The 72,089-nt window shown below is 39.5% G+C and overlaps 2 protein-coding genes across 2 annotated transcripts; both read left to right on the plus strand.

The window, feature by feature from the left end:
* Nucleotides 1–204: 204 nt before the first annotated feature.
* On the plus strand, nt 205–21,721 carry klhdc3 (kelch domain containing 3). Its single transcript, XM_037271315.1, is given in 13 exon segments — nt 205–320; nt 1,815–1,880; nt 2,307–2,527; nt 3,177–3,353; nt 4,036–4,151; nt 5,087–5,158; nt 5,906–5,984; nt 5,987–6,118; nt 6,269–6,355; nt 7,644–7,752; nt 16,731–16,804; nt 18,160–18,238; nt 18,984–21,721. Coding segments are annotated over 11 exon segments (1,146 nt in total). The 5' UTR covers nt 205–320; nt 1,815–1,880; nt 2,307–2,373; the 3' UTR covers nt 19,051–21,721.
* A 2,517-nt stretch (nt 21,722–24,238) lies between these two features.
* npas4l (neuronal PAS domain protein 4 like) lies at nt 24,239–29,600 on the plus strand. Its single transcript, XM_037272452.1, has 8 exons — nt 24,239–25,345; nt 25,413–25,558; nt 25,636–25,741; nt 26,380–26,635; nt 26,715–26,824; nt 27,212–27,353; nt 27,575–28,770; nt 28,843–29,600. Exons 1-8 carry the CDS (start codon nt 25,168–25,170, stop codon nt 28,869–28,871), a joined length of 2,163 nt encoding a protein of 720 aa, XP_037128347.1. The 5' UTR covers nt 24,239–25,167; the 3' UTR covers nt 28,872–29,600.
* The last annotated feature ends 42,489 nt before the right edge of the window (nt 29,601–72,089 follow it).

Here is a 72,089-nt window from a genome sequence, read left to right on the forward strand (position 1 = left end):
CATGATATGAAGACATTATTTACATAAGGAGGCAGTAGATGCCCTACTTTTCCTTCTACGGAAGCGAACTGGTCATTCCGGCAATGCACGTTGAACAATTAACATTCCTAGACGCCGTGCCTTACCAGAAACGGAACTGTAAGCGGTCGAGCCTTTCTCCGTCACATGACTGCCTTGAGCGTGACAGTCGTGAATGAGGCGATAGGGGGCGCACTCTCTCCCTTGCCGACACGTCACAACATCCCTTCAAGGGGCTCCCTTGCCTGCCTTGCTGCCAGTGTTCAAAAACATCAGTGAACCACATCCGACTCTTCTCCAAGGTAGCTATGCTAAACATACTAACATGAGAACTTATTGGCTGTCGTGGCGTGCACTGACCAACCTTGTGTTTTATCCAAATAAATGTCGCTGTTATAACTCTTGTCATTTTCTAGTCGGGCATGCATGCGCTAAATAAAGTAGCGTAGATTAGCTTTAGCCTAGCTTACTCGCCAAGAGTCTCATACTATCGCTTGACTGCGGAACAAGATAACATTAAGATCGTCTACGTTGGTTGTGACAACCTCGCTGTCTTTTACAGACATGACGGTTAAAACGTCCTGTTAAACCTAACTAGCTGGTGGATGAAGCTGTGGGAAGGTGTTATGGCTCTGCCCCACTGAGTCTGATGTTGATGTTCCTAAATCAGACACATGATCGCTTATGACACTTTGGATTGTGGACCCATTTCACCACCTCTCAAGTGGTGGTTATACTTAAACCTTCTGCAGAAGACAACATGCCGTTGTGCAAACCCAGTGTTGCTTCTAATGTATGTACAGACATGTGTGTATTGTATAATACACAGCACAGCATCTACAGTATGTGTGATGAAGTAAAATAATCGTAGTTTAGATCTGGTGTTACCCCTCTGATAGGGGGGGCTCAAAATAGATAGGGTCGCTTAGGGATGTATTTTTAAGAGCAAACAAAGGTTGGGGGTCAGCAAGAAAGTGGGTCATTAAACAGAGTGGGGGCTGCAAAATGTTTTGCTCGCATGGGCCGCTATTGTTAAATATTCGGTCTCTAATACTGAATATTAGATCATAAAACAAGAATGTGTTTCTTATCAACTCCCCTCCCAAACTATTCATTCATGGTGTTGCAAGTGGAAGTGTGCTGCACTTCTTTGTCCTCCATGGAATGAGAGCAAAGAATGTCAAAGACCTGTTATTAGCACCTATAGGAACTTTTTTCATCTGTGCAGAAATGCATGATATGTCAAATACAGACAAATAAAACTGTTCTGGACAAAATTAGGTTATGGTAAATGGACTACACTTTATGCTTTATCTACTACTTTGTTGCACAACCTTTTCAGGCTTAACCTTTTCAGATGAACATTACCCGCAAACGAGTTCTGTAAGTCAATGAGACTTGCAAGAATTTTGTCCCACTTCTCGTGAGCAAACTGCTTCGGCTGTCTCACATTTTAAGGGCGTCTTTGCCTGTCTGCAAGTTTCGGCACCTTACACAGATTCTCAGTAAGATTTGTCTCATAGGGTCACTTCAGAATAGTCATGGGTTTTGTTCTTTGCTGTTCTTGGGTGGTTTTAGCAGAGAAGCACATTTTGCTCTAGATTACTGTGAGCATGATTATGTGATCAGATGCGGTGGAAATGTGCATCACAACAGCCAATTACAGTTGACATATTCCTGCCCTACCTTTTCTTTGCAAGTTTTAATTTAAAGTTTGATTTTTTTTTCTCCCCCCTCCCTTTGTGCTGTATCGCCCTGCTCCACTTGATCTTCATATTTCATGTTATGCTACACAGATCCAAGACACCCTGTGCAAGAGCCAGCCCAAGAACATAACCAAGCTTCTTCCATGTTTGACTACGGTACTGCTTTTTTTTTTTTATGCCTCCATTTTGTCTCTGTAAACAAAGAAGTACCAAAAAACCTGTTGTGCATTTTGCCAAATTCCAGTCACACCAGTTGTAACTATTTTCTTTCTTTGGAAGGGAATCAACAATTTAGTTCAAGTTTTTTTTTTAAAATGTATACAGAGGAGCCTCCAAAGTTGGAAACAGCTTTCATTGATGTTGGGTGACTTGTGAGTTGTTCACATTTCAAAACAAATACATATCTCATAGGAAATAATCTAATGTGATTTTTTTTTCCAGACTTAAGATGCACAGGTAATGTTTGAAGTACAATTTTTAACTTGACTTGATGAAATGAGGAGTTAAGCTAGTCCAGGAAATGTTCTTTAGTTACCATGACTTAGTTTCTTTTTTTTTTAATTCCTCTTTTTGTGTTCACAGGTTTAATGGTGGCAACTGGTCTGATGGTGATGAAGTGATTGACTACGCAGAGGTGCAGGCGAGTGGAATGTTGCGCTGGTCGGTCCACCTTGAAGGAGGGCCACGGAGAGTCAATCATGCCGCAGTGGCCGTGGGGCACAAGGTCTACACCTTTGGGGGCTACTGCTCCGGCGAAGACTATGAGACGCTCCGTCAGATCGATGTGCATGTTTTCAACACTGGTAAGTTAGAATGGATAAACTCAAGGCTTCCATTTATGTTTTGCAAGTCAACAAGTGCAAGTAGTCAAGTTTGCATTGAAATGTCTTGTGTTGCTGCTATGTTAAAAAAATGTATGGCCTTTAAAAATGTACAGAATGTGCTTGCTTGAGAAATTGCCTACATTTTGCATCACTTTTTATTACTATTCGTTTTAGTCAGCCTCCACTTGGTTAGAATTTCTAAATAATTGTTCACAAAACAATAGCGGTGACAACAACCTGGGTTTTGCAGTTGCAGTTACTGAGCATTCATATTGGGAGTGTGCCAAAAGATCAGAGCAAGCAAACCTTCCTGAAGATGCTTATGCTCATTTGAATTGGAGATGAGAACATCTCAGCTGTTGTTTCCTGATTTCATCAGGTTGCTTGCTCTCCGAGACTTCCCTTTGGTGTCAGTTCCGCAGCAGTGCCTGCTGTCACGCCATTTTTAAAAATATTCCCCCCCCCTTCTGTCAGCTGCAAATGAGTAATTGGTGAAATATTATCCAGCAAGACAAACAGAAATAAAACAGTTAAGGAAAATGTATCCACAAACCAATCATCTGGGAATGTAAAACTTGCCCGCATTGCGTTACCATCTTATTAATTCCTTGACAATTTAATGCCGTAGTGTCCATGCGCTGGATGAACTTGCCCCCAGTGAGGCCATTGGGACATGAGCGGGCTCGTGAAGTGCCATACATGCGTTATGGTCACACGGCGGTGCTACTGGATGAGACCATCTACTTGTGGGGGGGGCGCAATGACACCGAAGGGGCCTGCAATGTGCTGTATGCATTCGACGTCAGTAAGTAGAGAATGCTCACAATACATCTACAAACCTTTCTGCATTGATAGTCTGGTACTTCCTTAAGCGGAATAATCATGATATTAAATTTTCTTGTACTTAGAATATATAAGCTATATACACATAGGTGTGAATTAGGGTTGGAATGGTTCACAAAATCCACATTTTTCTCTTACTTGGCAAAGGAAGTTTTGTTTAACAAATGTGCAAAACAAGTAGTTTAGAGGTGCTATGGTTAATTGCTAATCAATTAGCAAAATAATTGATACATTTCACATTGTCGAAATCCTATAGTCGAATTTCAGCCTCTCACTCAACAGTAAATATACTCAAATTTGTGCAGTCCCCCCCAAAAGCAGACTGATGATCTTTCAGGTGAATCGAAATACAACATCAGCTGGGATAGACTCCAGCTCGCCTACGACACTCATGAGAATAAAAAGAATGGAAAATTTGAGCTTGCGTTGTTTGTGGTAAATTTTTGTTAAGACTGTTTTACAGGCTATCCTTTAATTGAACCCACTATTGAACACTCCAATGCAGATATTTATTCCTTGCTATATATTACAACTAGGCCAAAATAGCATGTGTAACACACACACACACCAAATCTCTGCTTACTTTTCACCAGAGGTTTGATGTAAAGCACTGACAATTAATTCAAGCTATCCCTGCTCTCTAGATACCCACAGATGGTTCACACCCAAAATTTCTGGAACCGTTCCAGGGGCAAGAGATGGCCACTCGGCCTGTGTACTGTTGAAGGCGATGTATATATTTGGAGGTTACGAGCAGCTGGTGAGTCTTTGCCCTGTTTCCTTCTGGGTAATGGAAAAAAATATGTAGTGAAAGATACTTGTCCAGTAACTCCACTTGGAAAAACTACATACATGAAGATCGATGAGGGGGGTGTCAGGTCTAAGTACCATCAGACATTATTTTACACACTGAAAGAAGAGGAGAAGACAACCAGTATTCTTTTTGCTCGCGAGGAGAGTTACGTAGAAGGCCCAGGTACAGACCTCCACCAATTCTGAGCTCCTCTTCCGCTATCTCCTCTTTTTATTTTGGTTGCCCTGGTTACAAAAGGCGTTGCTACACTAAAGGGAGGGGAGATTGTGGCTGTAGCAACGCTGATTAGCTAACTAACGAATGTTGTGTGGTGCGAGGCCTTGGCCGATTCATGACCCCAGCAATGAAGAGTCTGTCCTTAGTTGGTTGGCAGCCTCGTCATAGGCTGCGATCTCCAAACGTGCTGGGTGCCGTGTCCCTGTAAAACAATGCTCCAGACTTTCTTGCAAAGTTTCACACAATAATAATAAGAAGTAAATAATCAGATACCTCTCGTGCAAACACTCCAACAAACATTATGTAAATCTGAGATAACTTGCATGAAGTCTACTTAAACAAACATTGAGTAAATATGGGATAACTTATGTGCAACTACTTCGACATGTATGTCTTTTCCGTAACACTTTATATCAAAGAAAAACTGTCCCGGTCAACAACAATTTATGAATAGAAACTACAAGATTTATTAAGAGAAAGAACTTCTCTCGAACTACAGAAAGAACAGTGTTCCAATGTGTTATCTTCGAAAGTATTCAGATGGTGACCAATATATATGTGTGCCTTCGACTTGTTGGCAAATTGAGTTTAGTATGAATTTTTGGTAACCACGCTGGTCTAGTGAAAATTCAAGTATTTAATTCCTTTCATGTCCTGCTCTCTAGGCTGATTGCTTCTCCAATGATATCCACAAGCTGGACACCACTACCATGCATTGGTCTTTAATTGATACCATGGTAAGTTTAACAAAATATATATATATTTTTTTAATCTTGAATTGAAAAGAAGGGAAATGTTAGCTCATCCAGCAAGGCTTAATTCATTCACTCCTGCAATTATCTCTAGTTTTCAGGATCTTATGCATTCTAACCCGAGGACTGGCCACCACAGTCTATAATGCAAATGTTTTAAAAGGCCAACCACACAATTTAGAACTTTTTATTAGTGTCCAGTGCATGGAGTACCTCTGCAATAAACACTGTTGTTAAATCAGCATCTTATATTGTACAGCACATCTGCCATGTGCACAACTATTTAGAATTATTAAAGTAAAGTTCTACTTGTTAATTTTACATCAATTAATTAAACATGACATGTTTTTATTCATGCTGAGTGCACATATTTGAACGACTCTTATTAAGGGTTATTGTATGCTGCGTTATTCACCTCACTGATTTACCATCCATTTGATTGCAATCACTTTCAGTTAAAATTCCATAAAAGTGGATTTATTTTTCTTTTGATTACTCTATTCCAACTGCAAAATAATAGCGTTCCCCTCTGGCACTCTGGTTGTTTCTTTTAATAGCGTCCAGTAGGTGTCACAATTTCCCTTCATGTCTCGTCTCAGTGTAAAGATAACAATTAACAGTGATGTGGTGTTAAAAGTTATGAAATCTAATTTGTGATCATTCCGTTATTTTTGATTTGATTGTTTTTATTGATTTATTTTTAAACAAATGCACTCTATTTTTTCCTTTTAGGGCATTCCAGCAAGCTGGCGAGACTTCCACTCAGCAACCATCATTGGTACAAAAATGTTTGTATTTGGAGGGCGAGGAGACCATTTGGTCCATTCCATTCCCACAATGAGATCTACTGCAACCAGATAGAAGTTTTTGATACGCAGACCAATACCTGGCTGAGCAGCCCCGCAACACAGCTCTCACCTGATGGACGAAGAAGTCACTCAGCTTGTAAGGAACTCATTCAACTTGCTCAGCACTGCCATTTGGCTTCAAATCGTGCAATTCATCCCGGCGGGTTGTGTTATTTATGCAAATGTTATTAATCTTCATGCTCAATGGTTAATATAATCTCCCATTCTTGTCCATGTGCATATGTAGTTTGCTACAAGGGAGAGCTATACATATTTGGAGGATACAATGCCAATATGGACCAGCACTTCAATGATCTCTGGAAATTCAGTCCAGGTGAATGCTCTTTACATCTCTCAGTTGCTCTTTCCCTTGTGCCCTGTGATTGGCTGGCAACCAGTTAAGAAGTGTGCCTCGCCTACTCCCCATATACTGCTGCGATAGGCTACAGCACACCCGCGACCCTCGTGAGGATAAACTGTTTAGAAAATGAATGGTTTTTTTTTCATTAACGATTTGGGATAAATCTTTGTTCTAATGTTCAGTGCAGTCAACCAATCTAATGTTTTGCCAAGCATGTGTGTATGTTGTATCTCCCACAGCACGGTCTCCCTCAGGATTTATTTTATCCCTATATACCAGGATGGTGAAATGTTTGCAGGCAGTTCAGGGCTAATATAGTAAATATATTAAAATATGCAATAAATAAGAAGACACTTCAAACAAACTTAAGAATATGTTTATGGACATATTTTGAAATATTCATAAGTCCTCCTAATTTGAACCACAACTATCCTCAAAGTTAAAGTGAACAGTTTTCAGAAGAATTATCAAGAGTTTTACACTTCAAACGGCTGACTTGTGGATATGCCTGGTTATATGTTTTTGATCTATGGCAGGGGTCACCAACGTAGTGCCCGCAGGCTCCCAAGAATCTCATAAGTAGATCTATAGAAGTATTGCCGAATGATTTTATTCTGTTTCCTAATTATTGTGAGATGTAATTAGCGTGATCAATGTCTTCGCTTATTTTTCAGGAATGTGTACCAAACTGGTAGGTAGCCCTTCCCAAAAATTGATCTCAGCTTGAAAAGGTTGGGACCCCTGATCACCTAATTAGGGCAACCAATGATGAGTTTTATAATAGATACATTTGTTGATTATTTGTTGATTAATCAATGAATGGGGAAAAACATAAAGCAGAACAATTTTCTAAATCGAAAGTGCAGAAAATGCACTAACATTAGTAATGATTTAGTTGATTGTTTGGGATGTAACATGTAGAAATAGACCAAAATTATTGATCATTGTTTTGCAAAGTTAAATTAAGAAAAAAAGATAGGTCTGCTTCATGGAAGACTACGGAAATTTGAGAATATTCTCTGGCAGAAATTTATTGATAAAATGACGATCGATTAATTTGATAATTGATTAGTTGTCGATTAATTGTTGGAGTATACATTTTTTAAATTGCATCAAAGAAGTAAAATCGTCATGGTTAATCAGTTGCAGAAAGCAGTGAATATCAGTGAACGGGTTGTATGTATAACATGTCAATACGGTACTGTATGCATCTTTTTATCCCCAATAATCAACATCATTATCAATGTGTGTTACTCTACAGAAGCCTTTTTATGGACAAAAATAGAACCCAAGGGGAAAGGCCCATGTCCTCGGAGACGTCAGTGCTGCTGCATGGTTGGAGATCGAATCATCCTCTTTGGAGGAACCAGGTAAAGCAAAAAAAATTGAAATAGTTGGTCACATACAGTAGATACAGCTTTGCATGTTAGTCACCGATTAGTCATGCTTTAATACACAACTACTCGCTGTATTTATTGACATTCGCAAATAAGGCAGATTAGTTTAACTTCTAATTTAAATCATGATCAAATTTAGGGAAGGACTGTTCTCTCTTCCCTACATGCCAATGTGATGGTCTGGCTGCTGTAGACGATCGCCTGGGATGATTTCATTGGTGGTCATAAGGCAGTAATGATAACTGACTGGTACCTGCTAAGGTGCCACTGTGCTGTTTCTAGGCCAGTAGCCAGTGGACTAATGAGGTAGCTAACGGCTTTTAGATGGCCCAGCATAGTTGGGACCTGGGCTATTGTTATCACAAAGCTGAGTTATCAGTCAAAACCCCACTGGGAAAACCTGATAGTGCAGATGGGAAGGTTGCGGATAAGAGTCCTCTCAGCCCCACTACGTCTACAGGCCCGAAACTCCTTCAGACCTCAAACTCATGATAACTCAGTCTGGATGACCTCTGTATCATAGGTTTAATTACAGTACAAATAATATTATTTCCATACATAGACAAAATTGTTGATTCCCCTCTGTTAATGAAAGAAACGCCACTATTTTCACAAAAATAATTTGCAACTGACGAAGTAATACAATTCCACTGTTCATGTAAGATTGAGATCAGTTCTTGGTTAAAACCACACCTAAAGTATTCAGTGATTATCAGAGCAACATTCTTTTAAACCGCAGTACAGTAATGATAATAACTACATGCTCTGAGATCTTATCAAAATTGAGAAAAAAAATGTTTTGGCAGCAATTTAGGTCAGAAAATGTCCCAAAATGTGTTACTTGTATTACTTTGAATTCGTTAAGCCTTGGGAAGGTGCTACTTTTAAGTTCTCTTGTTCTTAAAAAAATAATTTCAATCTGTTGCCTAAATTTTATAATCATAAAATTATCACGGGTTTACAGTGAGGCATTTTGCAGTATGAGAAGCACAATTTTCCGAACGGCGTTATTCAGATAAATAACAGCAGACTCAAGATGGTGACAATAATATGTTTGATTTTATTTTTTTTTTTTACCTTAAATACAATGTAATCTTAAATGTTGACTATAATCTGTTCCGAGATGCTGGTCAATATCCAGTTTGATGATTTCAGGAGAAAACATCCTAACAGGACCTAATAGAAAGTTGCACCGTCCCATGATAAAATGTTTATTAAATGTACAAGCCATATTTGAACTTGTTTTTAATGGTGACGTAAGTGTACAAATAAGGTCTCCATTTTACATTTGTTGAACAGCAAAACACTAAACTTAAATAGCAAATGAGTAATCAAAGTCACGCTTTTTTAAGCACCATTAAAAAAAGTGTAATGTTACACTTTGAATTCACAGGACACTACTCTAAGCAAAATCATTTTGAAGTGAACCAGAAATACTGATCACTAATGAAAGCCATGTTAAGATAAATAATGTACCTTGTGTTTTTGTGTCTTGCAAAGTTAGCCTGCCTCCAATTTGCGTTGTACAGTAAAACATACTTAAACACTGTTTTGTTTCCCCTGGATATCCCTATCCCCTGGATTAGCCCATAGTGGATTTCACCGGGACTCGATTTCCTGTTGAGAACAAACTGGGCTTGAGTTGGTAAAACTCATCAGTTAGTGTGGTTAGAATCACGGGAACGATGAAAGAAACAACACACTAATTCTACAATCTTCAAATCAATGGTCTTCTCAATTTAGTCCACTTGTACTTTGTCTGGTTGGCCCAAACCACTGTTTTGTTACTATCCACATAAGTGTGATCTTAAGACTCCTGTCACAAATTGACCACACATTTCTATTGACTGGCATTTCATGTTTGTTTAGATGAGCACCTGTAAGCTTCTTACGCACAGGAACTCCCATAAGAACGAGTACGCACTGAAGTAAGACGCACAAATGCTCACTAAGTGGCTTCTAAGTAGTTTTTTTTTTAATTATAATTACTTCCTTTATTTTTTTTTGCATGCAATCAAGATTGCCCATCCGTGTTAATTTGCACTACAAGATGGTAAAAGAAAGTTTTTTTTTTTTTTTTACTTTAAACCATTCTGTTATAAAGGGGCCTGGTTCGTGTGTTTGTTTTTACATGACCTAACAACAGGAGGGCAGTTAACAGGCCTAAAAAGTTATTGGTATCTGTCTTTATGCAGCTGACGAATGCTTGCACAGGCCCCATGAATTATGCGCCGGACACGTTGCTTGTGTTCTTTTGTGAGTCTGCTCATTTGGTAGGTCGGCCCAAGGAAATTGTGTTCAAATTTATGGCTCACATTTTGTTTTCCTGGGTTGGTTGTCCTTTCAGACTGATCTTAAACAGAGCCCCTCTGTTGATATTTATTCTCAGTCTTAGATTTGTGTTGGCAATTATTTATTGCTTTAGTGAAGTACAATAAAACCCCGGAACTCCCAAATCGCCCAGCTTTCAAAGGCATTTTGATGTGTGAAATGATCAGTCTGAGCTAAATGCAGCAGGTGAGTTAAGCTGTATAGGATGTAAAAAAATGTTTTTAGACAAAAAGATCATTAATACAGATTGTTCTGTATAGGATGTAAAAATTGGTCTAAGACGAAAAGATCATTAATACAGGTTCTTCTGAGTCCATGTGTCATTTTTGCACAGGAATTGACCCAATTTATAGCATGCTTCAGAAATGGAGTGTACACATTGCTTAAGGGTAAATGGCTGGATAGTTTTGGCAGCCTAGAGTGCCACTTACGTTAGTGTAAATTGGCATGCTGAGCTCCAGAGAGGCGCGAAATTCTGCCCCATCACTGATTTATGACCTGAGGGAGCATTCTTTCTCACGGAGTGCAATTTGATCTGCCCTTACCACCTCTGCTACACTCATTTGCCGAGACCTGCTCATTGCCCCACGAAGGACGACCCATGCATGACTAACTCCACCTGCACTGACCTTCACCTACCAAAGCAATTAACTGCATACCCTGCAAAGTGAAACATCCAATATCTCTGAGCTCCATGCAAGTCACTGAACATACTCCAGCTTTATAAATGATCTTGTTTAGCTTTAAGTGGCACAGCTAAGATGAGTGCACAACATTCTATGGTAATGGTAAATTGCTAAATTATTTTTAGGGCTGGGAACTGGGCATCATTTGAGGGGTATAGTGGGACAAGGACATAACAGATTGGCACACTGTGAATGGACAGATTCCAAGCTGTTCGGGAGAATCTACTGCTTATCATAATAAAGTGTATTTGTACCATAATATAAATATAAAATCTTGTTTGACATAATCTCTAAGTTTTTATTATTGCAATTCATTCATCCAAGAGTACGACACTAACAAATATTGTAATTAGTTAAAAATATTACTCGTCTTATTTTTCTTTTAAAGTGTAAAGCATTCCCAAGTGCAGTGAGTCGAGATTAAATGCATTTTTGTTTCAACACCTTTGTAGTTCCTTTTGTTTAAAAAGTAGTATTTTAATAAAGCCTTTAATTGTAGTGTAGAAGCTGTTTTGTAGATTTCAAACCAATCTTGCCAAATTGAATTTATTCTTAAAGCAAATCATTTTCATTACTGAATAAGGGAAGCAGTCTACAAAATGGTTTAGATGTTTGGCGGTATAGAAGTCATAGTTTTCAAGTTGTTGGCCCATGCTTCTAGCTCGAGAGACTGTGTGGTTGCTTACGACTCGTTTCAAGGGAGACCACATAGCAGGTAATCTCACTGGTAGCCAAAACATCCCAACACAAAACCTCTTGTTTATTCCACCAGAATCTCACCATGATATTTAATCTGGGTGGAATTTGACTAGTGAATTTAAAACAGCAATTTGCTGAGCCAGTGATTTTCTACCTTGTCCACTGATCTTGTTTTGCTGATCAGGAGGTCAAAAGTCTGGTGCCTCGATATCACCTATAATACCATTTAGCACCTTATCAATGGCGGAAAGGGCTGCTGTTATGATAGTCCAGCTGGCTAAAGTGTAGCTTATCACCGTTGAACCTGATAGTTTCAATTTTAGACTAAACACTACGTTGGACTTTGCCAGTTGATTATTGAACCGTTTTTTTTTCTTTGTCTTTTCCCCAATGTATTTTATATAATGCTAATGACGCCTTATAAATTTTAACTTTGAATTTATGGTCAAACATCGTTGTCCATTGCAGCTGCACTTGTCGTATTCCGTTTTAAGACATGCTGCGGAGACGCTTGGCTCCACGCAAACACGATTATCAACTCTTCAGTTATACACATGTTGTCATTATCCCGTTCGTGTCAAAGGGTAGGTTGCAGAGGTTTCCTTTTAGGAATTGACAGTCGGCTTTTGTGTGTGTTTCATATGGCTGAGATAAAACTTGTCAAACAGCGAGGTGACCTGAGATGGATTTGGGGCATCTCGCACGTGCGGTACGAGACCTTTGGGCAGCACAGCAATTCAGTGATTTACCCTTCAAAGACGTTAGCATGCTAGTATTTCATCTGCATCTTAACCCTCCTTAACCCACCAACAGCCTGTATACGTTATGGAGTCATAGGGGTGAGTGCTCCACGGCAGCTCAAATAAACAACCTGCATAGGTGACAATCTGTAATGTCATTCAAGTAAAATGACATGTAAAATAAAAGTCGAACATTGGATTCAATATTCCTGTCATGGTATTTTGTGGCAAATGTGCTCTGAAGACCAATGATTCATTTATTACATATTTCAATATTTTAGTTTTGACCAATTGTGACTAGAGGAAAAGATTTCTATAACTCAAGGTTTAAAGGCATCACATAATATAGTTTGCGATCAACCATGAAAAGAACAACCTGTTTCTGCTGTACATTATTCTGTATTACAGCATCATCTTTAGGATCTTGCGCCATTTGGCCTTGACACCCATTTTATGAATTGCAGCTGGATAATGTGGCAAGAGTTTTAAAACTTTAATATGCCACCTCAACCACCTCCTATAGATTGTAACCAGCTGTGTTACGCCCAAAATAGTAATTCATGTCTTTCTTCTTCCCATCAGCTCCAAGTTTGTGTCGGTGTAATGTGATTAAAAAAAACAACCCTGCAAACGCAGCGCTGCAAAGAGAAGCCCAATAAATAAATGTGTGAAAGGGTCACTTTGCACTTTTGCTCCATTTGAAAGGCAAATTAGATTTGTAGTCAAATCTTAGAATTTGAGATTTGGATATAAATAGCAACTGGCATTGTCTAATCTGAAAACAGGCATCTTCAGGAGCCAGAAGTAGTTAGTGTCTCACTCTCATCATGGGGCTACAGGTCTTAATCCAACTTCCAGCCACCACTCAGGAGGGGGCACAGATATGTTGGTAAGACTTGGTGAGACAGCAAAGATTAAGGCAGAAAAAATGGATGAGAATCTAACAATGAGTGATAGCAATTGGATTATCGAAACCTTCGTTTACTGTTTTTCAAGAATCCAGTATGCCATTTAAAATAGGTCAGCAAAGGAAGCTTAATTAACGTCACCAACCATCAACAGTCCAATATAAAATTTGGATACACGCATAGTTGTGCCTACAACCAGTGCATCACGCATCTAGGTTCAGAAGTTGGACTCAAAATGTAGATTTTGCTTTATGACGGAATCTGCATCCCAGTGTTGATTAATTTTTGCCACAAGTTTTCCTAGAACCAGCTGTTAAATTCATTTGTTTTTTTTTCTTCTTCTCTAAAAGGCTTACAAAACTAATTAAAAGTGTCTGTTCAACCTGATAAGGTGTTTTACAGGAAGTTGTAGTGTGTGCGATAAGTTCCTGTGAGCTAGATGGTCCTGAAGGAGCAAAGTTCAATAGGATGTTGTAGCGAAAGGAACAGGATGAAGATCGTATCATTCCAAGAATGAGGATATCGCCAATGAAATGACTCAAAACACTCCAACAGATCATCATAACTTTCCCAACCAACACTTGGCATTTCTTGCTGGTGTTTTTACAACACGGTTTGGCATTTACATGGATGAATTCCCAGTCTGGAATCCTCCTTGGCTCTGTAATGTTCCCTCATTAGTTTTAGCACAGTAGTTGATTTTCTACTGTTTCAGTGGCCTACTTTCAAAGATAATTAGGGGGGAGACGTCAGCGCTTTACTAGAGAAGACGGCAATTGGGTGATTAGACACCCTCATTGAGTGTTGTTTGAAATAGCAACCACTGTTGTTTTAGTGGGGGAGTATCGCTCTGGCTTCTTTTAGACTGGGAACCGTCGTTGTTGCGGGGTCGGGGCAACCAACTTTCACACGTAGCGATACTTTGCTGATCGAGTAACAAAGTGAACCATCAAACACCAGGACGCCACATAAAGTCAAACACTGTGACTTTCCCGCTTCCATCAACTCCCCCTTTTCCTTCCCTTACTTCTAAGATCTTTTTGGCTTGTTTTACAAAGAGCAATAAAACATTAATGTGCTGCTGGATTTCACACCCAGGCTAATATTGTCCATGAGTAGGCGAGAAAGTTGTGTCCCAGCAATACAGTTGTCATTTCTCTTGATGATCTTAAGGCATTTTCTTATCTGTACCTTTTTCACGCATCAGCATCCAAGGCTGACACTCTCTCGCTGTGTGAGTTGTTGACAGCTAGTGCGCTGCATTGTGTTCTCGAGACAGTGGAGTTACTTATGCTGCTGTTGGTGTCATTCCAACATGTTCAACTTTGCATAACCTTTAACAACAAATGTTGAGGCACTGACAAGAATTAAAAACTCAACAAACAAATTGAGTTGCCAACAGCACGTATGATGATTATGTCACATTAATTGGTTTTGCTTCCTGAACTACTGAACTCTAATGGCTCAGATGTATTTTTCTCTTTTACAAACTATTCCACTTGTCTCTTGCCTTATTGGGCTCATTTGTTTAGCACATTATGAGAGCAGTTTGGCAATTATCAACCATTTGTAATGCACAATAGAACACATTATAAATCACAATTTGTATTAAAATGTTCAAAATCAAAGCGGGCATGTAAATTGCTAACTTAATCTGTTTCTTTCTACAGCAACTAGATACTACTAGCAACTAAGATAGGTGAAAATAATCCTCCATTATCTGTTGCTATTGAATCGGTCTGCACTTCTACAAGCCTGCTTCTTCTTGTCTTGCGTGCAGTGCCCATTACTTGAGTTCGGTATGTCACATAGATTCCCTCCATCTATTTTTCTGTGGTATTTTCTTTACCAACATTACTGTTACCCCTAAACCAGTGGCGTCAAACTCATTTTTTTCGCGGGCCCCATTGTAGTCATAGCTTCTTTCGGAGGGCCATTATGACTGTCAGCCCAAATAAATGTATGAGCACCTCATATTATATCCAGTAAAAGCTACAAAACAAACTGACAAATAACTCGTTTTCAAATCAGACTAGTAAAAACTGGTCAAATATTAAAAAAAAAAAAAAAAAAGATATCTTTAAAAGTGAAGACAATTTGCAATTCTAGTAATGACACACGAATTTGATGCACAATTTGTCTTCGCGGGCCGCATAAAATGATGTGGCGGGCCGTATCTGGGCCCCCGGGCCTTGAGTTTGACACCCGTGCTCTAAACGTTTTAGGCATGACACTTGAGTGATGTTACTGCCAGTCGGCCTATATGAAGGACGGGAAGCAAAGATAAGAGTCACCGGTTTTCCGATGATGGGACGGTGTTGTTGAAGGTATTCGATTGAAGGTTCTCTATAAGCCTGGGTGGATCACCTTTTTTGGGGAAGGGGGCGTAATGACTTCCACAGCTGGCCCTCTGGGACGACTGTGCTCGTGCTCTGCTCCTCTCCTGGCTGCTTTAAGCCTCAAACATGTTTGTTTGGGGAAGATTAGGAGTGTAAACCCCTTACAACATCCTGAACACGCAGCGAGAGGGAGACGCGGTGGCGGAGACAGCGGGAAAGAGAAATAGAGATTGATGAGTTGGAGGGGTGCGGGGGATCCTCAAACTATTTCATCAACTCCCAAGTAGGGATGCACTGGTCCCATGTTTTCTCTCCCTTTAATGTACGGGTGTGTGGTATAAAAAGGATGTTTAATAGAAGGTATGAATTTGCCCGAAAATAGATTTGGACCCTACTGACCAATCATGATGATGTATCTTGATTACATCTGAATCTCCTTTTGTCCTTACTACTCAAGTGTGTCATAGATGCCCCAATTTTAGGCCTATGGCCAGCCACGATAGAAAGTATGTTTAGAGTATCTGCTTTATTTTTGTGTTCTTAAAGACGTGAGTTATTGCGACTGATATCTGGAGTTTTGGACTAATTTGTATTATGGGGAATAAAATGGCAAGTTGCAGAGCTGCTTAATGTTACTGCTGAGTGTTAATTGTGACTCCTGAAATCTGATTAGTCAAATTGAATGCACTTGATTTCTTTGTTATGATTGAAAATGAATCGGTGAAGTCACGGATAAATGAATGCATTACAAAAAAATAAATACCATTGTATTGTTTTCATTTAAAATATCAGCAGTATTATTTCTTGTTTGCACTAGTTTGAATCAGGTGCTAACTTTTAATTCCGACTTCTAATCTAATTTGTAATATCGTTATTTATTTCATCAATTTAGTTTCTCTTCTCTTGGCAGTGATGCACCGAGTGTGTTACAGGTGTGTTTGCATATGTGCATGTTGCCATGGCAGGAAACAGATGCGCAGTGATATGAACGGCATCACATGTCTGGGAGGCTATCTGTATGGGCCAGCCTGTCTTACTGCACTGCTCGACTTCCTGTGGGCTTAAAATCAAGCTGGCCGTGATAAGGAGAGCTGAGCGATGTGTCACCAGCACATTTTGGTTTTAATCGTCTATGATTTTTTGGTTAACAGTGATAAAATGTGCAAAGAAGTTGAATTAAATTAGGTGATGCTGCCCTGTGTTAATTTCTTTCTCTTTGATAACTACAAGCTATTGTCTTTGTTGCAGTCCCTGTCCTGAGCAAGGAATGGGTGATGAATTTGACCTCATGGATCATTCAGACCTCTACATCTTAGATTTCTGTGAGTATCTCTGTCACCCATCGCTTTTCCCCCACATATTTCCAAACTGATGTAGAGGGGCATTGTCTGTTAAATCTGAGGTACACTTTGGGACCTCTGCAGACAAAAGTCACTTTGGTGAGCAAGATTGATTTTATTTTAAGGGATCGGCCAATCATCTGTACCCCAAAATTAAGGAAATCGGGGTCCATTCTGATCGCTGCGCCCCTTGTATGTACGTATATGTTCCCTCTTTTAGCCTGAAGACAGAAATATGGCCGTTGAAGTGTAAGCCAACTCCAAAGTACAAGCTCTATGCAAGCTTCTGCTTCATATATACATTCATCTTAGATCATACACATCCTCTGCATCACTTTAATAGCATTCAGATGAACATGATAAACAGTACTTATACAGCATTCACGCTATTCAAGCCTATTCATTATCAACCATGCAATACAAATGGCTTTACTGTGGTTGACAGGTAATGAGTTGTTTAGCACATCATGACACCAAGAGTTGTTTCTTCTATTCTCCTTACTCTGCCTTCACCATCATTTGAGTACATTCTGAGCTGAATGCAGATTTGCCTGAGCTCCTCTGGGATTGTGTGAAGTGAAGTGTTTGAAGTAGTTGCACTTTGTGGTTTGATTGCGGCTGTAGCTCTTATGGTTCACCCACCTCGTTGAGACGGATTGTTTTCGACGTGGTTGAATTTGTTGATAGTCAACGTAAAGTATGTGTTTTTATAAACAAGGACAGAGTTTCACAAGGAACCATTGCAGTGGTGTTTGCTGGTCTTTGCAACACTGCACATACTAGGTCACTTTTATGAGACGATGGCCCTGATCACCTGGGACCTCTCCGTACACAGAAGAATTCCCAAAAAGACATCAAATACAATTGAAAGTTTCAAATATATTCCAAGAAGGTTCCATCTGTACACAATTAGGAAAACAGGCCTCACCTGAATTTCTGCATTTAAAATGAAAATTATGTTAGTCATAATCCCAAGGGGTAACCAAAGTTGAGTCTAAATCTAAATCGACATTCTTCCTGTTCTCAGGTGAAAGTCCTTGATTAAATTCTTTAGTGCTCACAGCCTATATGTCATAACACATTCAGTTGCTATGCAATTTTGTCCAGAATGAATGGCGTGGGTGTTTTCTGTATAGATAGGCACATTTGATTATGTTAATGCATCATTCAGTTTTCACACAAGCCTCATGTTATTATGTGGTACACTTTATAATTTGAACAAGGTGATTTTCATAACATAGATCGAACTGCTTTTAATTATGTGACGTGGCTCTGTTCTAAATTGTGTTTCACTAATGTCTCTATCCTATGACTCATCCCTCTTTTCTTTATTTCAGGTCCTAATTTGAAAACATTATGCAAAATAGCTGTAATTCAGTACCGTCTGGAGCAGTCGGGCCTCCCGCATGATATCAGGTCTGACAAACATCCTGTTCTTTAACATATGCTACTTATTAAATTGTCCCTGTTGTTGTTGTGTGCTTTGCCACTGTTTGAAGAGACATGGGCAGTAAAACTGAATTCATTTTTGTCACTTGACGTCGTTTCTCTTGCATCATCACTACCACCTTGCACTTCTTTTTAAAGTTCAGAGTTATTTTGAACCTACGTATAAAGTTTCTTTTGTGTGCGTATATGTGTGAGAGAGACGTTGTGAGGTCATAAAATTCTGATAAATTCCCGGTACTCTTCAATGAAATCTCCTGCCCCTGTGCCAATCCAACACATACACACACGCGCTACACAAAAAAACGAACAAAGCCATTGAGAGGGACGGAGTGTTGAAACCAGAGCCAGTGATAACAATCTGGAGCTCAACCTCTGACCTGTCATCAGGTCAGTACTAGACCCTGTTGTCAGACACTGCTCCCGGTTCTCATATTACATCATAGCCTCCCCTCATCCAACTGATGTCACACACCATTAATTACAACTGCTTTGTATTTTAGGGCTATCACGTGGTCTTATTTAATTTCATCAAAATGTGAAAAGGAATGTATATTGGCCATTGTACAAAGCTACAAAGGTCCCCCTGATTCTTTCTGTGACACCGCTTGACATCAAATGACACAAATGTTATTACTATTATTTTTCAATTTATTTCATTATTATTTTGTTATCATCATCATTGATTTTAGAACTCTCTCTCTCTTCCGTCCAGGTGGGAACTGTCTGCCATGACCACCAACAGCAACATCAGCAGGCCAATCGTCTCCACCCATGGCTGAAAGATAGCTGAATATGAAACAGAAGCATATTTCCTTTCTGCCAAGTCCACTTGAGCATGGATGAACTGTTTTGTCAAACACAGATCTGTGCTGGATTTAATCTAATTTTTCCAAAAATGTCCCGGAAAGGACTTGTTTGGACTCAGTGGACTTTCTCATGCTCAGGATATTTAACAAGAGGAAAAGAAAAATGGGTGAGACCCATTCACCGGCTCTCTCTCCCTCTCTCTTAATTTTTTTGGGGTGTTGTCATTTGAAATTCAATCAGCCTATGATAATCATAAACTTTGAAGCACAGAAAGAACTAGCAAAAAAAACAAGCCAATGTTGATGTCATCAAACACAACTAAGCTTCTTTGAGAGAACACAATCTCTAGATGGAGACTTAAATAGTTCTTGAGAATGTACTTTTATGTCTATATATACCAGGCTTGTCCATTTGCAGCCAATGCGTAAAAATGTTGATTATTGGGTGTCGTACTGGTTTTAAAAACAAAAGACTATTGAGATGCTTAACTTTTGCTCTTGCTTCATCACCAACCCGGCCGGGAGCACCCCACTGCCACCCACTGCCCAACAGTGACTCAACTCTCATTTACTAGGCAGTTGTGACCACTTCATCCATCTCAATGTCTTAAACAAGACCTTCCCATGTCAATACATAACATTTCTGTGGCTGTGCTGTTACTCACCTGCTAAACAACCCCCGCTTCGCTGTGCCAAATGTAAGAAATCAATCACAGTGTAATTGCATAGTGTGACATTTACACTTGTTGAATATGCATCACCAAACTTTTTTAGACAATCCATGTGGTGTTAGACACTTTTCTCATTACTTGCTTGTTGACTCCAGAGGGAGCGTGCACATGTTTCCATGCTCACAAGTGAGGTGATACAACTGCATAAGGGCTGCCTTAAAATCTTCCTCTCTAGAACGCTCATCCAGATTCATTTAATTGTAAGTATATATCATAAAACGTGTGTAATTTATTGCACATCACTTGAAATCACTAAACAGCTATTCATTTGCATTCTTTTTTTATATTTGACTGTTAAAAGTCTAGCTGAATTTTACACCAGATATACAGGACAAATACTTTGGGCCGTCACTCACCTTGTTTCATAATTAAGCTCTTTCACAGAATTCATTTTGACATTGTAAACCAGTAAATAGTACAACAGATGCATTTAGTATTATTGAGGGAATACTACAATTCCTATTTCCATAAAAAAAAATATGTTACAGTATAGGGTGCTGCTTATCCATCCATCCATTCATTTTCTGAACCGCTTATCCTCACTATTATTATTGTTGTTATTATTATAATTCATCCATACATTATCTGAACCGCTAACCATCATGAGTGTCGCTGATGCGGTGGAGCCAATCCCAGCTGACTTCAGACAGATTATTATTATTATTGTCATTACTACTATTAGGGTATTAACTATTGTACTGGTGGCTCCACCCAGCCCCCAGAATTACAATTGCAGAATTAGTAGTCTGCTCGCTAGGACATATTGGAGAGACATACAGCTCTTTTCATGCGTGATTGTCATTGCTAAAATGTTTGTATGCATAACCAAGGGTCTGTTCCTCTACTGTCATTTTTTTAACCTAATTCAAAAAAGTCTAAAAATACATTTATTGAAGACTGTTTTCAGTCAAGTCCATATTTACAGCCTCAACTCACTGTGTTACCTTTGTATGGAGGGTAAGAAGTGCTATGAGGTTCTTGTGACACAAGCAATAGGAGCTTTGTACTGTTGTGGAAGAAATTATGGCTAAAATAAACCCAGCAGCAGCACCCTGGGCTCTCGCAGTGCATCGGCCTGCGTCATAAATGTTTACAAATCAGTTTACATTAAATTTCAGGTTTAAGACAGCAGATTAGGGCACTAAAGCATATCAGGACAGTCAGAGGAGACAAAATGCTGATCTACAATCTAATAGAGACCACAAAGCAAAGATGAATTGTAACACTCTTTCTCACTCACGCACATTTACGTACTCACATAGACACCTCACACACAATACTGCTCACTAAATTAGTGCACACCAGCTTCTAAAAACAAGTCAAACACTGAATGGCCATCAGTAATTTGCTATTATTTCTAATTCTATTGAATGGTGATGGTGTTTTTCCTTTTTTTGTGTATTAATATGGGTGATGGAACACTTCAGGGACAAAAACACATTGATTGAAGGACACTGTTGGGCAACTCATTTTACTCTGATAATGATGCATACACCTTCACTCATGATGCGATTGATGGGTGCGTTCGCTTAAATATTTTGACCTCATGTTTTTAATGGCTGTGATTTAACCCACCCTTTAAGATACAATTTAAAAAAATGTTGGAGGGGTGTGCCTTGGTTTCCAAAATGGGTAACGCTGTCGGACTGTCGTACCAGCGACTGTATTGTGCACACTGAGATGGCATAGTAGTATATTGTATCCATTTGTTGTTATTAACAAATTGTGTACGGTAAAGGGACAAAATATAGAGCGTATTCAACATTTAATTATCCACATATACCTCACCTTTCACCTTGCCCACCTTTTTCCTTTTATTGTTTACTGTTTTCAGGACGATTGTAAAAGTTGGTCAGGACTTCCTCTGCAATATGATTTATAACAAAATCAGTAATAAATCTAAGACAGTTTGACTATAGTTGTCTTTTTGTGGGGTTCGATTGCACTTTACTTCACTACAAAATTGCAATGCGATCTCAACATTTTTGCTAATTTTTCCACAAAAAGCTTACAAATTTCTTTGTAGGCAATAAAGATCGTACCACCTGAAATATTATATTTTCGGATGTAACTAATTTAATTTTTTTTTAAATTAGAAAAGAATATATATATATATATATATATATATATATCCGTGCAGGGCTGATTTACCTGCTGCCTATTAATTACGTAAAAGCACCCGTGGCTAAAGCCAAACTATGGCAGGGATTTTATTTTCTTGACCTGGATTTGACACCTCTAATGTTTCATCAAGTATTAAAGTGATACGTCTGCCAAGTAAATACAAGTACTCCTGTACCCCTGCACTGCTTTAATATATTTTACAACTGTGCAAAAAAATTGAGCAAAAGTTTCTACATCCAAAACTGCTGTGGAAAATGTCGCTCCTGTTTTTTGATGCAGACCTGTGTAATTATTTGGTTGTGTCAGAGAGCGGAGAAGACACTTGTGTCAGGTATGCACTTGACTATATTTAATGTGGTTATATTGTGTTAATGTCAGAAATGTCTCTACAAAAAATGTCTTAAAAGGCTTAATTTTGACTTAAGCCTGCAGAAACCTTCACGCGGGTGTTTGTTTTACTTCTTGTATTAACTGTCAAACCGGAAATCTCTTCAGAATCTCAAGTTCTGCTCTTGAATATAATTTCCAATATTTATTCAGTTGCCTTCTCAGCAGACACGCCACTGTCAAGGTTACCCTAATGGAACTCATCACAGTTTAACATTTTCGAAAAGATAGCGCACTAAATTTAGGTAATGAACCTCACATCTTGGCATCGCTTTAACTCATGACTGGATATTCCTGTTTCAGCTCCATTTTGTATCACTTGAAGACTTTGAAGCCCTCGCCTCTCAATTTAATGCTTCCTGTTCAACTCCAGAGCGTTTATATCTTCTCCATGCAGTCGCCCTGTCTGATAGCCCTCAATGTCTAAAACATCGGGCACCCCAACCCCACACGTCAAATGACTTTCAACCGGACGCGTGCGGCTGCATGGGGGCGTCCCTCTCATTAGTGCGTGAGACCCAACTCCGGTCGTTGCCGCTGCCACCAGTAGCGACGTCCTGGCAGTGTGTTCATGTCTGTCACCAGCCCTCAGCTATAAAGTCACCGTTATCTCCACTGTTAAGTGCAGGCCACAGACGTAGGGTGATCTCAAAGTGAGGTAGTAGAGACACCCTGTCCCGCCTGGCCCCACAGAACACAGGAAGCAAGGCAATGCCGGGTCCCTCTGTCTGGCCCCGGAGCCCTCCTCGCTCCACGACGCAGGCGTTAATGCGGGGAAAGCCTCGGCCAAATTACTCTCTAATTTCCCTTTAGGACTCAGACGTTCCCATCGGTCCTCGAGAGTCAGACTGAGGATTTGTTCAGGGTGGTTTGTTTTGTCTTGTCTCGCAACGTCCTGCTCCGATTCCATCACTCAAGTTCTAGTTTTCGGCTCACGGCCACTAAATTGGGGGATTTGCGAAAAGAGGCATTTAAAGAGCCCCAAGAGGATAGAAGCTGGTGCCTGAAAAAACATGGCATTTCAAGGAAAGACTAGAGCAGTTGATAGAAAGCACATTTAATTTCAGGGGACATGCTTCTTCCATATTATGAGTTGCCTTCGTCATATCATCATGGAGTATGATGCCCATTATCTCTTCATCAACTAATGGATCTTATTTCAAGTGATGAGGTTCAGTGTGTTCGTTTTTCAAAACCTTTAATTTGTTTCGGGATTAATTGGGTGACTAATGATCCCTCTCTAGACAAACTGAAACAAATGATTGGCTCACACAAATCCTCAAAATGATGAGGATCCATATGCAGACTCTTAATAATGCTGTAATATTTCAAAGCCTTTGGAAACTTTTTAGTTCAGTCAAACCCCCTAAAGTCTTATTTTACAATTTAATTTAATGCACAATATAGTGACGGGGGAATATAAGATCAAACGAGTCAGGTTAAATTGGTAGCACAGAATTGTTTGGAAATTTGTAATGACTATAGTCAGCCTTACGAATAATTAGGGCTGGTACTTCGGTTTTATCAAAAACAGAAACAGACTGAGCGGGCTCAATATTTGACAGGCAAGGGATTACTCTTGCTGTTTTATTCAAATGACTTATGATAGTTTATTCAAAGTTGGAAAAAAAAGTTTCTCTGACCTCAGTCTTTCTATTTCTGTTCTTCCTGTCAATGGGGAGTTTTTCCATCCTCTGTCTCCAACTTATTTGCTGATTTAGGGTTCAGCTACATATACATATAATAAATTTAATTTGTTTATATGGCTACATATAATGTACAAAAACCGCAACAGTTCAGGTGCATGCTACCAAAATAGACATTACAGTTTATTTGAAATATTTTTCAATAATCATTATTTTGCTTGCGAAATTCAGTTTGATTCGTGTGCAAGAGCTGATATTCTCGCACAGATTATTTTGGGGAGTTCTCCACTAAATATAACCCTCTTGTGCGGCTTGCCATCGTCACAACAAGTAACACTATCCCATTTTCCCTCCCCCTTTGGATGACAGATTTCGGATTTGAGCCTATAAAAAAAGACACAAACGGGTGGCTAGGAGCACACCTTATCTGAACGGTAATCAGAATATCCACAATAATAAATTTCAAATTCAATCTTTGATATTTTCATGCATTGATTTAATGAAGACTTGTCTGTTAAAAGTGAAATGTTTTTATTTCCTCAGGTGGCAATTTCATGTAAGAAAAAAAACATCTTTGGCAGCCTGCTCAATTAATATTCATCTATTTAAGGAATACGGGACAATGTAAAGCACATAAAATAGCCTTTATTAGTTTTCCTTGTCTTCAGATAATTACAGTGCATCCTCAAGCTCACTGTCTTTAATTCTAGAATTATTCGCCTCTTTATTGTTAGCAACCGGATTTAAAAATAATTACCATGTTCTCCTTTTGTGAATGTCCTTGTGATGTTGGGTGCCCTTTCTCATTGTAGCCCAGCCTCCACTTTGAGTGTGACGCCCCCACACTGAAGCCCCTGGCAGCTATAAAAAGGCTCAGGACAGATAATGATCACACACACACACACACACACACACGCGCCCCAAGTCCACTGAGAGTCCTCATCCTCCACTGCAGACCCGACAGTTTCTCATCACATCAGTTTCCATAGGAACCATTCATGTTCAAAGTCTACTTTTATACGGAGGGAAAAGAAACCCGTGCACTCTCCCTAAGCTCGATTCTTTTCAAGAGTGTGTTAGTTTAGGCCATCGGTGCTCTTCTCTTTTTGACACAAGCCAATGATGAACGCAGACATCATTTTTGGGATGCGAGTGAGGCACTGGTGAGTTTGTCGGTTTTAGTTTCTTTCAACTTGGCCGCCATGGTGCCTCACAGATCCACCAAAGGCGCATCCAAAGCACGGCGGGACCACATCAATCATGAGATCAGGAATATGCGAGCTCTGCTTCCCATTCCCCTGGCGGACCAGGAGCGCCTCTCCTACCTGCACTCGATGGCTGCCGTGTGCACCTACATCAGGAAGTCGGTACTCTTTCAGGGTAAGTGGAAAATACCTCGCTTCTTTTATGACTTGTTGAGGACAAACTCACACATTTGTTCCTTTAGGACTTCCCACTGGAGATGCTCTCCCCTGCTCTTTTGCTTATGGGGCCTTTCTCCAAGCTTTGCACGGTTTCATCCTTGTCACTACTGTCCAAGGCAGGCTGGTCTACGTGTCTGAAAATGTATCCGAATATCTCGGCCTTTCCATGGTGAGTCTGCGCTTTAATGTGGTGTCATTTTACAAAAACAATTGGATTCCTGAATTGGTCAAACATTGCATTCTCAGTTAGACGTGCTTCAAGGAGACACCATATATGACATGGTGGAACGTGAGGACATTGACATTATTGAGCCCATCTTGAAGGGACACAATGAAAAGACCCCATCATCAGGTAATATTTTTGGGAATATTAATAGTCCTTCACAGATGAATGCCAAACAGATCTCACCGGTATTTATCAAAAATGTACATATTGCCGCATTTCAAAATTGTGCTTTCTTCGCAAAATGTGAAGCTACAGTCTCAAATGCCACTTTTTTGTAATATAAAAATGAGACCATAATAAATGATTTCAAAACTTTAATGTGATCTGCAGAATTGCGTAGTAAGCAAAAATTACACAAGCGTGCCCGCCTTTTTATAGCTGTTCATGTGACTTGGTTCAGAATAAATAGATCACATTCAAACTCCTGTTAAATGGGACTCAGCACACAACCGCCACCATTGAACGTGTCTCTGATTGACCCCAAATACAAATTTGATGTTTCCTGACAATGCCTGAATATTTTGTGTTCACGCTGACTGAAATCATTTGAAATCATTCATAAATTGCCTGGCTCCAAATTCCAGTTGAAGAATAACAGCAATTTTATGTTTCCCCCAAAGTTCACCCATCAAACCATAACAAATTTCCAAGTCCAATTTATCAAGTCTGTTTTTTTAGAATGATTAAACTTGTGAACATTTTGTAAGTATCACTCATTATTTACCTAAATACTGATCATTTCTCTACTTGCTTTATTCCGGTAGAGAGGAGTTTTGTATGCAGCATGCAAACTTCCAAGACGTTCAAGCAGCAGCATAGTGTCTGTTCAATGCTGGTTCAAGGCAGCTTCCAGTCCTTTCCGGAGGCTTGGTTCTCCCCCAACGGTACTGTCGGCGAGACCCTCTTTGTGGCTCTGTGCACCCCCACAGTGGACCGCCTCCGGGGTGTGGAGTCACATTTGTGCCCCAGTTTCAAAAGTGTACACACCCTTGACATGAGCTTCACTCAGCTCTCAGACAGGTATGAGCAAATCCGAATGAATATGATCAATTCATGTTATTTTTTTGACACACCAATATTGTGCTTTTTTCTTCTTCAGTGTTTTATATTTGATGGGGTACTCGGCAGAAGAAATGGTCGGGCGTTCGTGGTACAACCTAGTCCATCCTGAAGAGCTATCTTTAAGTGTGAATCATCACAGACGTTTACGTAAGTAACATTCAAGTGCCAAGATGTTATCATTAATTATTCATTGTGCTCTAACGTGAAAAACACTCTTAGCGTTCTTGTTCGGTAAACTGTGCTTTGGGTCAGGGTCCCTCATTTGAATAAGTATTTCCCCAACAGTTTTGACTTGGCAGGAGTGTAAGCCACTCAGACAATCAAAAGCTACATTGCTTTCATGAATTATTGACATGAAATTTGAAATTTTTTGCATGTGCTTGACACGGCATTCAGAGACTTGTCAAACGGGCCAATTTGTTTTGGATGCAAGTGATCGAACGATGTTAAATTTCCCTACTTAGCTCGAGCTGTGATTTCTGAGCAGAATTGTGTTTGTGACTGTGCATGATAATGTGCTTCTTGTTTCTTCAGTGCAAGCAGAGGAGAGCCTGCAGGTCCAGATGGTGATGAGACTTCAGTGCAAAGATCTGTCATGGGCCTGGAGCTACATTTGTGCTACCAAAGAGTCTCGCTGCCAGACTGCATATATCTTCTGCACTAACTTCATCATCAGGTATGGAAAATGTTTCCACTGTTATTAAAAGACCATGTATTAATTTAAAACGAAACCCTCCGCCATTTTTGATTCAGTTAAGCAATATTTTGACATCCTGGGACAATGTTTGACATTTCTGTCTCTAAATTGGAAGAGATTTGATATTGTGTTTCCCAACAAAATAAGATGCTTTTGTTCCTGTTTTTTCTAAAAATCTAAATCATTCTGCGATCCTTTAGTGAAACAGAGGCCAAGTTTCTGCAGAAGAGAATGAGCGATGATACTTTAAGGCCATCATCTCCCACAGAGAGTTGTCCCCCCAGAAACTGTAAGAGGCAGGGGACTCCCAACAGTCAGGAGGCCTGTTCTGAAGCCAGGTTGGAATGGCATGAAAACATCCACCATGAGGATAGCTCCCCCTTTTCTTTAGGGGCCAGCCCTGCGTTCTTCACCCCTCCCTACAGCCCTGCGTCCTCCAGCTCTACTGTGCAGCAGGAGGACCTGAACCCCGTCCTCCACGTGCACACATACGCCGATCAGCTGCTGTCCTCCCCGGAGGCTTCTCCTTCCTACTACTCCTACCCGGAAGCTGCGCTCACCTGCCACCTTTCACCTCAGCGTCCCCTCCCCTCACAGAACACCTTTGATCAGGGAGTCTTCATCACTTTCAATTCTCTCTCTCCGGCCTCCCCTTCATCTTCAACCTATGATTTCCCATCTTGCGCATCCGGTGCTAGATTAGTTCCAGACGGCTTGGCAACGTCTGAAATGAGTGAGAGCTCTGGGGATTGTGCCTTGCATCAAGATGACTTTGACCTCCTATTGGAGCACCCACAAGAGGGCAGCGTCCACCAAGTGCACCGTGTTCCCCAGTATATATTACCATCCAGTCTTCCCAGCCCTGGCCAATCCCCTCTATCCATGATGTCTGAGGAGTACAGCCAGATGGAGCAAGCGGAGATCAGCATTCTGGCTCAGCAGATCTCCTCGTTGGCTTCTACTTTTGACATGTTTGGTCCGCTCAATCTGCTGCAAAGTGTGGGCACCTCTGACTGCCTGCCCTCTTCCTCTTCCTCTTCCTCCTCCTCTTCCTCCTCCTCCTCCTCCTCCTCCTCCTCCCCATGTCAGTGGCTCAGCCAGGCTGCTGTTCCCTCTGCCCTACATACTAAACTGATGAATGATGGCGAGTTAGGGAGCCTCTTTGATGATCTGGATGTAGTCACAAAAAGAGGTGCCCATATTCCCGATTTCAGCTGCCACCAGGAAACGGTGCGCACCTCCCAACACTTTGATCCCCTCGGTCTCAGCCCGAGCACCTCCGAGAACCTGCAGCCTCCAAACAGTGTCATCTTGGATCCCTTCACTTTGCAGTTGGGGTGTCATGAACACAACCCTGAGTTGCATCAACTCAACTACCAGTGTAACCTGCAGCAAGGTAATTTATCAAGGACACTCATAATGACTCATCGTTAGTCTTGGTTAATGTTGTTTTCTGCCTTTTTTTCAGACGGACTTGCCGAGGAAAACCTGTACTGAAATAAGTCTGTGACTTATGACGCTGCCTTTTGTATGACATATTGTCAGGAAAATTGTCCTTTGGTGTATTCAAAAAATAGTACAACAAAGATATTTCAAGGACATAATTTTCCCTCAATGTGTATCTCTGAATGTCAAGTATCTCTAGAGTTGAGATTTGTCTTATTTTCTGCAAAGATGCTGTCATCTTTCTCTTTAGTTTCAACTGAAACCTTTTTTTTTTCTTATGAAAAAGGGTACTTAAAAAGTCTAGCTACCATTGAAAAAAAAAAACATTAAAATGGAAATATTCTCCTACTAAGTGGCCACACTTCACTGTTGAGCACTTTATCAATGTCCCTGCCACAAGAGTATTAGAAAGGAATCAAAGCATTCATTTCAATGGATTATTTTTATATTGAACCTTTTAACAGAGGCCCTCTATTTTCATTATGTTCGTGTGAAACTGGGAGATAATAAATGTTTTGTTTTTTTCTCGCTGTGATAAAATAATGATCCCTTCCACAAGCTACCTCAGCGGTACATTCCAATTCTGAATTTTAAAAAGTGCATTGTATTTATTTTGTTGAATTTACCATTTCTTAACTGTGTAAAGGTATTTTTCTATTACATTCCAAAGCATGATGTGGTTAACATTTCTGAAATGGTACTATGAACGAATGACCTCTATCTTGTAATTGCTTAATTTTTTCATACATTTAAAATGGAAATAAAACCAAAAAACATTTTTATTGTTGTATGGCTATGATTACATTTATTTTCTAAAGTAGTAATGGGTGTTTAATTTACATTGCCTTGTTATTTTATTTCCACACAGTGCATTTTCCATTGATTTTTGCTTTCATTTGACCACAGTCTTTTCTCCCAAGTGTTCACCAAGAGATTTCGTTGTTGCTTGGCACACGTAAAGCCACGTTGTTTTTTTCTCGGTGACTGACATCTCATTTGCCTTGGGCTCATTCACAAGGTCCTGCTGCGTACTTTGAAGCTGCTCCTTTACCTTTCGCATGAACTTGCCTCACTGCATCAGGCAAGACCATTACAGCAGTTGTATTGCTTCCAACTGTCTCGAAGATAAAGAAAGACTAAATATCATGCTATAATGAGAAAACACACAGCAAGCCTCATTTTGTCGGTGTGGAGGGAGTTTACACTAGCAAAAATTGTTGTGGGGAAAAATAAACCCAAGGAGACAATATTTGCATTTGTATAACATGTTATACAAGAACAACACGCATAACTATTTGAGAGTTCTTGTAAAATACTGCGCATCTGTATGTCTTCTGTTGATAATTGGTCCATATTAAATGTCACGTCACACGTCAAAAATATAGAATTGTTTAATTGCCAGAAGGGTAAATAATTCCCACAATGCTAACAGTTATCCAGCCTTGAGGTTAATATCAATCATTGTAAATGCTGCTTTAGCTGAAGTAATCAAAGCTGGCAACTGTTCCAGGTCATTAAACAAAAGTCAGTTTTACTTCGTGATGTGTAGTTTGTAGTTCTCCGGCTTCCTCCCAATTCCCCAAAACATGCACATCTTCTTAATTGAAGTCTCAAAATTGCTCATAGGTGTTTATTTTTAATATGCATTGTCATTGGCTTGTGATCAGTCCTGGCCTTAACCTGCCTCTCTCCCAAGTCAGCTAGCATAGGCCACACCTGCTTGAGGCCCGCCACACACAAAACACGAGTAAAGTTGCTGATGCCCAGTTTGTGGGATTCTGCAACTAATTTTTATGAATGAGCCACTGTCGGCAAGTTTTACTGTCAATCAAAATTTCAAATGCAGATAAATGGCGAAGATGTAAACAATCAATCCATAGAAATACAATACGCACTACATACACTCTACGGATGTGTTTTACAATAATTAACTATATTTATAATTTTATGTATACACCTGGAACTAACAAGCAACACATAGAGTCTCTGTTGCCAAAATGTGGGCGTATGCGCCAGACTGCAGTCAATAAATTAGCCTGTCATTACTAACGGCCACTGAAGTATCCACACGCTCCCTACTACTTGCATATTTGCTCTCTTTGTATTAATATAGTAATAGCGCTGGAGCAACCAGGGAAATCTACTTCCTCCTTGACAATTGCACCATGTCATTTATGGAAAAATAAAATGATAGATAGGATGTGGTGCATCAATATGTAATTCCGCCAATAGGAAATCAGGGTTTGCAGTTCTCGTCAGTTGTCAGATGTGTGTGTGTGAGTCGTGGACTGTAATTTGTTTGCAATTGTCCAGTTCAGGCACCTTTGTTGCTCAGTGTGCAGCAGGCCGAATCAGATGTGATAGAAATAGGATGGGTGTAACAATGTATTTCTGTAATCTGCAGTTTATGTTGACTGTCAGTCGACAATAATCTGCTGAGACAGATTTCTCCTCTGCTTTCCGTGGTGCATATTTAGTGTGTTTACGCATCATGTCACCAAATAACTTGTCACCCTTTAAATACGCTAACTGAATCATCACAAATTTGAGAACACCCCTATGGTCAAATTAGCCATTATGCCATGTTTGCTGATCCAAATAATTCTGATTCCAAACAATTAAAAAGAAAAGTCTAATTTTCACAAATTATTTTAAATATTTATTCGGTTTTCCATAAAAAGAAAAGCAGCAAAAGGTCCAATGAAGAAATTGGGCAGTTCTCCAGACAAAACAAGGCTCTCCCAATGTGTCAGGATACAATGACCACCAGAGGGCGTAAAGTGCCAAATGTTTCCCATCAACAAGATTTCCTACTTAGTGCAATTCCACTTGCGAAGATGCTACTTAAAGATGTCATCCTTTGCTGCAGGCCTACAACTTTTCCTCACTGGAGTCACAGGTGAGTTGGAGGCTATCCCATCTGATTTTGGGCATGTATTTAGTGTGTATTACGCATGAAAGCACACCACTGTTAATTCATGAGGCAGCAGTCCAGTCCTATCCATAGAGAGCTAATTAGAAGTGATGTCCTGTGAAGGGTAAAATAGCAAATAAACTTCTCAACGAGCGTCCACATCTGTTGCTTCAGTCACTGCAGAGATTTCTCCAAGGCACTGGGACACCCTTTTAATTGACGCAGCTCAGTGCACACACATACTGCCTCACCGGTCATCATGACAAGTCAAAAAAAAATACACATAAAATGGATATTAATTATTATTATTTGTCCACTAATCTTTATGCATGACATTTTTATAGTCAAAATTGCAGAAATGTCATATTTCCTGTTCAAATACAAAAGTAAAACTCTTTGTTTTATTGATGGGACACAAAACCCCAGTAAAAAGGCACAAGTTGCGGCAGATAGTACTTTGCCGCACTGAAGGGGGGGGCGTCCATGAATCAATGGTTGCTGCTGCACAGATCTGTTATTTTGCACAATCTACCCAAAATTGATGTGGACTGTGAAGTGAAGAAGTGTTGTCATGGTTTCCGTTCGCATCTCTGTGCACTCGCCCCTCCCCTCCTGTGTCTACCCATAATCATGCAGTGTAATGGCCATCACCTGCCTCTCATTACCTGTCTTGTATTTAAGTCCTGTCTGCGTGTCGCTCCCGTTAGGTTGTTCTGTTAGTCTGTCGGTTCCTACTGTTACTCTGTATCTGTTAGCCAGCCAGCCCTGTCAGTCAGTCCCATTGTTGTTAGCCCGACTTATTAGTTTGCCTCCCTGCTTGTTCCTGGTTGTTTGTTCCCCTCATCCTCTCCTCCAACACCCTTTTCCCTCAATGAACCCTGATCCAAGCTGCATTTGCTCGCCCTGCCCCATTCCTGCATGTGACAGCCGTTGTGAAAATCTAGTAGCTCAGACAAGACCGGTGCAGGGCAAAAAATGAAAGAAAAAGGTGCCTAAACTAATTGAAAAGAAAGAGGACTTCTACAGCAAAGTAATGAAGATTTTTGTGGTGAAGCATAGATGCATGGACTTCATCTACAAATAAAGGTAAGACCACAAACAGTGTGCGTGCGTGCAATGTTGATGAGCTACAAAATAACCAGTATCCAATTGAATAAGCAACACTGGGTTTATATATTTGTAAATCTGTCCGTGCCTCACCAACTATGAACCTTACTGCACGTCAGTGGTACACACACGAACACACGCTCTCTCCACCTGCCAGGTTTAAGAGAGAAGAAAGAAAAGACACTACATGATGAAATTCACAGCTGGTATTACTGTTGTGTTCCCACGAAGATTGCATGAAAAGATTGGTTGCATTACTTTGGATAGTGTGGTCAAACTCTGAAAAACAGAAATGATCAAACAAATTCAAGGGTGAAATCAAACATTCTGATTGACTCTGCCAGAGATTATTTTAATGATGTTTGTTATGTTTGTACTGTGAGGATGGCCTCCAATCTGTTTATTCCTGACAACCTGGACATATTTGTTTGAATGTGTCCTAAATTGTGGTAGTTAAGAACTAAAGAAGGCCATTAAGCATTGTCTTATTATAGATACTTTAGTTTTTGCTGTTTCATGTAGTTTGTGTGTATTTCTTTTTGCAGCATTTCCCAACCTTTACGCAGCCAAGGGATCGTTTATGTAGCACCCACACTCACATTGCAAAAAACATACATGTTAGGTTAATTAAAGACACAAAATTCTCGGTGTGAATGTGTGTGAAAGCTTGTTTCTCTGCACAGGTGGCCTGCGACTGACTGGCGACCAGCCCAGTGTGTGCGTGTCAGCTGGCATACAGTATCATCTCGTTCATCTGCTACTAATTTTTTAGAATCAGGATGGATGGATGGCTGGACGGACGGACGGATGAATGGATGGAAATCAGAAAAGTGCATACACAAATACACTATGACGACAACCTGGATATTAGACTGACGTAACAGTTCTGGTCTGTGTGATATTCAGCTATGATGAGAGATTGGAGTATAGCTTAATCACATCACAGGAGCGTCAAAGTGTGCCAGTGGAGGTGTGGGATGAAAGGACTAGACGATGAGGCCATGACTCTTGATTGGTGATGGAGATACAGGTAAACAAAAGTGACAAAAAGAAGGGCTTAAAAACTGCACTTTTGCAGGTGGCAATGATGCATTTTCACAATGACCTTGTAAAAAAAAAAACAATGTAATTTTGACACAAAAAGTAGTGTTAATCAAATTTGTCACAAAGTATATCAAATGAGACTTCAAATAGTCAACAAAAGTAAAATAATTAAGCCACTATCTCCATTGTCAAACACTGTGGGCATGTCCTGAATATGCTGAAATACCCTGCTCAACTGTTCACTGTTCAGCTAAAACAGTACCACTACCAGTGTATGCATGAATTAAAAATAATGAATGACTGTCAATGAATCACAATAGGATGCTCACTTTCAACAATGAAGAGTTACTGTAGACCAGGGGTGTCAAACTCATTTTTTTGGCGGGCCGCATTGTAGTCATAGCTTCTTTCCGAGGGCCATTATGACTGTCAACCCAAATAAATGTATGAGCACCTCATATTATATACAGTAAAAGCTACAAAACAAACTGACAAATAACTCGTTTTCAAATCAAACGAGTAAAAACTGGTCAAATATTTCAAAAAAAGACATTATTAAAAGTGAAGACAATTTGCAATTCTAGTAATGACACGAATTTGATGCATAATTTGTCTTTGCGGGCCACATAAAATGATGGGGCGGTCCGTATCTGGCCCCCGGGCCTTGAGTTTGACACGTGCTGTAGACTATAGTCATAAAATAAGCATGCAATATATATATATAATGTGACTGCTAAGCATCAGCCAACTACATCACTGGGCAGTTCTTATATAGCAGGGGTGGGGCGATTGAAACCAGGTGCATCACTTGCTTTTGTTTTAGCCACGTCCAATAAATAAATAAATACATTTAAAAAATCACCATTTGCCACTATATAGTATGCGTCATGTATTTATACACAAATCTCTGGTTTCACTTTATAGGGACTCAAAACAGAGCTGTTCATTGGATAAGGATTCTTTACATAGCTCATCCGGGTTTTCATCTGCCGCCTCACTGGTGGCTTTTCACAGATGTGTACTTTCTTTATTGCATTTGGACCGGCTCCCACACAGAGGTGCCCCAGGTCCCTCTTCCTGCTGCTTCGTTAATTTAGCGGCTTTATGTTTTTTATTGAGCTTTCATCAAAGCCTATGGGCCCTATTGACAGCTTAGCTGCAAAAAGGAATTGCTGTGGGACTCTAGGACAGGTGCACGCGACACTAAGGTCGCAGCAAAGTATGGCCTGTTCCTCATAAGACTGCAATCTGTACATGTTTGTCCTCAAATAACTAGCTATTGTCTTGGCTGAATCGCATGTCCGTGCCTATTATGCTTCTGCTCCACTTCTCAAGTCGCATGGCTGCTGTCGGTTCAGCCAGTGCATACAGACACTCTAATTGGGTTAAACTCCTAAATGGGCTGCAGCCTCCTCCTGCAGGATCCTGCCAGTTCCTCCTGTCGCCGTGGTTGCAAGCACAGCTTCCATTTAACACCGGATTCCAGTCGTGCAGAGTCAACACTTCCCGTTTTTGGGAGGGAGTGAAAATAAACAACCCAAGAGTGCTTATTACCTGCACATGAATGTTTGATGTGGGTTTGCAACTCGATACAAAGCTTCTCAAAAACATTATCTAACGTCTCAATAATTATTTTGTACTCAAATCCAGTGGTGTATTGTTTTCATCATTTTTAGTAATGGAATTAATTGAAATGCCCTGCCCCAGGAAAATAAAAATGAAATTAATTGAAATGCCCAGCCACTGGGAAAAAAAACAAAAAAAATTCTTAGGTGGCTTTAATGATAATCAAAACTAGTTATAAAAATTAACACAATACATTGGTGCCTTGAGATACAAGTGAGCTGACTTTTTTTTTTATAGACACCAGCCACTGTTTTGTTTTGAATTGCGAGTATGATGGCAGTGGACTCAAATAAACTAACTTAAGTTGCGGACTACGGCTGGTTTGTTTTTATACTGGTGTTCATTAATGTGCATTGTCCCTCTTTGAATGAATGAATGAATGAATGAATGAATGAAGTTTGTCAAAACTGGTTCACTAGTTTTCTGAAGCTGAGCTGTATCTATCCAGCCGTCCAACCAACCACCCGCACGCCCACCCATCCATACACTGCAGGTTTACATGCATTGTTAAAAGTGACCACCAACGCTTACCTACTTTACACGAGTCAGCACGGAAAACCAGCTAGAAAACCTATTGACCTCATCAGTTCCGCACAACCATATGCACAGAAATGTTATGCACAATATTTAGATCATAATAGAACAACAATAACACAGTTGGAGCTTAATCGAAAAACAGATTTCCCCAGTACACTTTAAAGTGCTCATAAAAGAACAAATTGAGAGTTATTAAATTAGCTGAATTTGACAATCAATTTCATGATCCAATTGTGCAAATGAGCAAATAAACAGCTCAGCAGCTAAACGCAGCTTTGCAATGTCTCGTTGATAAATGGATAAGAAACACAAATTGCAAACACAAGAGGGTGAAAATGTTTATCTGTATAATAATTTTAAAATGACTCAGTACCCGACAGATGTCTTCGCAAATGCTGTGCACACGGTGCTGCGATTGCAGCTCATTTTTGATGCAGGCCACATTTTAGTTATGGTGTCCCTCCAAAGACTGTTATGACGGTAAAACCATATAAATGTATACTTGTGAGAACCATCCATCTCATATGGATGAAGTGGAATGACAGTTACCACAGGAGGTTTAGGACTGTGCAACTCCAAGACAAACATGTTACTCTAAGAGATGTTCGAGTCAGGTGAAACACTCAGCTTGATAGGGTCACCATGAGGGTGACCCAGATGCTGTTTGGAGGATGAGGATGTGGAATGACAAGTGACGTGCACTGCAGGAATGTCACTCACGGCACGCTTCAATGATGCATTATTTTTCATTTTTTCTTAAAATCAGGACTAGAACATTGGAGAAAAAAGGGGAAAATACTACAGTTGCGTATATAATTTTTTTTAGACTTTTATGACACTCTATACTTTTTGAGTTAGCTGCACTAGCAAAAAGGAAAGAACTATTGGTTTAGCCAATCACTATTTAGTTCAATGCCAAACCTGATTATACTGAGATGCCTGTGTGTCACTGTGATATCACCTGCTCATAATATTTTTTCACTTAACAATCAGACTAACAAGCAAGCGGGTATCTCGGTCACCTGAATGTCTGCCAGCACCTCACCTATGTGCTTTTCAAATTAAAAATTGTGCAGGCTCTCTTCTAAACATGAAAAAGTCAATATCAGATTGACAAAGAAACAATTTGCTAGATGCTGCATGCAAACATTGATATACACAAAGCAATCAAACAATGTCAGATTTTTTGGGGGGGATTGGAGTGCCACTTTGTTTAATATTTAACACAACTTGGTTCTAATAAATAGTGCTAATGACCACAGATTTACCGCCATATATTCTTGGAGTCAAAGGGATAAAAGGTAAATTAGCTGCAAATGAGTTTACTCAGGAGGCTTCACAATGTTCCGTGCTCACACTGTCAGTCGACTAACCCTCTATATCTTTTATTTCCCAACGGTTTGTTGTAACTGTTACTTAATGAATCCAGTTGGGACTTACCGTGCGTGATAAATGCTAAGGTATTGACACATTGTGATTTATAGTAGCTTCCTCATTGGAGATGTTCTTGGGCTGTGCCACCCAGAGAGACACCTTCTACCATACATTTACTCAATTTGTGCATTGACGGTGACTCGCCACACTAATGAGGCGCCCTGAGGACCGATGAGTGTGCGGGTATCATTAGATTTCTTTCCTCTAGCACACATTGTGACGATGTGACATGATCAATTTAAGGAATATTGGGACCTGTTCTTTAGGAAAAATAAAAAAAGAAGTGTATTTTTTTCCAGGCAGAATATACTCTAATTAACGGAATATGCAGAAATGTACTGCTTTTATTTATTTATTTATTTATTTATTACACTACAAAAGGGGAGCAAAAGCAAAGAGGAAACATTTTGATGATGATCACAGATCCATTAATGGAACTTTTACATGAATCTGTGCTGGCTGCTCAATATCAAATATAAATAAGTGATCATGTGCACAACCAAGTGTGTGTGATTTTAAATATCCATATATAATATCCGTATATAATTTGGCTTATTTTAGCGGAAAAAGACTCTGGCAGCGCGTCTGCTTCACAATCCAATGATGTCTGATCTTTGCTTTCTCTGGTGCAACCACATGCATTTTGAAATCTTTCTAAGAGAATATATATACTGATAACAATCTCATCCACCGAATCTTACCCTGTTTCAAACAAACGTTTAATTAAATCAAGTAAACTAGCCATATTCTTGCTTCACACCTCAGCTATCATTTACTGTTGCTCATTGACTTTGTTACTTTGTGCTTATTTTATGATGGAAAAATATTTTCATATTGAATAATAATGGTAAATGATGAAGTGTTACGCAAGAATATGGCGTGTTTACATGATTCAATTATATTTGATCTTGTGCATACAACATCAAGATTAAATCTTTATGCTTAGCTTTAGGCATTGTGAGATTGTATAATTATTGAGCACCGTGGAGGAGATTGTTATCAGCACGAGGACTCCGATTAGGATTTTGAAATGCTCCGGGTTGTACTGAAGAAAGAAATGAAGCTCCAACCTGCTTGAGGTTGCGTTGTTCCTTACTGATCAACTGGAGGGGCAATATTTGTCTGGATTTTGTCATGTTTTCCTCTCACTGGACAATTATCTGTGCTTTTCTTGAGTTGGTTTTAGAGTGATAAAAGATTTTGATAGAGTTCTACTGTGAAAAAAGGTGAGAAAAGAAAGAAAAGAGAAAATAGAGGAATCGATAATGAATGTAGTTTACGACAAAAACGTATTGTGACCTTGACGAAAAAAACCTGATGGAGACAGACAGCAACTAGTTTGGATGTGCCAGAATGGTTGAAAGTGGTAGAAACACGTGATTTAAGCATTTAAGCAAACGTCTGAATTTTAATGGCATATCTACATAAGTGTGTGTGCAGGATTCCAGAGACAAGTGGGGTTGGGCTCATATTTAAGCCGGACCTGAACTCCACTTTGTCTCCAGATCAGCATTTCGAACAAGCCATTTTGGAATATTATCAAGCATTTTGTTACTTGAATTCACAAATTGTTTCTTGCCCTGCACCTTGCCTGCCAGCATTAAGCTCCGCCCCTTGCTGACTTCGAAGCATTGGATTCCTTTTTCCAAACTGGACCTGGAACAATCCACTTTTGCAAACTACCTTTGGCTTGATAAAGTCATCATTGTATTGGTCAATTGTCTCCAGTCTCTGCAATTTGGCCCTCCAGGTGTCCACAGTTCTAACATAAACTTTCCACATAATTACGTGATACCGAATTTAGTAGAGCGGCAAAATACACTGTGGGTGTATTTATTTTTCGGTTTGACATTGTCATTATGATCCTGACAACAAAGTCTGAAGTCTTTTATTGGAGTCAGTGAGTTGTGACAAGAGACTTTCTATTCTATATTATCCCAACACCACAGGCAGCTGCTGTGGAAATGCATCCTTCAATTCTAAAGCACTAAATCTGGCGTATAATATGATTTTATGTTTTTATAAACACACTATATTTTATGTTTATGAATGTTTTTCGTTAGACTTCAGAAACATCATCTTTTCATCTCGATGAGAACATTTTATTACTTTTGTGTATGCCACTTTTTCTATTACGTTGAAACACTCAAATTCTATTTCCAGTCTACATTTCAACTCCCATTTGTGTCCTTTTTCTGCTGTAATGCATTCTGTCCCGGTCATAAAACTCCATAAACGGGAGTATATTTGTGTAATGGGAGGGGAGGAGATAAAGCAACACATCAGAATCATTCTAAAGAAGCAAAAGGAAATTGAAAACAACTCAGAGGTAATATGACCGTTTGTGACGTGGTGCGCGACGCATAAAATTGAACATGTGTCTTTTTGCGAGACAAAAGGCATACCTCATTTGACACTAAAAGTTAAAAGAAAAAATCATTTATAACTTTTCTTCTTCATTTCTCTTTGTTTTACTTCCTGGATCTCTAACTTCTGTGCCAAGTTGAATCAATATAGTGGAACCCCTGAAGTGAGTACCATACCTCTGAAGGTGATCATTTAAATCTGTTACTACTGCATTGCATCATTACGGTTTAGATACTTAAGGTAGTATGATTTAATTTCTAAAATTGCCACAGAAAGACATCCTTAGAAATAAGGCAAGCAAAGGGAAATCATTCTTTACATTCATGGAACACATGAAACAAGTTTCATATGCGGATCCCCAAATATAAATAACTCCGTCAAGTCAAACGATAAGTACCGTATTTTCCTCACTATAAGGCGCACCTTCAATGAATGGCTCATTTTAAAACTTTGTCCACATATAAGGCGCACCGGATTATAAAGCGCATAGAATAAATAACTCAACGTTGCTCAAACGTTAATGCAATCACAATATAGTAACACTCGAAATAGTGAAAACAATAACAATATATCAATAACTCAACGTTGCTCAAACGTTAATATCACACAACACACAAAATAAACACGTAAAGCTTACTTTAATAAATTAGTCCTCATCCACGAATCCATATTGGTCCATATATAAGGCGCACCGGATTATAAGGTGCACTATCAGCTTTTGAGAAAATTTGAGGTTTTTAGGTGCGCCTTATAGTGCGGAAAATACAGTAATAAAAAATAATAAATTGTTGATTCCTCTCCGTATTGAGATTATGACAATGGTTATGGGGCGTAGAGTAAAATTGTTGCCAATTCTAAAATAATTTTAATTGTAATGAAAGACTCTCTCGACATTGTCTCACCAGATAGACACAATGAGGCCAATCATGTTGTTGCAAAATTCTGAGACACCTTTGACACATAACAGCATTGAAGTGAATGCTTGTCTCACCATGTCAAGAATTCAGTACAGTACCGTGGAATAAACATGTCACTGCATCAATGCAATATATGATGCTACCTTATTGTAGTGAATCTATCTGTGCGTATCTGTGCGAGAGCACACGATGACTGACAGCTTTAGAGGGCTGTAAAGCGCAGACGTGTCTTGGAGCAAGACAATCGTCAGCCCTCACCGCTCGAAGCCTTTTCCTCACCTATCGATCAGCTGCAGTCAGGACGCGTATGTCCACAGGAAAGGTCACATGCTCTTTTCATGCCTCTGGTGTCACAGTGGACGAAAGCCATCGGTGGCGTACACGGCAGCCTACATTTGGAAGGCATGCAATCAGCTCGGGATGTTAACTGTGCCACTTGATCTGGGGAATTTCAATTTCTCACATCCCCCTAAAGAAAATGGCTGAGTTCATTTATCCTTGCAGCCTTGTAGGAACTTTGATGAGATTATGTTGTTCCCTCTAGTTGGCATGAAGAGTAATGTATTAATTATACTTAATCAAAGTCTGCAGATTATAGAACAGAGTAGCAAGGCTGAAAATTGAGACGACTGCATTCCAAGTGCTCGCAGGCTCCACGCGGGTCATGTTAATGCGTTTAAAATGCTCAACGTCCTTTTGCTGAGGTTGAAATTTCAAAGTATTTGCATCTTATTAACTGCCCCAAATAGGAAAATGTTGCTCCTGGAATCTTAACGAGATGGCTATGCAGTCGAGCAGTCGAGGTGAAGACCCGGCCGGCATCGCTACTTGGGATAATAATGATGTGTTCATTCATTAATCTGCAGTTTGGAGCAGCCTCTTGATCCTCAAGGGCTACTGTGACATGGACATGTAGAAAGTCATTATGTCAGGGACTACGGGCGTATTTACATACCACCAGGGAATTCCTATCCTGATGAGGATAAAGTTTAAGATACCCCCTGGAATGCTTGCCAGTCCATGGAAAGCCAACATCTCCACCCTGGATGTTTTAGAGCAGTGGTTCCCAAACTTTTGCAGGCTGGCGCCCCCTTTGGCTTCCCAGTGAATTCCTAGCGCCCCCCCCCCCCCCCCCCAAGGACCGGCATTTATATAAATAAATAATACATTTATATAAATAAATAAATAATACATTTATAATATCATTACCATTACGTTGAATTAGTGGGAGCACTGAGTTTGTTTCTCAGAAACGAGCCGGTCCCATCTAGACGTAATCGGAGACAATGACACCCGAAGTGATTTAAGGTTTGTCTTTTATTGCAGGATGCTTGGTCTCCATGTGTTGAAGCAGTTTTGAATGCTTCACTGCCTGGTTAGTTAGCCTGTCGCCACATATTAGCTTTGCGGGCTCGACTGGGGAAACATGTCACGTGACCGGGACGAGTGTCTTGACCTGAATTAATTGATAGTCGATAAAAAAAAAAATTCTGTGCGGCTTGGCGGCCCGGTACCAAGTGACCCACGGACCGGTACCGGTCCGCGGCCCGGTGGTTGGGGACCACTGCCCTAACCAGCTCAACACAACACAACACGGCGCGTTCTGGCGAGTCCCCAATTTCATGTTGACTTGAACTCAAGATGATGTTGACCGCCAGAATGCGGTTTTTATTATAAGATAAAATTCTGAACATTACAAGCTTGAAATTACAAACCTGAGCTTTTGCTTTTGTAGTCTATGCTGTCGGATCTGACTGGGCCAGAGCGGCGTGTTGTGTACAAATCGACTGCCGCCCCTCTACCGCCCCCCTACCGCCCCTTTCTTCCTCACCGCCCCCCCAGATCTTTCCACCGCCCCCAGGGGGGCGGTACCGCCCACTTTGGGAACCACTGTTTTAGAGCCTTCAACACACATAACATTATTTTTTGTGGCAGGTCATAGAAGTAGCCAGAAAAAAATACTCTATCATGGGAAGAACATACAAACTCCTCATATTGAAGTCCCTAAAGCCCAGTGACTGTGTATATTTCATTTGTCAACGTGTGATTTGTGATTAAAAACAAAAACACTGAAAGTTGCGATTGAGTTGTGGATTTTCATTTGAAATTTTACAGGCGTCACAAAAATATGCCATTTGGCACTGAGGGTTGAGGGACTTCATTTCAAAAAGCTCAAGGGCAAATGACAAAATTGCACATAAAAAACATCATTTTTATCACTTGCTTAAAAATAATTTGCAATCAAATACAGCCTAAAATCTGCAGATGCTCGACATTGATCTAAAAAATCGAAAGTTGTCGCACTTCAGTGACACTGACTTGGCCATTGAAAAATATTCCAATAGCCTTCACAATATATTTCAATTTACAAAGCATTGTCCTCTCAGTTACACCATATTGGCTTTAATATGGGCATACACACCTCACTTTTCATCGAACAAACAGAACTTCTATCAGAAGTCACATCATCCAGTAGTCATGCATGCTTGATTTTCAAGAGCTTTCTGTCATCTGGCCATCATACCCACAGGAAACATTGGGGGGTGGAGTGAGAGGTCAACCGATTAAGTCATTGAAGAGCTGTGTGTCAAGATTTTGGTCCTCCGTGACATTGATCTGATTTATTTTGACACCCAACAGCATTTTGCAGCTCTACAGAAACCAAGCCATGCATGAACAAATGAGACCATGAATGACTAGAGTAGAACATGTGATTCTGATTTGATTATTTATCGACAAGTTATTTTGTTAGTCCCTGCATTGAATAAACGAGGCGAGGGATTTGAACAAAGAAGGGCAAAGAGAGAAAAAAGGTGCCATTATCAATTAGCAAACATGCGTCATGCTGTGTGTTGCTGTGACTTTGTGGTTGTGACTGCTTGCTATGCATCAGTCAACCCCATTACCAAACCTCTCCCAAATGTCATTAGAATCAGTGACCTTTCGGAAGACCACCAGCATTCTCAAATACAATAATATGAAACTCAATGCATCAGCTCGACTGTTTATTCATTTTTGTCATTCAGTCAGGTTGCGTTTACACTGCTTGGTTTCAGTGAACTTTTTTGCTTGGGGAATAATTCAGATATGCATCATGGCAAAATGGATGGAATTGGATTTCATCAGATAGGAAGAATGTATGTCTCTTCTAAATGTAGATTAAAGTCAGAGTAGAATACAATTTCTGACAATGTGACCGCTAAAAAATGGACGGGTCTGATGTGAGCCTTCAGGAAACAAACGCTGATCAGTGATCCATCTGTTCAGTCACTGTTCCGGATCGGGGCGTGCGTCAGGTTTTTAAGCTCTTTTCAGTATTCTCAGTATTCTCTTGCTACAAGAGCAATTAATGCAAATCCTACTGATGCTTTGTATGCCATTCACCTAAACTCCTCCCAGCATCTTCTCTGAGCTAATTTGCCCATTTTCTGGGTGCTTGAGTGAGAAATTGATTCACTTTTAGCTCCAGGGATTTTACTTTTGACCTCCGTGTTGGGAAAGAAAAAAACAAAAGATTCAGAATATTGCAAAGATTAGCTGTATCAACTGTTTGACGTAACCTTAGGTATGAAAATTAAATATAGAATCACACACAGACAAGAAGTCCCATTGTTAGACCAGATATAATTTGACCTTTTGAGGCCATAGCTCTTTTCAAAGTATTTCATCCGGCACTAATCTCCTCTGGGTTTTGTTTCCCACTGCAAACATGACTTCCTCTAAGCATCAGTCAACTTGCAAACTGATTTGGCGTCACTTGAGGTTTCATTCTCAGGCTTTGATACAGCTCCATCCTGAAAGTAGATCAAGAGATAATGATGTTTCGCCCTTGTGCTCATGACACGTTTCATCCATGTTGATACATTGTCTCGTTAATATCCACTCCAAGGTTTTGAAAGAGGAGTCTAAACTGAAGAGGGCATTCTAATTTAGTCCAACGGGCTCAGAACCAATTGATTTTCATGCCACTCTTACATGAAGACTACACACTCACTTATGTGTTTCTAAGTTTCCACCGCTAAGAGCATCATGATTAGAAGATAAGAAGTTAATTGCGTGTCACGTCAACATCACAAATTAAGGCAGGAACTATATGCCCTGCAAAAAAGTCATTCGGATTACTATCGAACGATTTCAATTTGATTCCATCAGAAAATATGCATAATTGAGTAAGCATATTGGAAAAGTGGTTTGCCCATCTGCCTCACACTTAGAGGAAATGGGTTTGAATCCCAGTTGGAAGTCTTCCTTCTATATTCCAAAAACATCCTCCTTACTTTCATAGACTAGTCATACTAAGTGTCCATATATGGTTGATAAATAATTGCCTATACCTGCCATTCAGGGTGTTATTGCAGCACACAGCGTTTCAGCAATATAATGATGTAAAGTAGCCTCAGGAGTAACCAGTCACCAGTTTGCTGGGGCGGTGGAAGTGGCTCCTTGATCCTCAGTAGATGTCGTGGTGACGCACGTCCACCCAAGCAAAAGATTTTGGGACTGCTCAGTAGTGCTGTTCAATATGTGATTAGGCATAAAATGAAATTGAAAACTATAACGTGAAATCACTTATTTTGAGTTTTGACTGCAAAACTTCAAATAAAATTTGTAATCTGATGTTTTCCAATATTTCCATCAACATATTCACTGTAAGATATTTTATTTGTACATGATGCTCAATATTAAAGATATGAAATAAAAATTATTCCATTCATCTCTTTTCTATATTGTTTGCCCTCACTGAGGTTGTTTACCTCATTCTGCCATACTTTATTTATATATTTAAAGCAGACTCTCATGAATCAGGTTTTTCCTTTAAAGAAATCATGGAAATTTTGATCAGACGAAAGGATTCTCAAGGTAAAACGGCGTCACTGTGCGGCTAACTGATGTTAGCAGTTTCTACAATCTGTACACTTATCTAGTGCATCATTCTACACATTAAGATGTTAGCGATCAATGAGTGTAGAAAGACCGAGGTGGCGATTGAGATGGTGTTTGGCTGCAAATTAGACCCTTGAACTTTTGACGGTGACCCTGCCAACGGCATAGGCCAACATTCATCATACATTTAACGCTATTTGCAATCGTCGCGAAAGTCGATTGAGGTTTGGCGACTGGTGGGTTGTCAATAACTATTTAAGGCACAGGTGTCAAACTCAAGGCCCGGGGGCCAGATACGGCCCGCCACATCATTTTATGTGGCCCGCGAAGACAAATTGTGCATCAAATTCGTGTGTCATGACTAGAATTGCAGATTGTCTTCACTTTTAATATCTTTTTTTTTAAATATTTGACCAATTTTTACTCGTATGATTTGAAAACGAGTTATTTGTCAGTTTGTTTTGTAGCTTTTACTGTATATAATATGAGGTGCTCATACATTTATTTGGGTTGACAGTCATAATGGCCCTCCGAAAGAAGCTATGACTACAATGCGGCCCGCGAAAAAAAATGAGTTTGACACCCCTGGTTTAAGGTGTACCAGTGTGCAAATCAATTGCATGTTCTCAAAGTCAGAAAGCAGGATGCAGTGGGAGCAATATCACCAACTGAGTTCTGAGAACAGTCACACTGAGGTTTCATATTCTCCATGGCAACGCTTTCATAAACGTTATATGTCATCTCTTTAACATGTTGTCATTCAGCACATTGTGTACTAAAATACAGTAACCTTGATGTATGGCATCCTGCTGCCTTGCTGTGAAAACAACACATTATTCTTTCCGTTTTTTTTTACATCCCCTGTGCCATTTTCGATATGAACAACAATAAATATAGCATGAAAATTCCGTGACACAGTGTTTCATTACCTTTCAGTGGCACTTAGAGAGAAATGCAGCCTGCTGGCATCTGCACACAAACCAACTCAGCCAAATTATTTCTGTGTATGTCCACCACAAAACCTTTATTAACTGTTCTGGCAATTTTAGAGAATCATTTGTCATACGTATAAAAAAAGTTCACCTGTTAAGTTCCTCATGTTTCCCTTTGTGTTAATTACAGTGACACGTTTTTGCCGTTGCGTTCAGATTTATTGCGTTTCCGCTAAATTGTGTGTGGGCAGTTAACAGGGCCATTAAACGGCATCATGCTTGTTGAACTGCTTGCAGTTAAAAAAAAAAAAACGTTTGTTTTTGTTCCCTTGAACAATCATCCCACAAGGGTTGTTGTTTCAAGTCCAGTTTTTAATTATTAAAGGGGTTGGGGGGGAGGGCAGGGAGCTGTCAAGTGTAAGTCTTTTATGATCGTCCCCTAAGTCAAGTGAGTGTCATTATCCTCTGTGAAGGTCTGATATTTCCCTGCAGGAGTGCTGCCAATTGTATTTGTTTTTGGCACATCTTTAGCATTGTCCTGTTTAGAAGCAGAGCAGGTCCCTGGAGAGTGTTGCATACACAGCAGATTCCATTTGTCACACTTTCTAATGCCTTCGCCTGTGTGGATCTATTAAAACTTCTCACTGCCAGATAGTTAGCATGTTGCAGACAGATGGGGAAAACAGAGGGGGGGGGGGGGGGGGGGTTTGCTGTAGCTAAATAGACTCGCTGTCTCATCGTTGTCAGTAACTTTTCTGTACAGGGTGTGCATGCTTGATGTTGATTTTATGCTCCCTGCAGTTGAGATGCTCAATAAATACTGTATGCAGACTAGCCAGATGATGAAATTTATTTTTCGGAGATTGCAGCATGGCAGAAAGTAAATGAAGATAAATCCTAATGGCGTTCCTAATTGACCACAGGAGATTGGTCGGAGAAGGCCACACGTCTTTTAGCTGCCGTATGCACGGAAAGTGTCACCGGGTTCCAAGAATAACATGTTTGCGTTCTTGCAGATGACATTGACTTGCTTGGTTAATACCAGCATGACATTCTCATCCTTCCTGATACGTGTCTGGAATGTTTAACAGAGGCAGTCTTTCACATAAATGTCCCTTTTCCAGATTCAAGTGTGTAATACCACACTGCGCAGACACTTTGATGAGCAGGCTATGCTGCTTGCACCTGAAGACCATCTGTCTTCCATTAGCCCTCACATTGAACCATTTTCAGATATTACTGTTCTACTTTGTACTTTCCCTAGGATTGGAAAGAAATATTGATCACACAGCTATCTGTCATATATATATATATATATAATACCGTATTTTCCGCACTATAAGGCGCACCTAAAAACCTCCAATTTACCCATAAGCCGACAGTGCGCCTTATAATCAGGTGCGCCTTATATATGGACCAATATTGAGCCACTACAGCAGGCGTGTCCAAAGTCCGGCCTGTGGGCCAAATGTATATATCTTATACATGGACAAAGTTTTCAAATGGGCCATTCATTGAAGGTGCGCCTTATAATCCAGTGCGCCTTATATATGGACAAAGTTTTAAAATGGGCCATTCATGGAAGGTGCGCCTTATAATCCGGTGTGCCTTACAGTGCGGAAAATACGGTGTGTGTGTATATAAACAATGACAAAAAGATGAAAATGAAAACATTTTCAAAAGAAAGGTTCTTTTAGTTTTCCTTCACATCAATTTTAAATTTGTAGTTCAGATATTTAGTTAACATAAATGAATTGTGGCAGCGTATCAAGGGATGTAGAGATTCTGTATCTCAGATAAAATGGCAGGAAAGTCACAGGTAGCAACATTTTTCCGTCTTGTAGATGTGGGGTGGCCCCGCTACTGTCGTGTTTTTCCTCAGTGTATCGATGATCTACTTCCCGCTAACAAAAAAAGGCGCTTTTTTTTTCAGCAGCCGACAGCTTTGATTTAACTCCTCCACCTAACTTTCATGTATTATTCAAAAGCTTTTCAAAAATACAGAAACACAACACGTGTCCGAGAAAATGACTCTTAAGGCTATTTCTCCATTGAAGCATAAATTAATGAACACTTACACACTAAATTCAGCAGCATTGCAGCAAATTATCCCAAGGCAGGCACCTCACTTTCTATCAAGTCAGCAGAAAGTGCATCCGAGTTTGCACTGAGACTTCACTTTGCTGCACTGGAGACACTTTGGCGGTGCAATCATTTCAGGAAATAAAGCCCACACGTTTAAATCAAGGGGGACTTGTGCGGAAATGAACCCATCTCTCTTTGAAAGTCTCAGACCCTCAGCGGTCATGCTACATTTCTCGGCAACCATGCTAATTTTCTCGACACGCACTGAGGGAGGGCCTTTGCATGCATCTCTCATGCTGCAGGGATTAATATGAAACCTAATAAGGCGATCGCAGTTAGGAATTAACACAGAGAAGCTTCCATAAGAGTCCAAATAGAAAGTGCAGGTGAAAAAATCTGCCGGTTGGATAAATTGGGATGCAGCGAATCACGGCCTTAAATTGTCCTGTGTGACTCATCGAGCTCCTCGGGAAGACGTGTATACGACTCAAGAGTCTTTACAGTAAGGTTGTGTAATTATGTGGACAATAACGTAATTACACACATACTGTATACAATGTGCGTGTGTAATCACAAAATAGTTTCTGGGATGAAGTATCGACTGTGCACTATATCACAGAGAAGAACTTTTTTCTCTTATTGTGTGCGCTGTATATTTCTGACCTGACAAATTAAAATTTAGAACCTTGAACTATCATGATTACTTGATATTAACCAGTTACATTGTGCTCGCTGTTATTTATTTAAGGACTGTCTTAAACTATTTGGTAGGGAAGTACTTTGAAGTAGACAAGCGATCTATTATTTGTTTTTCGTCCCACTCGAGGCAACACGGAAGCTGGAGCCTGTCCCAGCTTTACTCAGATGTGCCTTGCAACCTCAACTGTCACCTGTCACTCAGGAAAAAAAAAAACACTGACAGAGTTATCGGGGGGTCTGAGTATGCTAACCCATTTCTTTGTGGGTCACAACAGAGCTGTGCTTAAAGCAGGAGTTGCAAACTTTTCTCCATTGTATGTAACATAATGTTTGTCTTTTTTTAACTAGCACATTATTAATCACAGATCGATGGTTTTAAGGTCACGGCTCGATTCTCTTTGGCGAGCACAAAAGGGACAAAATCCAAAATCAAACTCTTTTGTCTTTGCGGAAACGGGAACATGTTTACTGGCATTTAAAATGAAACAGTTTGACTATTTTTCTTTCATGCATCTTACATCTTATTGGTCATTATTTTCCATTTGTTTATCTTCTCTTTTCTTTCGGGTCATTTTGTACCCATACTGTGAAACACCATCTTATCAGGTTTCAAGCATCTGGCTGAATATCAGCAAAGAGCACACACTTGAGAACTCATCCTTGCTACGTCTGACAGCAGTCACATCATCAGCTAGAATTGCACTCAGTCGTGTCATTATTAAAAAAAAAAAAACAGTTCAAATAATGCTTTATATTATTATTTTATTTTATTATTATATTATGTTATGTTATATTATATTATAGTCTCTTTCTATGTCTATCATTAAAACCAGACTTTTGCTAAATTGGGCCAGCTGGACGGTACTTGCAATTTACAAGGAAATTGGATTACTGCAGGTGAAATCCATTTTTTTTTTTGCTCTAATATCAAGGCAAACAAAGCACATGAATATTTCATCCCAGTTAAATTATACCCCGCAATCTCTCCTATCGCTTTAGATTTGTTTGCTCACAATGCTAATGATAAGCTCTGTCTATGTAATCATCACTTCACTGTCAGGCCATTTTTCCCGCATTAGATATGCGTGTCTGCCTGATAAAAATGCCATTCATCATGAAAGATGAGTCTTGTTTTTTTAAATACATAATGATCACAGTTTATCCTCTTTTCAGATTAATCAATATTTGCCAAAATGAATGCTCACCATCTGACTGACTGAAATTAATTACATCTACCTGAGAAAAAAGTGCAGTGCAATGTCTTCAAAACATTCCACTGAATGAGTTTTGGAGAGTTTTGGAGTTGCACGGAAGCAAATGTCAGGCGAGGATGTGTCATAGATTCATAGACTGAAAGAAACCAATGTTAAATTGAATCATTTTGTGATACCCAGCTACAAAAAAATATTTTATAAGCCACAAAATCGCCAGCATCATTTCTGTAAATACGTACATTGAAAAACATTTTCATCTTTATTGACCTTTCAATCACAAACGTGAGTGTTTCTTGTTTGGATTTTTATGTAGTGCCCTCATCTGTGGTAAGACTTGCGGTTCACAGATGCTCTTCATCCATTCTGGCTCATCTTGAGCTTTCATCAAACGAGTATGGGGAAAAACAAATCAGTGTCTTTATGCGCAAAGCCGGTAGACATACCCTGAAAGACTTGCTGCTATAATTGCAGGGAAAGGTGCTGCTACGAAATATCGATGCAGGAGCGCTGCATACAAATGCACAGCACATTCTGCAGGTTTCTATTTGCCTAAACATCTAAAAGCTACATACTTTGTGATAGTCAGTCATAAAATCTCAATAAAAAGCATTCAAGTATTGACATGTTTTATATACGTGTATAGTGCTTTGTTTATAATTACTAAAGCATGTTGTTATTTAAATGGTGGGATGGGTTCCAACTTTAAATATTTGCTTACGTGATGTTTTTTTTTTGCATAATGCTTAATGACCCCACTCTAATGTCTCTTTTATTAGCGTCTCACCAAAATATTTGCTTGATTGCTTCAGATAATTATGTTAAATTTTTTACATTACATTTTCTATGTATGTTTAGAAGCAGGGGGTCATTTTTAATTGTTGATAAGAACTTCTCACTTGTGCCTCTAATAATGATGCCCCAAAACAAGCACTTGAAGCAAATAAGCAAGCACCTTAGCAACAGGCTCATTGGGGTTCTTCCTCAGCAATTTTGTATGAAGTGAGTGAAGTAAGTGGTGGTCGCAAATCGATATTTTATATTGTCGAACACGCAGTATTTTTGCCTGAGTCACATTTTGGGAAAACAAGAAATTAAACAAAAATTTTAGAAAACACACCAGTAGTTTTTTTTACTGTCTTTATTCTTTCATTTACCTTTTAGTTACATTTTCAATAAAAAGAAACATTTTAATTTCCAAAAACATTGAATTATGACTTAGGCAGTTATACTATGTGGCTGATAATATACATTTTTTTCTCTTCAAATGAATTGACATCTTATAAAAGTAAGTTAGTAGTATAAAAAAAATGTCAAGGGATCTGTGACACCATTTTGGAGTGAACACGGAGTTTATATAATGCCCCATCTCACCAACACGAAATCAAATGCATCGTTATTAACCCTCAGAGAAATATGAATAATTAAACCATGACCACTTATTTCGCTTGAATGCACATATTTATTTAATTATTCAAGACCACTGTTATTCACACCTCTTTATGTGATATGACTGTGTGGTGTGAATATTTCAATGGGAAAAAAAATGTGTGAACTCTGTTTTGCACTGATTTCCAATCTCCATCTTCTAATGTGCTTTTGTGTGCAATGGATAATGGATGGCACCAAGACTGGAACTGTATTTCATACAGAATCAAGCATAGTTTTTATCATTAATAAACATTGAAATAAAGTTTCAGTGACTTTGATCAACTGATTGACTTGAAGGTGACAGTGAACGAATCAACAGACAAAAGTGAGCATTCAGATGAGTTTTTTTTTCTCCCCCCCCCCCCCATTCATTTGACTTCACTAAAATGAATCATTTTCTTTACTTGAACTTTCTGGCCTGACGTCACCACTGTTGACATCTCATCAGGAATTGCTCAGCTCTATAGAGGAGTGACACACAATGCATCATTCTTATCAGATGAATGGCAGGTTTTTGTGAGGCACTGTCAAAAAGGCAGAAATCCAACTTGAGCTTCTCTTTAATGCAAACACAATTTATTCGCTGCAGAGGAGCTCCTGCTGAATTATTGTAATTATTGCAGAGGAAAGAAATTGTGGGCCTGAGAGATGAATGAGCAGATGTTACACTAGCACCCAAGAGACATCAGCTCACATTAGACTGAGCAGATGAGAACATTAGCAACAGGCCACTCAAACATAGTAATCAATGAGTGTAATTAATTCACAAGAGAGACAGATAATTGATAATTTCACTGCCTGCTTCTGCCTCCTCACTAATCGTCTATAATGTTCCTGATATAAAGTTGCTAAGACCAGCGGAATTACATGTTTAATAAGAAAACGGACATACGATATAACGCGACCAAGCGTTTGAGTGACACGTTGACATACTAGCTCAGCAGCAACATCATTGAGATGAGTTTGAGATGCACGACAGCGCTCAATTAAATCGATTAGTGCACTCTAACAATCACTGCAGGAATGCTGACAAACAAGCATTCACATAAAAAATGAAATGGAAAAAATACTGACAGCCAATGATATGGGAAAATTATTTTATGTTTGAATATTGAAGGGAAACAAAACAAATATTATTAATTCTCACAAACCATTCATGTATAATAAATTCAGTTTTCCTTTCTCTGCATTCCCCCCCCCCCCCTGCTTGTTTGGTTGGAGGTTTTGGTCTGTTGCTCTGTCACACTTTATTCTTTGTCATTACTAGTACCCTTCTGTGGTGGGCTGATGATGTCGCCATAAATAAATAAATAAATACAGCACATTTGTTTCTACTCTTAGTGTTTTCTCTGCCCTGTGTCATTAAAATGAACCACCCTACTCACCCTGCCCACTTCTACGTGGTGTGACAATGAAAACATAGTTTTGTGTTACCATAACAACTACCCAGCATAAATAATGGTGGAAACATGGCTGCTGGAACACTGTACTTGAGCTAAAGTAAGAGCCAGAGCAAGGGGAGATTTGTGAATAATTTGAGAACAAGTGGACAGGGACTCAAGAAAACCAAATATGAGTGGAAAAGTCCGTTTTTCATATGACGTCTTTCTAGGAAACACTGAGCTCTGGTATCAACCCTGCCTTTCTCACAATAACCTGAGGGCATATTTTCATGATTATTTGGAATTTTCATACCATGAAATTACATTTCATCTGTCATCTCCCACCATTCAGATGCAATTTCTTGGAGATTTGAAATTTCTAGATCATGACTTTTTTGTTTCAGCGGCATCATTAGTGTCCTCAGAGCAACCGCATGAGAAAGTGCATGCTGTCAAAACGATGCTGGTTTTAGTATGCAGCCTGCATTTTAGATCTGCCCCCACAATCAAATTGATTCTTTCCATTTCAGCCGCCCTCAGTGAAAAGCATCCAAGTAGTTGTGCTTGATCCTGCTGTATGATACTTGTAAAGGTAGCCAACATTTTGCAAGTAACAAGGCAAATATTTGTATTAATTGATTTATTTCTGCTCTTATATGGTCAATTCCTGTTGTCTTCTTTGTTTCTTTTCAAGCGCGCCAAAGTGTCTAATTTGTTTTTGTCACATTGTTGCTGAGAGGGTCACAAATTGCTTGCACTCAGAATTTACTTGATTAGAAGCTTTGAAGTTACACAGCTAGGAGTAGCTTCTTCTACTGAATGACAAGTTAAAGTGTTCCAGGCACATTTTTTTTTCTCTCTCAATGGGACAACAGAACAGTCATTGTCTGGAGATTTGAGTCTGTTGATTACGACCAGCCAGGAGAGTAGTTTTATCTGCAGCCTGCCTTTCATGGCTCTTAGCTTAATTTTTTTTTGTGGGCAGGATTTTGGCTCTGTGGTTTGTTTATTTGTTTACTTGTATTCAGCGGTTGAATCACCAGACAGCAGGGCACCTCATTGCCAGCATTGTCATCCTTATTCAAACTCTAACATATTTAATGGTGCCAATTTAATCTGCACATTGTATTTTTGGGAAGGGATGGCATACAAGAAATGAACAATGACAATGAAGAATTATTTTTTTTAAAAGATGACAGTTTTGTGTGTGGCATCTATGAAAGGGAGATGGTTTGGTTGCTGACTTTTTCATTCTTGATTTAGTATTTTCGGAGAATGACTTTCTCTGTGCCATCATATCCCATTTTAATTCTTTCCATCATAATTCAGCTACTCATCCACAAAATAGTCTACCTACAGGATTTGTTTTCCTATAGCTCACTTTTAATCACACAAAAATAATAGTAGATCAAAAATGCTACATAATTAAAGAAGTATAAAAAAAAATTGTGCATGAAAAAGTAAGCCATTGAAAATGAATTTACCATCAATAAACTTACTGTTGTAGCTTATTGCAACTTGCAGGTAATAGTGCTTGTTTTTCCATGTTTCTCTTCATGCACACAGCACAAAAGAAAAAAACACCAACCAGGCGATGATCGTAACTCAAAAGATTCATTGAAGTCAAAAACGGAAAGTGGTTTTTGAGCTCATGGATTGTCACTAGATTTGAACATTAAATAAGTAATTCTTTTTACATAGCTCTTGACAAGATAATTAATGTATCTGCTCGACTGGTCCAGCATCTGTTCGCCAGCATTTCCTAAATATTGGCCTCAGAACTTAATTAATTTGCCTGAATGATGTTATAACATTTAAGACCTGTAAGTAAACATTTTGAAAAAGGCACACAATGAGTGTGACATTCAGCTTTAATTTGAAGACAAATGCCATGGCTGACTCCGAGTGGAATCTCAGGTTAAGACGTGAAAGTCAAACGTTTCTCAGGAATTGGAGGACTGCCGGTTCACGATTACTGAAGGACACGCAGTGCGGAGTGGACATGAGAAACAACAGTGAATAAAAGGGGAAATGTCAGCCTGGTAATTTTGGTTTCAATTTTTAATATCGTTCTTTGTCTCAATACAAATGAGAAGTGACCGGCCGCCAGACTTTATTGACCAGTTGACATTTAAACCATGAGAAAGTGTTCTTTCCCTTAGCCAATCATCCACTCTGCAACTACACTGCACTCTTGTTTTGCTTTGCAGTGAAAGAGCATTTTTTCACTCTAATGAGAGAAGAATACATTTGTACTTCTTTATTTTTTAAATAAAAATAATTTAGGCTCACACCAAGTCGTCGCACTTCACCAACAGATGTCTTAGTAATTAGAGTACAGGCATTTTGACTAGAAAACGGTTTTATCTTTATTAATCTTGTATTCTGATCTAAAAGAGGAGATCTTGCCGCATTAAAAATACATTAGAGAAAATTGACTCTTCATGTATGGACTGTTTACAAATAGTAAACATATACATACGGCGGGGCTCTCTCTCTCTCTCTCTCTCTCTCTCTCTCTCTCTCTCTCTCTCTCTCTCTCTCTCTCTCTCTCTCTCTCTCTCTCTCTCTCTCTCTCTCTCTCTCTCTCTCTCTCTCTCTCTCTCTCTCTCTCTCTCTCTCTCTCTCTCTCTCTCTCTCTCTCTCTCTCTCTCTCTCTCTCTCTCTCTCTCTCTCTCTCTCTCTCTCTCTCTCTCTCTCTATATATATATATATATATATATATATATATATATATATATACACCGTATTTTTCGGACTATGAGGCGCGCCAAACTATAAGACGCACCTCAATGAATGGCCCATTTTAAAACGTTGTCCTTATATAAGGCGCACCAGACTATAAGGCGCACCATCATGCATCATGTCAGATTTTTAATCCAAATCAAATCCATCCATCCATCCATCCATCCATCCATTTTCCGAACCGCTTAGTCCCCACGGGGTCGCAGGCGTGCTGGAGCCTATCCCAGCCGTCATCGGGCAGTAGGCGGGGGACACCCTGAACCGGTCGCCAGCCAATCGCAGGGCACACAGAGACAAACAACCATTTGCACTCGCACTCACACCTAGGGACAATTAGGAGTCTTCAATCGGCCTACCAAGCATGTTTTTGGGATGTGGGAGGAAACCGGAGTGCCCGGAGAAAACCCACGCGGGCCCGGGGAGAACATGCAAACTCCGCACAGGGAGGGCCGGAGGTGGAATTGAACCCGCACCCTCCTAACCGAGAGGCGGACGTGCTACCCAGTGCGCCACCGAGCTGCCTCCAAATCAAATCATTCTCCATTTTATCTTTTTTATTTCAACTTCAGATGCAACAAATGACTTTATAATCACAAAATAATGATCCATAGTCTTTTTGATTCATGATTCATAGTCTTCAGCGGGCCACTTATGATTGATTTCATGACACAATGCTTCGGGCCAGTTTAGATTTAGGAATTTGATCCATATATAAGGCGCACCGGACTATAAGCCACACTGTCTTTAGATGTGCCTTATAGTCCGGAAAATACGGCACATATATATCTATATATCTATCTATATATATATATATAGATAGATATATATATTAAGTAGACTTACACATTTGGCTAATCTTAAATTAAAGGTTGCATCAGTTTTAATGATGCTTACTGACTGTTTGGCACTCTGGAGAAACAATGACGCATTTTATTCATGTCGTGGCTCGTTAATCTCCTGGCTCGTAACATCCTTCCATCACCACAATTGTTTCTTCGGAAGTTACTTTCGTTTTGATCCAAACGTTAACCCAATGGCCCTTGGCTTTCCATGCAGCCAACGCAATATCTTCTGGCATGATAAATCGCTCCTGGCCTGCATCCTTTCAATGAAGATCATGCATACGTATTTGATTTTAGTGTGGTCCATGTCACCGCCCACTTGTGAATCAAGGAGGATTATTGCCTGAGATGTTGAATGTTTCTTTCTGGATTCTTCAAGGATTTGATTTGACAGTGCAGACAACAACTGAAGCTTTATGTCTACATTCTGTGCTGGGCTTGTGCCTTGGGGTGTTTTTCTGACTACTTGGCTTTAGAGTGTTGTGCTGCCCTTAAAAAAATGTGTGCTCAAATGACTGTGCAAGATAACAAGTGGACACACATCTCCCCTGTACTTTTTGAAAGCCAACACCCGCTACATAAAAGAAAGATTTCATTTGAAAAGATTATTTAAAAATGTGCAAACGGCACACACATACAGGATACATTCACACCACTGAGCGATTTCTAACTTTAAATTAACCTAACACACGTTTTTGGATGAAGGGCCTGAGCTGAGATTCAAACCCTGGACCTCGGCTGCGAGACAGATGGGCTAACCACAAAAACACTGTGTTGCCCGCAAACAAGTACTTATTACTTGAACACATTTACTGGCCTTCTGTTCACCAAACATGCTTTTGCCCAGCTCACCTAAAATCCTGACGACCATCAGGATGCCCTTGAGCAAAGCATGTATAAGTTTCCAAATCAATGGCCAACAAGCAACAATGTTTTTTGCCAATAAAATGTATTCCATTGGAATCCATGTTTATTTCCCTTTGAAATAATGCCCCAAGTGCTCTGTAAACTGAGCCAGAGCTTCACTGCCTTCGCCAAGCAGTTTAGTCTGCTGCTGCTATCGAGTCCTGTTTGGTATTCTATGGTGGATTGAACAACTCAAGTCTTATCGCTAACAAGAAACTAAGACAAGACATTGGCAAGAATTTATTCGTCAAACAAAATGTCTGCTGTCTCAGTTGCACAACTGCCTGCCTCTTCTTCATGTTAGGCATCAACTGCTTTACAAACCGTGAGCTGGCATTCCTCAAAAAGCATTTTTTGAAGTCAGAAGTGGTACTTTGTCTTATAATTGCTCCAATTTAGGCAATTTTAGACTTATGATAAGCCACTTGCTCATTTCTTTTAATTTAGTCTAGTTTGAGGGACTGATGCCATGAGTTTATTGTTGTCATTTTACAATCTCAATGAACTCGTCTGTACTTTAAATATGGCATTTCCTTCAAAGTGATTACATATATCGACGTATCTACTGTACTGCTGTGGTGTGCGTACCTCCACATACAGCATTTAAAATGATTCTGTCCAATTTGATGCATTCACATCTTTTAACTTAAAAACAATTTTCTAATTCAAACCTGTATTTGTAACACCCCTCTTTATTATGTTTTTTTTTTTATACAACACAATGCTATTCTTCTTTATTAAAAACAAGTACATGGGAGCTATTAGGTTTTGGGGGTTGGTTTGGATTTATGGCATTCTAACTCATCTCAATGGGGATTATTTATTTAATATACGCACCAATGATATCAATTATAAAATTGGTCACAGAATGAATTAATTTCTTTCACGTTCATCATGCCCATATTCTGTGCATCATCTATTCATTCAAGAATGACCATTTGAAGTAAATGGTGTCATGAATAGTTATCAGTGATTAGTTTAGTTCTAGCAATTAAGTCACATTAAATCGGGCTTGTAATGTTTCAAACGGATCTCTGATGAGTAGGACAATATTTGACTTTCAGCTGCGGTATGTCAGCGTGCTCTCTTAAGTGTTTGCTTATTTACTTGTGCTGGCCAAGAGCAACTGAGGCTGGGCTGCGGATGATGAAGATGGGAGCTTTCAGAGTGTTCCAGCAATTGAGAAGCTAAAACATTTCTCACTGCCTGAATATCATTTGGAGGGACTTCCAGATAGACTGAACAAAGCAACACTATTCCCCGCACTCCAACTTGAGCAGAGTTTGCACAAAACGATAGCAACTAATGATCCACTGGCAACGCTGAAAAACTGGGCCACTATCTGTTGACAAGAACTGGCAGCTCTGTTATAAAGCAGATGGTGGGGCTTTGTTTGGGGATTATAAAGCACAAATTTTGCACCAGACATGCGCATGCCCGCCCAGACAAGATAATGTTGTGGTGATATCAATAAAACGTCGAGTTGAACTCGTTGCAAAGAAATGTCATTGCTGTGAAATGTTTCTCACTTTCAGATCCAGTGAGCCTTCTGGATCAAATCGAACTCTGATAAGAAACTCATTTGATCAAGTAGTGGTGTGAAATGTGACCCGGCACGGCAAAAGTAAATGAAGCAGTAAGAATAGTGCGACTGTGGGTCACGCGCAGTGCCAGCACTTTGATTTTTGTGGCACCATATGTGACCATTCATCTCTGTACTGACTCTAGAGGCAGGCATGGTTCATTCTGTCTCAGATGCGAAGCCCGGAAAGGTTGACGGGATGTATAAAATATTACATCTCGGGGCTCATGAATTATCGCTCTCTGATGAAATGGTGTCACCCGCTGAATCACTGTTTCTCCGCTCATTCCCCATGTGACCCGAGCACACAACATTCTCACTGGGTTTATGCAATGTACTTGGGAAGAATATATTTCAGTACCTGTAGTTGGTATAATGTAACTAAACTGCTGAAAGGGTTTGATTATTACTGCTGTGTTTCCATTAGGAAGCCCAGATGCATCCCACAAGCATGCGATGTGCACAAGCTACAATAGACTGAAATGAATTCCAGCCAAATAAAGACTTTCAAGTGCCTTTCGAGGCCAACAAAGATAAACAATTAAAAATAAAAATAAATTGTCCTGCGAGTGAATGCCATAAAAAATGAAATGTTGCTTTAATGAAGTTTATGATGCTTTGCTTTCCCTTGAAAAAGAATCTTGGCTAGTCATGAAAAGCCCTGAAGTACACATTAAAGCTTTGTGTTTTGCACGCAGGGGGAATTTTCAATGCGTGTCTGTGGCTGATATGGCAGCGGCACCTCTAAACTTCAGCACCATTTGAGGCGTGCAGGCGTTGACGAGAGCTTTCCAGACTTTTATTTGCCTGTAGACATGTTCTGTGCATCACCCCGAGATGCGTTTGAAGTTCATTCTTTGCAAAACGTGACTTCAACTCTTCACAGTCTCGCCATGATGAGCTCAAGAATATATTAAGGAGGAGTACTCAAAGACTGATTTATTATATTTCAAGACAGTGAATTGCTAAGCAGTACATTTAACCAACTTCGACAGCTACTTAAATCCTGATATTAAACACACGTATGTTCACCATGTACCTAATTTCTACAATCTATACATCACTATAAAGTGCTTTTTAATGGGTTTTTCGGAAAATATATTGTCCTCAATCTCTTGACTTTCATCCAAGTGATCTGGTTGGATGGCCGCATGTGCGCGCAGTTTTATACTTCACTTATTTGTCGGATGAATGGTAACAAAAAGAGTATAAAAATGAGTAAAAACACGTAACAGTACATTGCAATTATACATGGTTGAGTAATAGTTTCATATTCAAAATAATACCAGCGATACAACAGTGATGTGACGACAAGCATATAAATCAGCTCTTTTCTTCTGGAACGCCATAAAATCATCATGGCTTCAAGCACATTTATATTAAAACCGAATACAAATCTTGGAGCCTTCTTTGCAAAAGTAATTTATTGTGTGTCTCCAAAGCTTTAGCCTGCTCAACAAAAATGGTGACCCGTGAGTGACACTGTTTGACGTGCAGTGGAGCGTTCAATTTGAAATGCAAGTGCGGCAATGAAAGAAAGGAAAAAGAACAATTCTTCAAATAGTTTCCAGATTTAGCAGCCATGAGAGTTACAGGACTCCATTTTGTTTTGAATATAGACGAACGGACAGGCAGTCGCTTTATTGTTGTGTTCAACCAAAGTTGGAATTATCATTATCACATCTGTCTACCCTACTTGTTCTCATAAAAATATGCAAATCCATCCTCTCTTCATATCAAATAAAAGAGGTAACATGACATGTCATTTTACCTGTGAAAATATTTTCTTACAATGAAGCACTCCAGCTGCTGCTTCACATCACTTTATAGGACATCCGAGGAGCCCTGAGCACTTTTGATTCCTGGCTCCAGTTCACCTCAGCTGTTTCTAGGAAACAAACTCTCTCAAGCAGTCAGTCCCGATGGAGCTAACAGTGAAGAGCTTGTGTGCAAACACCATGGCAGTGGTGATACATTTCTGTGTGTTGCTCTAATTAACAAGAAATAATTGTATAATGATGTGCCTTTTATTCGGTGATTAATCTCAATGATACTTTGCTTTCCAGTTGATATTTTCCAATTAGTTCTCCTTGACACAGAACTTTTGTTTTTCTGAGTGGCGGCTCTCTTGGTATCAGGGCCCTGAAGCTACTGAAAATCACCCCACACATCCAGTCATAATTACTGTGCCCGAAAAACATGTAATTACCCGACTTTAAACTTTCTAATTAAAGGAAGTCACCAATGTATCATTCCCACTTGGAAAAAGAGCGTACGAGCTGATTCGGGCCTCTGGAGTAGTTTAATGTGTTAACGGAACCAGCGCTAAGTAATTGGTGTTGGTTGGAGCTGAACGCAGGTGTGTTGGGCTGTCACCGTTTTTCCCAAGACTTCGCCCGGTGTTGGAGAATATGCTGCCACTCTAAGTTATTGAGTCCCACATCACAGGCTGCACCGCCTCAGTCCATCAGAGCGTATGCTCAATGACTTCTCGAATGAGTCCTGCTGATAGTTTGTGCAGGTGGCGGTGCAGTAAACACAAAACACTCTACCCGTGAACCTGCTGCACGCATTCTGCTTGATGAGGAGCTCATTGGGCTTCAGTCGAACCAAAGCTTCACTTGAAAACACCTCAGGTTTGGTGTTGAACAGCTTCCCTCATCGATTCTTTGGTGCACCCAGTGTTGAATAACAAACCCCAAATTGTGGCTTGGCCAAGGAACGTTCTGTCTGATATATCACAATCTGTTCTACCTTGCTGCAGTCTTTAAATTCGCTGTGTCCCCGGCAGAATCCCAACGAGGGTGCGGGCAAGAATAATTTATTCTGGACTGTCAGGCAGCATTTACATTCAGGCAGGCCTCCATTGCGGGGCAACAATGTTCAGACAGGGCAGCTTGAGATGAACTTTTTTGTGATAACGTTAAAAAGTTGGTTGACAGCTTGCAGCAAGTGGAAACTTTTGCTGATATGTGACAGAATCATTTTGAGGTCGACTTCCGCGTAGATGTCAATAATTGTGACCTGTCTGGGATGCATGCTGTTTCTTGCCCAAAGTCAGATGGAACAGGCTTCAGTAAATTAGATGATTAGGACAAGCCCGAAAGTAAATGTCTGAAGCGGGGCTATTACAGTTTTGGATATTTCATAAGAGTTAGTTTTTATTTCATTCTGTCTATCAGTCAATTATTAGTCAATAATATTGGACGATGAAAAATATGACATTTTTCCTGTTAGTATAGTTTTAGTTCGTTTCATTTTTAAAATATTTTAATTTTACCGTATTTTCCGGACTATAAGGCGCACCTAAAAACCTAGAATATTCTCAAAAGCCGACAGTGCGCCTTATAGTCCGGTGCGCCTTATATATGGACCAAATTCCTAAACCTAAACTGGCCCGAAGCATTGTGTCATGAAATCAATCATAAGTGGCCCGCTCAAGACTATGAATCATGAATCAAAAAGACTATGGATCATTATTTTGTGATTATAAAGTAATTTGTTGCATCTGAAGTTGAAATAAAAAAGATAAAATGGAGAATGATTTGATTTGGATTAAAAATCTGACATGATGCATTCATGGTGCACCTTACATAAGGACAAAGTTTTAAAATGGGCCATTCATTGAAGGTGCGCCTTATAGTCCGGTGCGCCTTATAGTCCGGAAAATACGGTTTTAGATTTTGTGCGCAAAAATGTTCTTTCACTTTTAGTTTTTTCATTCACTTTCATTTCATTAACTATAATTAACTTGGTCTGAAAAATATTGACATTCACTGTTGGAAGGAGATTGCAACTATTTCCCTGAGTCCCAACATTTTTTTTTTTTGTTCTCAATATGGTTGTCAGCTAATAACACTAACAACGGGCCTTTTTCTATTAATGTCTCAGCAAGCTGTGACAGTGACAGCGAGATGGAATGCAAAGCACCAAGCTGCTTAAAAGAGGAAGTGCTAAATAAAATTCAACATTAATTTCATTATCCACACCTGCTGTGGAGTGAAGTGGAGTGGCGTGGCCGGCGTCTGAACTCGGAGCCTATTATTTCCTTTGCACAAACACTGTCAAAGTGGACACCGTGGAAATTTAAATTAAAAATAGGATGATTTCTTGGACATAACTGTGCTGGTGTGATAGCAGAGACTTGGATTATTTTCATTTCAACTCCTGAGAAAGAGACGTCCTCCTCTTACTTATCAGTCTGATCCTAATGGACGAGCTCACCCTACTCCCCCCTCCCCTTCTTCTTCTCCTTGCACTGATCTTTCAGAACACAAAAGATTTTGTACTTGCAATAATAGCCAGATCAGAAAGAAAACGTGACTGTTTTTTACATGAGCCGGTGCAGAGAAGAAAATCAACCTTATTTTGCCTCTTCTGCGTCCTTGCAAAAATGAGTTTTACATGCAAATGTCCTATTTTCATTCTTTTCACAGACATTTGAAAAATACTTAAACAACTACATTATTACTTCCACCCAGTGAGTAATGTTGTCTTTGGCAAGAGTTTCTTTCTTTGTATGGAAGAGGATTAGGGCCAGTGAAGAAAAAGAAAGGGGGGTGATGGGATTCTGCCTTTTTTTCTCAGAATTCTGACTTTAATGTGGGAATTCTGACTTTAAAGTGAGAATTCCCACTTTCTGACTTTAAAGTCAGAAAGAAAAAAAAAGAGAAAAAATCCTGTCACCCCTCCTTTTTTTTCTTCACTGGCCCTAATTTGGGTGCAGTACTTCCTCCCAAACTTTAATATCTACCTTGACTTTTTTTTTTTTTTTACTTTCAGAAGGTTAATATCTGCAGTACATTTTCTTCCAGTAACTTTTCCACATTTCTGTAATTTATTTTATGCGCTAAACCAAAGCTGCTCTTTATCCTAATATTTTCTTACACAACATTAATCTGTCATTGCGTTCAAAGACAGAACTTTTTGTCATCATTTTAGGACTTTTAATATACAGTATCCCACTGGGAGAACGCAGGATACATTAACTGTAGTTCATGGTCCAGAAACGATAGTCATGAAACATTACTTGTTGAAAGTCATCATCACACAGCACCTCTCTACTCACCTTTCACCGATAAAACATAAGTGGGAGGGTCTGAGTAACTTTACATGTGCAATATTACATAGGACAGCAAGGTGGGTATTGTTCTACATATCTTCTGTCTTATAGGCATGATGTTCCAGTTTTGAATCTCAGCTCAGGCCCTCCTTTGTGGAGTTGTTGCGAATCATGCATTTCGCACAATAAAAGCACTTATTCTCAACCACGTTAGTAATTATTGTAATTAGATGAGAATAATTTAAAAGAAAAAAAAAAAAAAGCTAAACCTGTACAAATCATTTCAGCTCCACCAAACCAAACCTCCATAATATGTACCATCAAATTGGTTTCAGAAAACTTTCAAGCAAGCATTTGCCATTTGCCCAATAACAACTGTCTGAGTGTTTATATGAAATGCGGGACATTTATTTCTAAATATGTTTTTTGCAAGGACTGCCTCTTTGTGCACACAAAAGCAATGTTCCTGCATTGTGAAGTGTTTTCATGTCACAGAATGTCAGAGGTTCTTTTTCAGGACTGTGATGGTAGGCGACATAGCAAGGATGCAATTATACGTTTCAACTCACTACGTAATGGCTGAAGTGCAGCTGAGGCAAGACTTGACTGAACATATTGGTTGCCTTTAGAAGTGGAGGGAGTTCGTACAGCTTCCTATAGCACGACAAGCTGATTTTTAGAGAGAGGTGGGGCCACCATGAACTGGCAGCGTGCAATCAACTCAATGCCCTCACGATTGCTGTGAGCAGCAACGAACATGCATGGTGGAGTTTTAAAACCTAAAGCAAGAATTTCTGATCTAATTTAGCACCATCCAGTTTTAGAGAATAGCCTGCTTATTCATGGAGCATTTAATGAGGTTGTTTTATGGTGTGATATTTCAGGACATTTATGTAGTATTTCTTCAGCCTAAACCAGAAAGAGACACTTGTCAAATGTGGTTTCTTTATTTTTCAATAAACATATATGCAGATTTTACTGAAAAGGTGTGGAACAATATGATAACCGAACAGTGACTAAAAAAAAAAAAATGCAATTAGGAATCCTGCAAGTTTATTCCATTGACTGAAGTCTTGTTTGGTATTGTGTACTAGCAAAAGTATGAACTCCAATTTCAACATGTCCTCCTTTGGGCTTGTTGAAATCGATTGCGAGGCATTTGACAGATCGACGTTTATTGGATAAGTCCCCAAAACTCAGCATACCAGTCAATAAGCATGAGAAGCAAAATCCCGCATTTACTCCAGTTATGGCGTAGCCTGAAACCGTCCCAAAGTTATTGATGAGTATGTGGACTGATAAAAGGGAAATGGGTGGAGCTGTTAAATATAGTAAAAATGCCATCCGCATAATATAAGGGGATATAGACAGTGTGGGATTATTTGAAATCCCGAGATGCTGCAATTCTGTGTTATAAAGTGACTGGTTCAATAAAATGTTTAAAAGCAAGTGGTGATAATGAGCAACCTTTTATTTATCAACGGAAATTAGGACAAAATATCTTCGTCAATGAGGCTTTTATCATGTGAGGGACACAAGACGCAACAAAAATGCTCGGCATGTGACGATAGCCATCCAGGAACAAAATCTGTAAATCCATATTGTTGTCAAAAATAAACGAGACTAAATGTGGTCTACAAAATGAAAAGTGTGCTAAATTCAGCCGGCGTCTAAATTCAGAGTTTTAGGAATGACTGAAATCGTTTTTTGGTTGTTGTTTTTTTACAGCAGCCAGACACAATTGCGGAGTCCCTTTGTAAGCCTTATCGGTCTCATTTCAGAAAACATTTGGGGACTGTGCTCTTTCCTTCATCTTTGGGTGTTTATTTACCTCCCCTTACAAAGACCAGAATATCATTCCCTCCACTGGTTACAAAGGCTTCATTTTCCAGACGAAGAAAAGCCAAAGGAAATCGATTGCTCACGCACCCAATTTAAGGACCTTAATTTAATCTAAAGGACAGGGGGATTTTGTTATGCAGGAAATGTTGGGGTTTATTTGTCTTGAGATATTCATGGTCTCGTAGAGTGTGTAATGTTGATCCAGCAGGGAGCATGGGTCATAAATTACCCATTTTATTTTTTGTGTCTATAGTCTATATTGTTTCAGTTTAGTCAAGGTACTCAAACAACTTTAGGAATGACCTTTAAGTTTCACTTGTTTCACATTGTGGATTCTACTCTCCTTTAAGGCCACATTAATGTTAGAGTTACGCAAGCTGTACTGACTTTAACATAGTGTTCAGTGATTGATGATTCTAACATCTATTCATAAATGTGAAGTCATCTGTGGTATGATATGAGGGTCAGTCTATCAAATCAGACTTTAAGGTCAGATGGGTTTAGATCAAATTCATCCATCCATCCATCTTCTGAACTGCTTATCCACATGAGGGCTACCTATCCACAAAGACTTTGGGTTGTAGGAGAGGTACACACTGAACTGGTTCCCAGCCAATCGCAAAGCAGACACAGACTGCTTCTAGTCTTTATTAGTAGCCCACGGGTTTTGCTGTAATTCAAAATTTTAAACCCTGGTGGCATCATGTCATGTTACAGATAAAAAAAAAAATGCACGTGAGCTTTAACCCACCAAAGTATATTTTTAGGGAGCCAGAATTGATGGTGGTGCTGTGGGCTGACCAAATGGATGGATGGATGGATGGATGGATGGATGGATGGATGGATGGATGGATGGATGGATGCTTCAAGAAGTGACTTCAACAAATTTCAATTCTGTTTATAAATGTATGTCATCCACCCTACATCTTTTTTTGCTGGGACTCAAGTAGTTTATTCATGTGGCTTCCATGGAAATATATAGTGGCTTCTTGAGCATTGAACTTTACATATACTGTAGGTGAGTATTTTCTTTTACCTTTATTGAATTACTTTGTCATAGTTACCCCCTGCCTCTCACAACGATGCCAGCTTGGATAAGCTCTGGCTCACCTCTGCGATCCTGCTCGGATAAGCAGAATAGAAAATGGATAAATGGTTACACTTTCGAGCAGTTGGGATTTTTTTTCCTCTTCAGCTGGTAGACTGCCGATGAAGCCGGGACAATCATTTTCGAGAATATTGCTTCTTGCACAGCGTTTCAATTTTTCACATTTTGAAACTAAATTGCTCGATGTATGTACACTACCACTTCTGTTAGAAGAAAAGGTTTCTGTGTAGATGCACAGTCCTACGGAAAATGGAACATTTGGAAGTGGGAGGTAAAAATGACCTTTGGCACAGCATGTTTAAAATTATACCGCAAGGCGGGATAAACTGCACTTTTAGCGGTATGCCTTGTTGACACAAATCTGCCCAATCTTAGAAATGGGATTTGGGTGATTGTGGGCATTGCAACTCAGCCGGGCCTTCCAATAGACCCTCATAATGGTGTGCATCCCAGAAGGGAACAATCACCTGGTAACACATAGATTGATAGCGGCAGAGGACAATCCAGCGCATCCTCTCAGGAAGACTTATCCATCATCGGAATTTAGACTTGATAAGATGGCTGATATGAGGAAATATCATTAGAGCGGCAGGGAGGGATGCCTGGCGGAGGAAATCCACTTGGACTTAAGAATGGCTCACAAAGTAGCAGAAACAGAGGCCCGTTGAGGCTAATTATACTATATTGTTTTAAAGTAAGAATATTGGCATGCAAATTTTCTATCACATCTCAGTCTGCTTTATTGCAGAATGAGAAGAGCTCTCATATGAGGTTTATTTGCCTTAGAGGCTGTTTTGTGTGGAGGGGGTGACAACTTAAATGGCTGATATAAAAGCTGACACAAGTCATCTATCACACATCCCTGGCCTGTCTGCTGGAAATTCCTCTTTTTAAAGGATGGCCTATCGTGCACCTATAAGTCACGGCGTACAGTGTTGCAGGCTGTGCCCTTGTGTGTTTACAAGATTGCATGTGTCGTTTGGATTTAGGGGATTTGTCACAGGGGCGTATTCCATCCTATTTTGACATGCGCTGTCACTGAGGGAATGAATACACATGGCGGATTTGTCCGTTTTACAGAAACACCTTCGCTCTATTAGCTGCTGCAGTGGAAGCAACACCATTGGCTTGTCATCTCATTTTACTTTGACAACGCTTTCAGAAGTTAATCATACAGCGTACTCCACAAAACATCAACTAATCATGTGCTTGTCTTTTTCGACTACTTTGAAGTCCATTAATCTTTGAGTGTGAACTTTCAATCACTAAGCGCATTCAAAGTGGCTGTCAGGCGCGAATAATAGCAAAAATAAAGAGATACTCATTTACAATTTGAATGGGTCAGTCTCCAGTCTGTCAAGTCATGGGCAATTAGCAGAGAGAACCAGCCGGATTTTTCCCCCCCAATGTATTGCTTGTAGTGTTCCACTGTCACTGCAATTACCGTATTTTCCGGACTATAAGGCGCACCTAAAAACCTCAAAAGCCGACAGTGCGCCTTATAGTCCGGTGCGCTTTACATATGGACCAAATTCCTAAATTTAAACTGGCCCGAAGCATTGTGTCATGAAATCAATCATAAGTGACCCGCTGAAGACTATGAATCATGAATCAAAAAGATTATGGATCATTATTTTGAGATTATAAAGTCATTTGTTGCGTCTGAAGATGAATAAAAAAAATAAAATGGAGAATGATTTGATTTGGATTCAAAATTTGACATGATGCATTAATGGTGCGCCTTATACAAGGACAAAGTTCTAAAATGGGCCATTCATTGAAGGTGCGCCTTATAGTCCGGTGCGCCTTATAGTCCGGAAAATACGGTAAGTATAAACAGCCTGATCTTATGCCTCAGTGTATTTTTAGAGAAATGTCAGACCATTTCGTCCTTGCTTGTTTGATTTTTTTTTTTTGTGACACTAATATCGCACCCCAGCCACTCGTACCGTTCCTGACCTTGTGTTCAATTTTATTTTCAATTCCATGATATAGTTGTTTTCATTGCCGAGCCGCATTTGAGCGGTGTGATCGACCGGCTTCGATGTGTAACGAGGGTGATTGCTGGTAGTTTTTTTCATGAGGAAAATTATGGTGGGGCTACATAAACTCAAGTGTGCCACATAAAGCCAGAGCAAGCAAACAGCACTCCCTTCTTGTCGAATGTGCTTCGTGATAAAATGAAACACAAAACTTTAGAGTTCAAACCGCCATCATGGAGGAAGACGTGTAATGTCACTATTTCTCTTTAGAGTTTAATTCGGCATGTAGGATTCTTTTGTAATGGCCTTTTTGTGTATGTTTGGTTTAGTTAAAGATCCCAAGGTAGGCAACAAAACTGAGTACCAACACCGTTTTTTAATAAACAAAAAGTGCATGGAGCTCAAAAGTTAACTACATGGTGGTTGAAAAGTACAGAACTTTCTATTTTCAGCCATCCATTTTGTGTACCGTTCATTCTTATTAGGGTCTCGGGCTAGCACTTGAAAAAAGGCTAGTGTCCTCTGGTTTATAGTGGGAGGAAGGCACAACATAATTCCAGAGCAACTCAAGTTGTGAGTTCTCATGTACATGTTAGATTTGAATAAGTATTGGGGTTTTTTTGGGGGGGGGGGAGTAGTTTTGTTCAGCACTGATTTCATTTGAGCAGCATTTTTTCCAGGTTAATCCCAGGATTGTAAACTATAAAAATATTCATAATGGGAGAGATGAATGTTGGACTGCAACTACTGAATATTTTACGAGTTGAGTATCCTCCTTAAAATTCGGTTGAATAATCAAAATCTATTTTTGCTCAGTTAGAGAGCAATCCTGAATACAAAACAGAAAATACTGTATTTGACTTATTAAGAAACAACAAATTGATTCAGTTTTTTGTGTAATGAATTTAAATGTTCTTAAATTCAGATTATGCAGCATATATTTTTTTTTGTCTCGAAATTTCATTGGGGTGATTTCATACACAAATATTAACCAGTTTAAAAGTAGCATTTCTGCTATTAAAACATAAGGCATTTCCTAGAAATGGCATCTTTGAGCAAGTTCACTTGAACATTTCAGCATAAATATTTACACGTGTAGAAATTGCTTAAGTGCGGGTGACATAAGCACATTGTGCCACATCCTGCTTCTCAGTGTGTTTTGTTTTGAGGCACAAAATGCAAATTTAGACACACAAATTACAATGTGAAATGTTAAGTTTTCTTTTCTACCATTTATCAATCAAAAGAATCTCATAAATAAAAGTAATTACTAATAAGTATTTTAAAATAACAGTTTCCTTTTGAATCACACTTTTCTCTTAAGTTAGGCCCTAACCATCTTTTGTAACATTATGATGTTGTGTAATTTATTATTTGAATATGTCGCAGACTGGGCGTCTGATGGTGCAGGCATCCATTTGCTTGACTTAAATGCAGGCGGCGTGGGTTCATTTTCCACTCAGTGCTAGTGTGAATGTGAGTGTGAATGGTCTCCACCTGCGCTGTGATTGGCAGGCAACCAGTCTGAGGGTTGATCAAATATATTTAATTTACATGTTTTTTTAACTCAGTCGACTGGTTGAAGCCCAGGCTCATGTTTGTAGTCCCACGTGCAGATGACTTCCATACAGGCAGATTATCGCCATATATAGACATCACTGTCTCTCGTGTGCAACATGCAGCAGCACTGTCAAACAAAGCTTTTCAGATGATGTGTGTTACCATAGTAACAAACAATGGCTGCATGTTTCTGGTTCACCTGTGGTTATGCAAATGAGATTCTTTGTTATAGAGTTTGCTAACATTAAGTTGTGCTACTTTCACTTACTAATGAATTTGTTCTGCCTCAGTGCTTGCTAGCGCCAATCTCATTATTGTGTTATACACGGAAAACTCTTGTCGGTGACAACGACAAAGGCAAACATATTTAAAGTGTAACTGACCCTGCGGAATGTTAATCACGTTGGAATTTAGTTTGACAAAATGTTTTCTGTTCTGCTTTGCTCGAATAAAATTTTCAAATTTGGTGCTTTACAACCACATTAATCAATAACATCGTTCACTTTCAATTAACTCTTAACCCCGTGTCCTTCCTTTATCTGATTATGACCGAAACGTGCGTCTTCATCCTCACTACGTTTAACATATTCTCATAATAAGTTAGTGTTTAATCACATTACTGTCTGCAGAGTCATCAGCAGTTTCTGCAAACGCCCACATTATTCCAAGGAGCACCTCTGCCAACTGTTTGCTATCTCTCCGCTTTAGAAATCCTGCAGTGACTTTATCACTGTGGATACAAGATGGACTACGGCAACAGCCTACGGCTCTAAACAATTGACTGGAGATGATATTGTGTTAAAATGGACATGGCATTTTATTTCAATTTGGCTGAGAGCAGCATACATACTCTGCTGTCCAAAAGTATTAGTACAGTGAGGCAAATTATTATTATTTTTTTTGCTGTAGACTGAAAACATGTGGGATTGACATCAATAGAGAAATATGAGTCAAAAGAAGGTTTTATTTCCAAGTATTCATGAATGATCCTACGTAGAAGATGATTTCCATTAGTTGCAACAACAATAGACTTGCAATTCATCAAAGGGAATACGATTTACCGGTCATAT

The sequence above is a fragment of the Syngnathus acus genome, chromosome 15 (genome assembly GCF_901709675.1).
Source record: "Syngnathus acus chromosome 15, fSynAcu1.2, whole genome shotgun sequence".
NCBI lineage: Eukaryota > Metazoa > Chordata > Actinopteri > Syngnathiformes > Syngnathidae > Syngnathus > Syngnathus acus.

Coding starts and splice junctions, on each gene's coding strand:
- npas4l (XM_037272452.1), top strand. CDS start 25,168: ATGGTGCCTCACAGATCCACCAAAGGCGCATCCAAAGCACGGCGGGAC. Junction 25,559..25,635: donor AATATCTCGGCCTTTCCATG/GTGAGTCTGCGC, acceptor TTGCATTCTCAG/TTAGACGTGCTTCAAGGAGA. Junction 26,825..27,211: donor GAATCATCACAGACGTTTAC/GTAAGTAACATT, acceptor TTGTTTCTTCAG/TGCAAGCAGAGGAGAGCCTG.